The following is a 56,180-nucleotide window of genomic DNA, read 5'->3' as shown; positions in this document are numbered from 1 at the left end:
CAGGAAAGTGTTTGTGATTTTATGAGGAAATAACAGAGCTTCTTCGGTGCACTCTGTTCTATAAACATCCCCATTAAAAAAAAAATAAATAAAAAATCAGAAGAGTTCTTCCTATTGTTCCCATTGTAATATCTAAGGACATAAGGTGCTTTTTGGGCCCAGAGCAGCAATAAAAGTATCCCCTTCAGCTCTGATGAGGCACAACCCCTAGAAAATTTTAACCAGTAAGTGAAATAGCACAACAGAGACCCTTGTTGGAGGTGATGGTAAAAAGAGGAAAATCTCAAGATTTTCTCTCCTGTTGCCTTGAGTCATTCTTCTCTCTCAGTTCATCTCTTCTGCAGCATGGGAAAAAGAGGGTTTATAAGCTTTGGAAAAGTGGGCAGGCCACTAAGGAGGACTTTAAAGAAGTAGCGAGGCTGTGCAGGGACAAAATTAGGAAGGCCAAAGCTCATCTGGAGCTCAATCTGGCTACTGCCGTTAAAGATAACAAAAAACGTTTCTATAAATACATCAACACAAAAAGGAGGACTAAGGAGAATCTCCATCCTTTACTGGATGCGGGGGGAAACTTAGTTACAAGAGATGAGGAAAAGGCGGAGGTGCTCAATGCCTTCTTTGCCTCAGTCTTTAGCGGCAATACCGGATGTTCTCTGGATACCCAGTACCCTGAGCTGGTGGAAGGGGATGGAGAGCAGGATGTGGCCCTCATTATCCATGAAGAACTGGTTGGTGACCTACTACGGCACTTAGATGTGCACAAGTCGATGGGGCCGGATGGGATCCACCCAAGGGTACTGAGGGAACTGGCAGAGGAGCTGGCCAAGCCACTGTCCATCATTTATCAACAGTCCTGGCTATCGGGGGAGGTCCCAATCGACTGGCGGCTAGCAAACGTGACGCCCATCTACAAGAAGGGCCGGAGGGCTGACCCAGGAAACTACAGGCCTGTCAGTTTGACCTCAGTGCCAGGAAAGCTCATGGAGCAGATCCTCCTGAGAGTCATCATGCAGCACTTGAAGGGGAAGCAGGCGATCAGGCCCAGTCAGCATGGCTTTATGAAAGGCAGGTCATGCCTGACGAACCTGATCTCCTTCTATGACAGAGTGACGCGCTGGGTGGATGAGGGAAAGGCTGTGGATGTGGTCTACCTTGACTTCAGCAAGGCTTTTGACACCGTCTCCCACAGCATTCTCCTCAAGAAACTGGCTGCTCTTGGCTTGGACTGGCGCACGCTTCGTTGGGTTAGAAACTGGCTGGATAGCCGGGCCCAAAGAGTCGTGGTGAATGGAGCCAAGTCCAGTTGGAAGCCAGTCACTAGTGGCGTCCCCCAGGGCTCGGTGCTGGGGCCGGTCCTCTTTAATATCTTCATCGATGATCTGGACGAGGGCATCGAGTGCACCCTCAGTAAGTTTGCAGATGACACCAAGTTAGGTGCGTGTGTCGATCTGCTTGAGGGTAGGAAAGCTCTGCAGGAGGATCTGGATAGGCTGCACCGATGGGCTGAGGTCAACTGCATGAAGTTTAACAAGGCCAAGTGCCGGGTCCTGCACCTGGGGCGCAATAACCCCAAGCAGAGCTACAGGCTGGGAGAGGAATGGTTGGAAAGCTGCCAGGCAGAGAAGGACCTGGGAGTGATGGTGGACAGTCGGCTGAATATGAGCCAGCAGTGTGCTCAGGTGGCCAAGAAGGCCAACGGCATCCTGGCTTGTATTAGGAACAGCGTGACCAGCAGGGCTAGGGAGGTGATCGTCCCCCTGTACTCAGCTCTGGTGAGGCCGCACCTCGAGTACTGTGTTCAGTTTTGGGCCCCTCGCTACAAGAAGGACATCGAGGTGCTTGAGTGGGTGCAGAGAAGGGCGACGAAGCTGGTGAGGGGCCTGGAGAACAAGTCCTACGAGGAGCGGCTGAGGGAGCTGGGCTTGTTCAGCCTGGAGAAGAGGAGGCTCAGGGGCGACCTTATCGCTCTGTATAGGTACCTCAAGGGAGGCTGTAGCGAGGTGGGGGTTGGCCTGTTCTCCCACGTGCCTGGTGACAGGACGAGGAGGAATGGGTTTAAGTTGAGCCAGGGGAGTTTTAGGCTAGATGTTAGGAAGAACTTCTTCACTGAAAGGGTTGTGAGGCATTGGAACAGGCTGCCCAGGGAAGTGGTGGAGTCACCATCCTTGGAAGTCTTCAAAAGACGTTTAGATGTAGAGCTTAGGGATATGGTTTAGTGGAGGGCTGTTAGCGTTAGGTTGGAGGTTGGACTCGATGACCTTGAGGTCTCTTCCAACCTAGAAAATTCTGTGATTCTGTGATTCTGTGATGGGGTCCTGGAAAATATAGTTGCCTGCAATATGAAGCTAATCCAGATTTTGGATTTTTCTTGTTGCCTCTCACTATATATTTCCTATTAGATGCTTTTGTTTTTGAGGTGAGGTATAACTGCCCACTGCATCCCACATGTGGGCATACCTCATATTTAGAGGGTTAATTACGATCTCTATCCCTTTCCTAATGATTTCTACCACTTCACCTGCTTTTTTGATTGAATGTTGAGTCAATGTTTTCATTGAATGGTATGGAGTGATCTCTTCATGATACTAGACTGATCCAGACGATGGGGTAATTGGTCACTGACTTTATCCAGTTATACTAGGTGGCCAATGCCTGCTCAGAGCATCTCAATTCACATGAAATATATATATATATATATATATAATATATATATATATTTAAAATATAATATATATATATAATATATATAATATATACATATATATATATTTTTTCCCCCCATGGATATCCTTTCACATTACTTACATTGCATTTCATTTATTTTTGTTATCAGTCACCCAGCATCACTCAGCTAATTCTCCACTTCATTACTGTTCCTACTCATTTGCTCTCTGGCTTTGCAATTTGTTAATATTCATTTTTCTCCTTAATTTCTTTTTGTCACCTTTCTGGTCCTTCAAGAAAGAAAGAAAAAAAAAAAAAAAAAAAAAAAAAAAAAGATTGAGCCATGAGAGCATCCCTACATTCCTCCACAGTTAAGACAGAGGCCAAAACACCCCTCTCTGTCCCCAGTTCTGGCTTCATCTGCTCTGGGAAACTTTAGCACCAGCCCTACAGATACTCTGATATCCTTCAAGCCCCTGATGTGTTCTCAAAAGCAAATGGTAATAATTTATAAAGGATCTTTGAGCTTCTTGTGTGGGGTGCCTCATTTGATGGTGTTTCTGAGCAATTGTTTCCTCATTGGAGAGAAATTTCTGCTCTCTCTTGCCTACTCACCTCCCATCCTCCTTTTTTTCCAGCATGCTCTCTGGGTTTCTATACCACCCCTTGCCAACTCACTCTGCACTTTCTGTACTTTCACCAGTCTGTCATGGGTACTTTTAAACAGAAACATACCCAGCCATGCTCTTCACATTAATTTGGGAAATAGTAAGAATTTATGCCTTTTTTTTTTTTTTTTTTTTTTTTTTTTCATTTCTGGATTAGCTCGTCATTGAAATAGCTGCAGAGTGGGTCTGAAAATCAATGTCTGTGTCAGGCCCTATGTGATGAGTCCCAGACTGGGTTAAGATGCATAAACTACCCTTCACATTCATGCTTCCTGCCCATAAGACAGCCAATGATAACACTCTAATAGCATTTTTATTTTGGCATCCCCTATTATGTGTTGAAAGAGCTACAATGTGATCTGATCTGACTGCTAGTCCTTATCTCTGGAAATGGTCCAAAATCAAGGAGGAATGAAAGAGAAAATCCCACAGGGATGCACCCTCACTTGGTTTTGTACCAGGGGAGACGTTTTGGGTAGTGTTTGGATTTTGTATTTCGGCATTTTGTTTTCATTGTCTTAACAAAGTGACAAAACTCTCATGAGACCGACATGAAGAAAAAAAAAAAAAAAAAAGGTTTACTTTTTTTTTTTTTAAGCTAGAGAAAGAGCAAAAATAGGATGAAAATTCCAGTCTTTTCATCTAGAGACAAAAATATCACCCCAAAAAAGAGCATTTTCCAACATTGTGTTTGGAAAATTTGTAAGAATAACAAAGGTGTAGCTATATTAACTATACTTTCTCATCTTTATAAATCATTTATAAAACATAAATGAATAACAGAAAGAATACTTTTATTAGCAAAATAAAAATAATAATAATAACACAAGCTTTTAATACCTATACCAGGAAAAACAGTCAATTTATTCAAACAGCAGTGTAGAAACCAGAAACAAACAACAAACAAACAAAAAATTAGTTATTTTCTTGTGGATTTACATTTCAGAGTTAAAATCTCTTGATGGCTTCTAGGGAAGCCTTAGGTCTGTAGTAGTTCTCAGGAAATAGCATTGCTGACTGCAGCACAAAACAACTCAAATTGTGCTGATTTGGTAGGCGAAGCCTTTGAAACCAGTGGAGCTTTTGGAGGAGTCAGAATCTTAAGAAATACAAATATTATTTCAAAGGGGAGGGGGAAAGCTCTATTTCCAAAAGGAGCAAAATTGGAAGGCAATTAAACTCCGCAGCATCCTAGAAGCCAACACAAGGCTTAACTTCTGAGCTCAGCTTGGACTGAAGCTCATGGTTGAAAGCTGATACGGGCTTTTCCTAGCGCAGGGATAGTTAAAGCGTGGTCCAGCAGGGCTGCAGCCTGGATATATTCTGTTTTTAAATGCTGAGACACAGCATGGAGACCATGCAGCAATCTGGTAAAGCACGGAGAGTTAGGAGCAGAGCGGTGGTTTTCACGGTGCTATTTCTGAGGACTTCACCTCTGTCAGCTGGATCAGTCCAGCTTGTATAAACCAGGTTTAGCCCTGGCAAATTGTTGATGTTCCCTGGTGCTGAGCATGGGTTGTCTGTCCCTGTCGAAAAGCATGAGGCATATCTACACTTGAGGCTCATGCTTGTGTTAAGAAAAACTATTTTGTGAAGGGAAGGAACACAAAAACTATTCTTCCACCTTCCTCTCCTGATGGTGCCCTGTTATGAACAAAGGTTGTTTGACTACCAAGACCAAAGACGTGCTCTAGTACATTAACACAACTGAAAAATGTGTCAGCCATGGATACTGATGCCTTAACCTATGTTGCTTGAGCAGAAGTTTGTAAATGCCTAATGTAAATGTCTAATAAAGACTGTGATGAATTTTTTTTTAATGCGATAATGAAGAAATGGGATTTACTTCATATTTTAAGAAATTAGACTATATCAAATGTGTAATAAAAATATTTTCTATAGGATTTTAAAATATATACATATATAAACTACCTTAATTTTTAATGCCCTGTTGATATTGTTGTGATCTCTACAGTATCTAAATCTAACTAAACAAGGCTGCCCAGCAACCTCCATTATACCTCAAACAGTGATTTCAAAACTTGAAGACTTGTCCACACTGTAAATGAAACCTGCTTGAAAACAGGATCTGAAATTGTCTGCTGGGCCTGTAATAGTCAGGCTAAGTCTACTCCTGATTTTAGGAGCAGCATTAGGCCTTAGGCACAGACCCAAAATGAGGTGGGTTCCAACCCCTTTGGCTGGGCAACACAGAAGGCACCTGAGGGATTTATTGTGACTCTTAAGGCACTTCCTGGTTAAATGAAAAATATTAGAAATTTTGTTTGGAGTATTTAGGGATATTTAGAAACAGTCTTAAGACAAAGTTGAGCACGTTTGCATTTCATTTTGAATAGGGGCCCAAACTGACCATAGGGGCCCATCCTGGACATAGCCTTTGCTCAGACACAGAAATATAGACTTTAGTCAAGCTTAAGGGAAGGGGGAAGCTTGGGGTCATGATGGAGCAAAGAGCATTTATGCCTGCATCCTTCCTACAGCACCCATCTCCATATATTCACTCGGCCTTGCTGGCCCAGTCCATGTGGAGCAGGTAAGAGGGCATCAGATCCTTCCTAGAAGAGCTCCTGTGCCTGCAATGGCCCATGGGGCAGAACAGGCACTTCCTTCACACCCATCCCACCACAGGCAACCTAAAACTGGTGACAGAGGCAGATGAATGAGGACCAAGAAGCAGCATGTGCTTTAGACTACAGTCTGGCCCTACATCCACCCAGGACACCATGGACTTGGGTTGGGGTTGTTCCCCCAACACCCAGATAAATCCAATTTCCATTCCTGATTAATTCCTAGCACCATGCCTAGAGCAAGTTCAGATTCATTTTCCATGCAAGGTTTGAAACACAGTGTAGACAAGGTGTGAGGGCCAGATCCTGATCTAATGCAGGCAAAATTTGTCATCATCTTTGGCCTGAGCACTTACCCTTGCATTATACTTTAAGGTAGGTAGCATGGGAGTTCTCCTGCTTTAAAGAGTTAATATAGGGGATTTGACCACCTGCAGAGGAAAGTTTCTCACTGAGCTTTCGGTTCATCTGCTCCATGTGCCTGGTGTTTTTCCTAGCTTGCCGGAGAGACCTCTTGACTTTTTTCACCCGATCTCGCAGCTGTTTGTTGCGCTTCTCCAGCGTCGCCACCTTCTGCTGCAGCTTCTTCACTCTGTCCTCCTCCTCAAACAGGGCTTTCTGCACCGAGGAGCACATGAGCTGGGGACATCAGAAATGAAATAGGAACAAAAAGGTTATTAAAGTAAAAGTTAACTCAGGTGTTCATAGAAAGACCTCACAGCTCTTCAAACATAGAACAACTTTTTTGAAATTCTACTTTTTTGCATCTTTCTAGTAAAAGCCTCTTTTTCTTTTCTGTATTCAGATAATACCCCAAATTGTAGCTTTTGATGACACTAATAGTTCACAATGACTTGTGTGAGCTACTTTGAGAGACCTGTTGAGCTCATTGAGGCTAACTTGAATTTAAGAAGGAAGGCTGCCCTATTCATGGTCTGAAACTGGAGTTCAATCTAAGGTGTTGCCACAATTGTAAAACTCAAGATTAGATCCAGCTCAGAAGCACTTCAGAAACTCCAGATTTTGACATGAGCCTGCCCTGTGTTCTTTATCTCAACATACAAAATAAAGTCAAAACCTGCAAAACACAGTTGTTTTTACCTTTTCAAGCACGGAGTTGCCTTGAATAGCTCATTACTTGGGCTTCTTTCAGATGAAACCTTAAAACATAAAATCCTAGCACTTCCCAGGAGCATTCAAGATCCCATAACTTTAACAAAGAGGAGGTGCCTGAGATCAAGGACAACCCCACCAAAAACTCTGTGATCTAGAGCAGTGATCATGAAACCTATTTCTGCTCAGGCTGACGTGCCCTCTTCTGTTTTTTTTTTCCTACAAAAAAGCATCCTGAGATATTTCATTGTGCATGTGGGATTTCCATCTGATTGTCACACCGGTGTGCTATGGGGAAAGGCAGTGTCTTCTGCTGAATTTGTCTCCTATATACATCTAGATTTTTAGTGTGTCTTTCAAGCACTCCTGGAGCCTAGATGGGCTTTCTCTGGCAGAACATTTGGAACAGTCAGGAAATCTAAACAAACAAGCAAATCCTCACTGTGATGATGAAGGATTACATGTTTCTTTCCATCTTCTTTTGTAGTACTTTCAACTAAAAGTTGGGGAGGGAGCCCGCTTTGATGAGTAATGCTTCGTTTGCTTTGGAAACCCCCAGCAGCCAAAAGCCATGGCTGGTCAACACAGAAACTGCTTCCAGTAGCCATAAGCTCTTGTATCTTGTGCAATAGCACCACAAGGCTTTACTAAGAGGGAAATGCTTACCCTGGTTGCCCTCTCACCAGGGATCTTTTATAAGTGCCTGCTAGGAAAACAGGGAGTTGAGACTGAGAGATGAAGGCCAGAAATTGCATGACAGAGGAGAGAATTTGATTTTGATCACAGCTCATTCCAAGAGCTATTTGAAAGCAGCCAGCACCCCTTGGCTTCTGTGTTTGCCAAACCCTTGAAAAGCTTTAAGCAGACCAATTCTTGAATTTAAGTCCCTACACAGGAGAGCACTGTTAGGAAAAGATATTTGTTGGGAAGGCAGAAGGTAGAAACTCCACATCCTGAGGGATTTCTGGTGTTTTTTATTGCTGCACCAATAGGCATGGCATATTACAGAGTCCAACACAGAGTAACAGAGAATTCATGCACCTGAAGTGTGCTGTGAGATGAACCCAACCATATCTCATCTACCTGGGCTGGCTGTGGGGGGCATGGCAACTTGTGATGGCTGACATCAGGGATGGCAGTAACCTCACCCAGAGGTGCTCCCAAACCTTTGAGGTTGGTCCTCTGTCAGCAGAGGTAGTACATGTGTACTGAACCACTCAGAAACTTCTCAGGTATCATCAGAAAGCTAGCCAGCTCATTTCCTTATGCCATTCCTCTTCCAGATCTTGACTTTCCAGCCTGAAGCCAATAGTTTAGAGCTTAAATCACCTGGAGATATCCAAAGAGATCACTGGAACAACACAAATATATGATTCTGTCAGAGACACACACCTTTGCTTACCAATGGGAAAATGATAGAAAGAGCCCAGTCCTGCAATAGCAGGACTACTAGCAGAAAAATGAACTCCTTTGCTCTTTCTACATGTGGAAAAATAACAAAGTGGGGTCCTTGCATTCTCGCCAGCTGGTTATAAATAACATTTTTCACAGAGCCCTGCAGTAAGCATCATGTACAAATGTGAGTGCTGTCCTACCCCTGCTGTTACTGCTGGAGCTGTGGCTCAGATGGATGCACCCAAGTTATTTTTAAGTGATTAGATCTGGTGCTGAGAGCTGTGCAACTGTGGCAGCGTGGAGCTCAGTACAGCCTGTATAGCTCACTAGGAATAAATAAGTGAGGAGTTAACCAGCCCTTGGCCCATGCTGCTACTCGGATACTTGTTGCTTGCAGCCAGCTGAGATATCCCCGTGTTGCGCAGTCCTTCCTATGGAGCATATCTACAGGCAGGAATTTCACACCCTATTTTCTCTGGTCTCTTGAAACCATAAATGTGCATAGTTTGCACTGATTACCAGCAAGATCAAGCTTTAAACCAAAAGCATTGCAAAAAACTACAGAGGAGTGGGGTTTTTTTGTTTGTTTTTGTTTTTCCAGTCTGCAGCTGTCACTCCCCTTGCCTTTAGCAGATGTGCTTCAACATAGATCTCCAAGCTGGCACACAGTTCCCTCCTTCCAGGCAAAGAGGGATGACACCAAGCATCCCCTGGCCTGCCTGAGCTGGGCAGGAGTGCAGGCAGCCAGGTGGCACAGTGAGAAGATGCTGAGAGGAGCCAGTTCCACCTGGTGCCCCTGAAGGGAAGAACGGATCTGGCAATTAATGGACAGCTGATGACTCTTGTTCCCAAAAGGTATCAGCAGCAGACAGACGGTTAAGCAACAGGTCAGAAATGCTGCACTTAGCATGGCATACATGACCACAGACCTGGGAAACTGAGTGAATGACCAGGACATGACTCTTCAGACAAATCTATGAATTATTTTTTGGGGTTTCCTTCTCAAGTTACATTATCTAGTGACCTACGCAAGATTTATTCATCCTGAACATTTCTGATTGCATGTCTGCTTGTTCCACAGTTGTGTTACCAAGCCATGTTCAACAGTGTTTAAACAAATCCAGAACAGTGGTAGAAGATGTAGCAAGAAAGGTAGCACAAAAAGAACCATACATGTCCTTAGGATTTAGCCCAGACAGCCTACAGCTGTGACACCACAAATTACATATATTTCAGTATTTGTCTGAAACATCCTGTCACAAATACACCCAGACTGAAGTCTCACCACATCTAGATGATTTACACATTCTGTCCATCTGCCAAACACATCAGCACTGTGTTACATCAAACTGCTTTTCTGAGTGTCACATTACAGGCATGTGAGCCCTTTACCAAACGCCCTGAATTGCCATATGTATAAATTTCTGTCAGACACACACATCTGCCTTCTATAAGCTTAATCAGAACGGGACAGTGGACAGAAAACCCTCCATGGACAGCGGTGTAGAGGGGGTGTTCTTCCACCCTTGTCCATCTGGTTGAAGTAAGTTTCAAAATCAGGCAGTGACCACCAAATCTTTCCTTTCATTTACCAAAGGGAGAAAAGTTAGTTTCTTGATAGCTTCTAATGCATGCTCCCTACAGACAGCACTGGCACCCCATTAACTAAATGTCTTTCAGGTCAGGTCTCCTAAAATATCTTTCACATCAACCAGAATGTTTGGACATAGGGTGTCATCAGCTAAGATAGTAGTGGGAATGTCTTTAAAAGCATGACAGTCAGACCTAATCTCCTCTGCATGGACATGATGTTTTTAGAAGAACTGGGCATAGGCCACGTTGGTTTCTTGTCCTCAAATCTTCTTCCAGACCCACACTGTTGACCGGAGCAGTGTCCAGCTGTGCTTGTGCTACCATGGGATGCTCCCTCAGCATCCCACACCCAGCATGGCCCCAACACAACCTGTTGGGAGTGTCCAGTGGAAGAAACAAGAGACAAGTCCCTCTGGAAATGCAGCCCAAGTGCAGTGGGTTGGCAAGCACAGCTCCTGCTCTGCTGCTGAGCCTCCTCTATGCTGCACCCCAGCCTGCTCATCACATCCCCACACCACTCTCCTCTCCCCTTTCCCTGCTGTAAATCTGCCCCACAGAAAAGATAAAAGCTGACTGAAGTTGCTGCATGTTGTCTCACTGCTCTGCGTTTTACCACTGTTAAAGTTATATAAAACATCTTAAACTGGAACCTCATGCAGCACGAAGCATGTTCCTCCATCTCTCTTTGTCTCAGCACAGCAATAATTCATGCACTCTCTCAAGAAGATCTTGGAAGCCAAACACAGCTCTTTATTTTTCTTTAACTCCACCAGGATTTATTTCCCCAAAGCCTTCTGTGTGCTCAGCAAGAAGGGCTCTGTGCTTCAGGGGAAGCTGATATGGATGCGACACAGCTCAGGCAGTCAAACCTTGCCTCTTCTAGCTGGAGCAGTCCTCCTTGAGCCCTGCCTTGCCATTGACAGATTTCAGACTCTGAGCATCACTTTCTCCTCTTGTTCATCTCCTTTGGGCAGGCTAAGTGGGAGTGAGCATGCTGGACGGACAGACAGACGGTGCGGTGAGGGATAGGAGGAGGGATCTGGCAGTGGAGGGTATGGGGTTTGGGATGGAGTCACTTAACCTCCAGTTACCGGGGCTTTTCAGCCAAGACTAACACTCCCGCTGAAGTGTGGAAAAGCCCCTGTCAGCACTGTTAAACCATCATGCTGGATGGAGCTCGGTTAAACCACCTCTGCTCGCTGCAAGACTGCACCTTTGAGAGACACTGAATTAGGGTCCTGGGGCCAAATCCAGCATCACTGGCATTAACGGGGATGAGTCGAGATTTCCATATGGGTTCATATGGGTTCCATATGAACCACCAAGATATATATGATCTGGACAGAGAAGGAAATTGTGGTGGTTGTTCTTGCAAGGATAATAGGGTCAGCTCTTGCTGTGGGAGGTGTAAGGCTTGTGGCATAATCCAAACTGTTAGAGGTAAGGACTTCACTGGGGTAGGAAACACTGCCCACAAGGAGCCTCTGCCAGGCTACATCCACCATGAGGTGTCCTGGCACTGCAAACAGTGCCTTTCTTCCTCATACCACTGCCCAGTGAAGGCAGATTTTCACTTTAAAACTCTAAGTGCCTAGATAACTTGCTCGGGCTGAGGTGGATCCCACCCTGAGGCCCACAGAATGGCAGCTGGCACCACTAGCTACCCCAGGGAGGCTGCAGTGGCAGCATAAGTGTAGTTTTCTTGGAGTTTGGAAAATTTTGCCCTGGAAATGGACTCAAATCCATGTCTATGGTCAACTGGGAGGTTTTAAAAACAACCCTGTTAGTTCTGATCTGCATCAAACTGCTGTTTGGTGGAAAGCCACCTGAAGAATCGTTCAAGGGCCTGCGAGGGCAGCTCTTGGCCTATGCCTTGGCAGGTCTCTTGGCTGCTGCTTGGCCCTGACGTTCCCCTGAGCAGATGACAGTGGCCCATCTCCCTGGAAAATAGGAGAGATGTTTACAAGCTGTGACAAAAGGGCCCGAGTGCCAGCAGCTCCACCAAGACACCAGCTCAGCACAGAGGATGGTTTACTTCCAGGGAAGAGTGCTTTTCAAAAGGAAAAAACACCCACAACTTAATCTTTTTCTTCTGATCTCTTTTTTTTTAAGCTGAACAACAGATTTGTTTAAAGAAGATACTTCCCCGTGATGAAGTATTTTGAAAAAACAGACCTTCCTCTCTGGCAAGGTGTCTGAATTTCTGGTGGCTCCTTGTCTGCAGTGGGTACGGCAAGCATTCATCATAAAACCCTGCCCTTTGCCTTCAAGCTTGGAGCCCTCGCATCCATGCTCCCAGATTAAGGGTGGTTTTGGAGGACACGGTGGGATTAGGAGGCACTTGAGGGCTGGTGAAAAGACTTCAGTGCTGAAGGTACATGGATAAAGGTCTCTGGCCCCCAAACCACAGACAGATCGTGGCCTGAGGCTCTTCTTTCCCTGGAGACTTTGAGCCCTGAAGCCTGAGATGCTGCTAAGGGGGAAGAATAGCAAGGATAGCAGGTGACAATCTGACCCCATCCCATGTGCTGTGGTTGGGGATGGTGGTGGAAATGCTACTCTGTGATATGTGCTCTGATCGTTGCCAGCACCCAGGAAGGGACCAACCAGCCCATTCCCTATTTTTGCAAAGGAAAAAAGGCAATCTTTAAAGAGGAGAGAAACCCCACTAACCAAGAAGTCAGGAAAGGAGAAAAAAAGAAAAAAAAAAAAAAAAAGGTGCATATGAGCCAGGCTGCCTACCACAGGCATTTAGCTTGTGCCAAGTGAGCAGATAAGTCAGTCCTGACAGTAAATCCCTAAATTCCCTGCACAGGAACCAGGAGACAGAAGGTCTCCAGAAAGAGAAAAATAAATCAAGAGGGCAGGACCTCACCCTGGGGCATCTCCAAGCCCCTTCCCTCTCCTCACTGACCACGCAGGCAGTGCAGCGTGGGTGAGGGATGCACACCAGGAGCCAGCCGGCTGCTTTTTCCAGGGGCTCTGCGCTCGCCTTGTTTCCTTTCAAAGCATTCCTCCCAGCGATTCGCCCGAGATGCCACAGGAATGCAGCGGTGAGGGAGGGGAGCAGCAAAGTCTTGTGTCTAAGCGGTTTAACAGGAGCAGCCGTCGTCCTCCTCCTCACTCCACTGGAGCTGCAGAAGCAAAGGCTGAGCACACAAGCGTTGGGCTCAGCGCTTGGTGTTCAGCCCCACCAGCCCCATACCTTGTGCTTTCTGCATTTCCAGGAGCTTCACAGCTTTTGATATCGCTCCTGGCTCAAGGCTGGGTGATGGTTGGGTGTCTGAGATAGGGCAGGGCTGTGGGTCTTGAAGCCCTCCCAGGAGTTTAGCCCCAGGGAGAGGTGGTGCCACCCTGTCAGCCTCTTTGCTGAGACCTGCATCCTCCCTCTGTGAATTCCTTTACTTACAAGGAATTGCATTTGCAATTTATATCCTGCAATCAGCATCTGTTCTGGTTCCTTCTGAGTGCTGTCCCAGGTGGTAGATATTCCCAATACACCCGCACAGTTCCTGGGGAACACGGTGCAGCTATTGATTAAGCCAGTTGCTTAAAAGTAAATGACACCAAAATTTTAATTGCACTACCCAGCTCAACCTTGCTGAGCTTAAGGAAAACTATTTAAAGTGAAGACTAATGCATATTTTGAATAAGGAAAACAATGTCTTTTCTCTGTTGCTGGACGCAATTTAGGTGTTGAGAATGAAGGGGTTTGCAAGTCTGTCTCACAAGCCTTGCTGCTTCATGGATTTTTGCATTTTGCTCTGCCTAAATTCTAAATTTTTTTTTTTGCTTTTTTTGTAATCATTTTTGTCTCAGAGCTCAGGCTGCAGTTTCAGCTGGGCTTCAAAAATCTCTGTAAGACTTTTTTTTTCTATAACTCATACAGAAACTTTCCATTTCCACAGCTACCAAACTTTCCAAAACTCACAACCCACTTTAATTTCCAACTCAGCTTTTCCCCATGCAGTATTATTAGTATCACAATAAGGCTAATTACATCTGATATGCCTAAAACTACTTTGCCAACATACCTTTCCCCAAGCGTATTGTTCTCAAATTGAAAGTTGCTGCATGACCGTGTCTCCAGCTAACCTTGTTTTCCTTGGCTTGTATTTCAATAGGATTAGGTCACTATTCCCCCTCCAAACACAATGAATTAATTAAATATCAATGAAGGGATACAACAAACAAGACCCAGGCACAAAATATGTTGTGTCCTTCCCTCTCGCTGATGGGAACCCAGGGAAAGGAGACATGGCTGATCAGTGCAGCACAGCATCTTATGCATTGCTCCTATTTATTGAGATGTCAGTGTTGATTTCTGAATGAGCTGGCCTCTGCTTCATGTTAGAGTAGTTCCTAGAAAGTTCATTTAATGGTCCTGTTAAATATGCACCCTTATATGACAGGGTAACAGTGAAGGAAGTGCAATATGTTCAAATAAATCTTCCCCAGATGTAGATGGAGATGAGAACCAGCATCAGCTGGTGAGGAAACATATGTACCTTTACCAATAGTCATTTCATTAAGAATAATATTCGTTTAGACCAAGGTTATAACTGATTTGGGATATTTGAGCATGGTGTATGTCACTGTAATGTGTTACAGCCTGGAGAATTTCCCTGGAGGCCCTGGCAGAGGTGACCAATGCTCTGGTGTGGTAGGTGCTGTCTGGATGGCTGTAAGCTTGGGCTTAGATTAACCATGGCTCTTAGGAGTACAAAATAGGTTGGAGCCATGGGTGGTGGCAGGATCAGAGCGGCTGAACCAAGACGTAACAGCTGTGCATGAACTGCAGGTAGCACTTGGTAGCTGTGGCAAATGCTTACGAGGGCCCAGCGATGCCACATGCACCCAGGGGAGAGGCAGTCAGTGGCCACACTGAGCCCTGACCTTTTCAAATCCCCAATTCCCCATCCACAGTCCTAATATGGTGTTTAAATGGTCATTTATTGCACACAGGAAGGTTGTTGTATCATTTTTTTACACTCACACAGCACAGGAAGGATAAGCACAGGAATATAGCCACAGCACAGCCCCCCAAAAGAACCAGAGAATAAGGTACTTCACAAGAGGTGGGAAGAGATGGGGGCAGGAAACAGGGAAAAAACATCAACTGAGGGTTCAAATACTTCAAAACCTCCTGTGGGTAAGGTGATGCCAGAGCAACAGGTCCCCTGCAGCAGGTTCAGAGCACAGAAGCTGGGTGCCTGCACCCTCTGTGCCAAGAAGTTAAAGCACCATTAAGAGACCTCGCAGCCCCAACTCCTTTTCTCCCCCCATCCCTGGGGCTGGCTGCTCCCAGGCAGTGCATATATATAAACCTTTGTTCCCCTGTCACTTCTGGGTCCAGCTGGAGAAGGAGAGAAGCAGAGAAAATCCCAGCAGGGGTCAAAGAGTGAGCTCATTGCGTTAAATGTCATCTCGCACAAAAGCACAGAGACGGGGACATTTGCTGGAAGTGGATCCCACGTCTCCCCCCCATCGCATATATCAGACCTTGGGGAAGTTTTATGCACAGGAGGAAAACCCGTGCTGAGAAAGGCAAATGTTTGAAGTTAACGCAACGTCTATAAAAGTCGTGTTCCCCTATAAATCCCTCTGCTCTGGACATTTTGGCTTCATACTTCACATAAGCTGCTGCTGCTCAGCTGCCTTTACAAACAGATAGGATTTCCTTGGCTGTAGGCTTGGCTGGGAACCCTGCTGCTGCAGGAAAACTTCTGGGTTTTGAAGAGCAAAGGCAGGTGCCCTGGTGCAACCTGCTGTCCTCTGGTGCTGCCGGAAAGCTGAGGTGTCCTCATCTCTCCTGAGCATCCAGAGGAATTGACAGAGCCTTTTTATTTCATTTATCAGATCCACTTGGGTGCAGGAAAGCAGGGGGATTGAAGAGGGCATACTGACACCTGCATTCAGCTGTGCTTGGTGCATCCCTTAGGAGAGTCTTTGCACCACCCTGCTTAATCTAACCTAGATCCCGAGCAGGAAACGTTGGTATTATGGGCTCATTTGACAGTTACTGGAGAGAGAGAAAATCCTCTGGAGGATGAGTCAGAGAATCTAATTTAGAGCAGGGAAGCAGGCACTGGAAACAGCATGGAAACAACTCAATTCCTGCTGCTGCACACAGCTGGAGGAGGCAGGAGCAGCAGAGGCTCTACCAAAGCCCTTTCCTGTAAGCAATAAGAGATCTGTGAAACCTCGAGGGAAATAGCAGCAATGACTGAAATCAGTCTAGACAAACAAAGGCCAGGGGCTTGACAAAAGACATCTGCATCTGCAGAGAGTGGAGCAAGCTGTCCTGCCCCTTCACCAGTGAAGTCCCTTCCCCAGGACCCTATGGGGCTGTCTGAAAGGTTTTTTTGCTCTTCTTCCAGGCTGGGGACAAAGCTGGGTGCTGGTTCCTGAGCTGCTCCACCAGCCCAGAGCAACCAGGAGACCTCAGCAAGGAGCTGTTGTTGATGGAACAGGTGATGAGGAATCATATATACACAGCAGAAGACCAGGCTCAGTGCTAACCCAAGTGCAGAAAAGCTACAGGCTCCCAGAGAGGTGAGGTTGGGGGAAGCAAAGAAAAAGGCACGGAAAAACAAATATCTGCGATCTGCAGGCACTCTCTGGCTAACGTCAGCCTGCTGAGAGAGAAGCTGAGGAGGCAAAATGCCTTGGACAGTAATCAGCAGCTCCGAATAACAAACTCGGAGCACTAACATCTGGCTATTGGGATCTCGCTGCTGCTCACAGATATTCCTGTCCCACCAGGCAGCTCGGAGCAGCCTGTCCACAGCTCTGTCCGCTGCATGGGCTGTAAATCCTGAGCAGCCCCAGACCACCCTGGATGTGATAAATGAGCAACAGGCTGCTCTGAGCATGGCAGAGTTTGGTAAAGGACCAGTCTGGAAGGTGCAGAGATGTGGTGTTTAGGGGGTCACCTTTTTGCTTGCCTGGTTTTGAATGGCCCTAAGCATTTGGAGCATTAATTGCCATTTTCCATAGGAGTCAAAGACTGCTGCTTTGTTCCAGGACGATCCCTAGGATAGGATCATGCTCCTGCATCCAGTCTGTGAATTCTCTTGAGAAACTTTGGAAACTTGATAAACTCCTATGAGCTCCTGGGCAACCTACTGCCTTCTACAGGGAAAAGCTCTTCACACAGGGCTGGATTTAATGCATGTGGAAAATAAGGTCTCCAGGTGAGGATGAGTTCAGTCTCCCAGTGCACACAAGCGTGCAGCCCTCTTCTCAGCCTGATTTCAGGAGGCAAGGAGGAGGATGGCACCTGCCCAAGTGACAGTCAGCACCGGACAACGTGTCCCCAAGCTGGTGGATGCCCTGCGGTGAACTTTGCTGTGCTAGCACCTAAATTACTGAACACACACTCAACTGCTGGTTAATGTAATGATGGTGGCTCTCGACTGTTTAATCCTGAGTTAATAATTGTGTTGGGGTGAGATAATTACATAGCAAGTGCCGCAGCACTGCACAGGGAGCACATGGTGACATCGCTGAGATACAGTCACGCACTGGTTTCCTTGGCTCTTTTGTGAAAAATTGCCCTGTGATCTGAAAAATCTTGTAAGATCCTGCTGCCATGCTCACTTACCTGTAAAATATGTCTTTATACTTGCCCAGTACTTAGGGTCAGGTACCAAATGTGTCCCTGTAGTCTGTTACCATTTGGGTATGAGTGTGCATATGAGGGCTTTAGACCTGATTATGAGCTTAATTTTCTGTAACGGTTTGAAAATACTGTGGATATTTATTTTGCTTTTCTTACATTTCTCTGACGTGGAAGTTATCCATGCTTCATCAGTTTTGTATCGCATCCTTTTAGCAATAGCAAGAGCCAGGACCTGGACAGCCCTGGAGGGCAGATGGTGGGAATTGTCCCCCAGCCATCCAGCAGCAGCAACCTCAGAAACACCAGGCACCATCCACACAACCCCATCTTTATAACCTCAAGGCCATAAAAAACAACAACAACAACAACAAAACACTGTGAGAAACCCGGAACTACCCAGATCTCCAGTCTATTCTCTTAACTAGCACGCTTTTGTTGTCTTTTGGCAACGGTAATTTTGGAAGAACAGAATTGCAATTCTTGCGAGCTGCATTATCTGAACAGCTTGTTCTCATTAAGCTACACGCACACTTCACACCTAATCAAAGTGGGCAGATAAAATGAGTGTTCTGTTCAGAGGAAAGGAACTGGATGTCTCCATTACAGAAAAAGCAATAATCAGTTAGGAGAAAAGCAGTCCCAACGAGAGCTAGTTTCTCTGAACTTCAGTTCTCCCTATCCAGAATGGGGATAACAGGAAATCTGCCATTTTCAGAGCTTTCTGAACTAACATATCCAAAAGCAGAAAGGTCTATATTCAGAGTTTGGATGGTACAAGGATGGAAGCAACTGGGGAGCCGGGATCTGTGGTCAGATACTTTATTTTCATGCAGAATGGTCTTGGTGCTTCCCTGACCAAATTCAGAGGTTGAGCCCAGAAATCAGATTTCCATGAACAGGACTGCTTCACATTGCGTGCCATGGCATTTCCTTCTCCAGCGACCTGGAAACCCATTTTCCTGAATCCTGGAGAAATCACCTGGCACTGGAGCACAGAACTAGTTAAGTTTTCAGTAATTATGGGTTTGGTCGATAAAAGTTAGGAATACAAAAACTGGATCTCTGAGTGTCACAGATAAAGGCATGTAAATCTACATTATCCAAGAAAGGAAAAATTCTAGTGTGAATGTTTGGGTCAGACAGGTTAGCAATGTCTATGGGATCTGGATGTGTGCTGTGTCACATTCGTGACAGACAGGAGGAACTCTCAGAGATGGGAAGATGACAGATCCTGATCATTGGGCAATTTTGGAAATCTCCCCATGTGATTTACCAAGAGTTTGCTCTAAGTCTTCTCTGAAGACAAGGGTAAGGTGGTTAAATGTGCAGAAATCCTGAAACCTTATTCCTTCAGATGCTGGAATAAACTGTAGAGTGCTTCAATTGCAGAAGCGATTTTCACCAGAAAAAGAGGGATCTCTGTGGTATTAAATAATTATTTTTTATCCATATTTTTTCTTCTTCACTGTAAAGCCTGCCTGTCTGCAGGACAAGGGCATACCTGTTCAAGTGAATTACAGTGGAGTTGTGTTGTACAAGTGCCTTGTAGATTAGAAAGAACTAAGACACACTGGGCTGTCATCTCATTACTGGAAAAAAAAAAAAAATCTTTTTGGGGAGCTCAAAGCTCAAACCTGGGCCATTAATTGGTCGATTGAACACATTCAGATCACATCTGTCATCAAAATGGGACAACTGTGCCCTCTGCTAGGTGCATGACCTAGTACATTCACATGTTGGCATTTGGGAGGGTATGGACGTGTTCATGCCCCTCCTTGGCTCCAGGTGTATCCAGCAGAGGACGCAGATGGGTAGGTGCTGTAGCCCCAAGACCAAAGTTTTCAAGCACGACCAAAGGGACAACTTCCATCAACTGTGCTCATCAGGACACGGATGAAGGAGCCAACCATCCTTTAGTCACCATTCATCAACAGGGGCAGAATGGGTGAGAGCACCTGGGCAACAACGTGCCAATGGTCACACCTCTTCTGTACTTAAAGGCCAGCAGACTAGCAGAAAAGCCAGCTGAAGAAACAGGAGGGCTTTTTATAGGAAGGATGGGAAATATATATTCTCATTCATTGGCTAGGACAGAAATTAATGGAAATTTGAGCTAGTGGAAGAGCAGAGCAAGAACAGAGCATATTCCCTTGGAGGGACAAGTACAGACCCTTTCCTGAAGGTATTTGAGGTCTCTTTCCATCATCCAAACGTGATTTAGGGTTAATACAAGTAAACTGCAGCACAAGCTCAGCTGGAAAGCCTGGATGACAAATTTGTTTAATCTGATTCCAATCCAGGCAGATCTCCCAGCTCTGCCTTGGTCTGTTTAATCCTGTTAATAAGTACATTACTGTACAGATATTCAGCACCTACACTTCTCATCGCAGCCAGTGTTACTGAAAGACAATCAAACCTGTGATCTACTCTGCTCCCGCAGTAGAGCTCTGAGCCATTTCAAGTGCAGAAGCACACACACACAAAAATTGCATCATTTCAAGAGTGTTTCCTTCTATCCACTCCCCACCCCAGAGGTCCTGCTACTTACTGACATTTCTTTATTTAATCCCTTCCTAAAATAACCTTTTTCCATTGAGAAATTTGGAAGTATTTGGGAGGGGGGAGGAGTTGTTTGCTGTTTTGATGGAAGGAAAGAGAGAAAGAAAATTATTTCCTGGCTGAGATTTATATGTCAAATTTTAGCTTGCAGCCAGACTTTTTTAGCCAAGTTATAAAATCTGAAGATAATTCCAACTCTCCTCCTCAGTAACTTTTATGAAGTAATTCCTGATATGTGCCGAAATAAAAGAAGAGTTTGTGCCATGGAGGCTTTCAATGGAAATGAAGAGACCTATCCCTGCACAAAAGGAAAGGGTAGAAACGTGTCAGCCTAGGCAGAGCTGGTCATCAGAAAGCAGCAGCTCAACCCCAGGTCACTAAAAAGCTGGCGAACACATTGACAAATCTGCACATCTTAAATAATCTGGATGCAAATTGAGAGCAAGGCATAGGTAACACAGGTAGCTTGCACTTGATGGTGGATAAAATGAAGCTGAGCTTTTTTTGAAGCATCAGGATTGTTGGAAACTTGAGAGCAAATACCTTAAAGATGCTCCTGATCTGCTGAGATGCTACAGCTCAACTGTGATCAGCTGGAAGGTGTTTTGATCATGTCTTCCAGCAAAAGGACACAGAAATCCCACATTGAGCCTTCGGCACTATTATATTCTTCCCTTCTGTCACATTTGCCATGACCAGATGATGTTGGGACACTGAGGTGACCAGAATCATGGGTGACCAGTCACCCATGGACTGGCTCAGAAGGAAGAGCAAAGAAGCAGCAGAGATGAGTAACCACATCTTGACTGAGACTCTGAGAAAAGGCTAGGTCTGGTGGGTATGTCCACATTAGCAAGCTGAAGCAATAGGAAAGTATCTGCATGCCGAAGCTGAGATTGCTTTGATTTGGTGTGACTTCTTGACAAACCTGTGATGGCTGCTGTTCCCCCAGGTGTTTCTTGTATCTGTGTGGCTTGGGAAAACTTCAGAAAACAGTAGCCCTTGCAATCATTGCACAGCTTGCAATGCAGCCAGTTGCTCTCCTGCCTCTTGTCCTTCCCAATGGGCTGGGTCCAGCCTCTCAAAACCTCTGAGCTGGGCTGCAGACAGGAGGTGGTGATGAATGTGCAACCGCTCCGAGCCATGCAGCTCTGGGATTGTGTAATCCGATTGTAACACAGAAATAGCAGCTGGCAGCTCCCCAGCGAGCCAACTACTACAGCAGCTTGCTCTGTTTCTCTCCATGAAGTTTCACTTGAGAGCTTGAGTGAAGTGGATGGCTGTCTGGGCTCCAAAATAGCCCACCGTAATTTCCCTCCACTCCACACCCTGCAAATCCTTGTGGTGCTGACATTCACGCTCTCCCAACCTCTCACATTTTTCAAGAACAGTTGAACCAAGTGCTGGGAGAAAGCAAAGCCTGTGAAGCCACCTTGGCTGTGTTTTAATGCCTTCTGGAAAGATCCTAATGCAACACAGACGTTCACAATACATTTGCACTTGTAACTAAGCTCTGGCTATGTTTGAGCTTGGCTGTAACGAGCTCTCCCCCAAATACCACACATGAAATACAGGCAAAGAGACAAGGGGATTGGTTTCAGAGTTACATGTGATGGAAGACTGAAGTCTAGGAGCAAGAATTGAGTAGATACAAGGATTCCCATACTCCTTCCCATTGCTGCTAATGACTGTCCACACCTAAAAACCTGCTTAAATTTGTTTTGATGCTCCATTTCTGAAGCAAGTCCCTTACACACAGCTAAGCCATGATCTTTAGGTACGCCACCATGCTAGAGCTGGGCTGCATTCAATAAAAGCCACAGATGCTCTGAGCTGCTCAAAAAATACCAAGAAATTGAGGTTGCCCCAAACTTCTGCTTTGTGTGAGGACATGGGAAGTAGCAGACCAAAGGTGATGCTCTGCTACAGGTTCAAGGTAAAGAGTCCAAGGCTTGCTAACTTGACCAGGTAGAAATTTGGACAAGGTGACAGAAAGGAGACCAAAAGTAATGCAATAGCATCTAAATAAACTGCTGTTAGTCCAGCAGCCACATCAGCTTCCGTGTGCCTTTTGAAGTCAATTGTATCACTGCTGGCTAGGCGAAAGCTCATGTCTTAGCTCACTAATTCTGAAATTGAGTGAAGACCATCGAAAATGCAGGCCACATCCCTGCGTAAGCCTTTGATCACTGAAGAAATGTTTCCCAGGCATTTCAAAGCTTGGATATTCAAAGGCCTTTTCAGGCAGTTAGAATAAAACTGATGTGTCTGCAACAATAATCAAGAAACAAGAAATTTATAGCTGGCAATCCAACATGAACACGAGTTGATTCAATTACTCATGTTCTGGTTCACCCTTGGGTTTGCAGACAGCCCTTTGCCCCTTTGTTTGGCCAAACCCAAACCCACGGCTACTCCAGACAGTGGTGAAAGAGCCTGTACAGCAATGCTTCACCATTACTGCTTTGTCTTATCAAAGTAGACCGATACTCTAAGCTAACAAAGCCACTTCTGTGAAAAAAATAAAAATAAAAATCTGAAAGTGGCTTCATGTTTCAAACTCATTTATTATTTTACTTTTATATGCATGAGTCACAGCTCACAAGGTCTACACAAAGCCACACATAGGGGAAGAGGAAAAGGGAAAGGTTCCTTAATAAATGAAAATGTAGGTGAGCATCTTCCAGGACCATCTCACCTCGATGTTAAATTGCAAGAAGGGGTTATGCACGGTTGTAACTAAATAACAAATCAGCAGTTCTGAGCTGAGTTTTAAACTGTGGATGAATGGAAATGCAGTTTGCCTGGACTTTAAAAATCCAAGATAAGGAACAATGAAGTTACAGTAATGGCCACGACAAAGCATGTCTGTAGGATCCGCAGCTGGGCACTCCTCAGTCTTCGTCCTGCGTGTGTGTTACGCATTAACCCATGATAGGCATGGCAGAACACAAGTAACGCACACACAGCATCTGTGAGGCCTGCACAAGTCCAGGGGAAAAGGACACAGATGGAAGAAAACCTCTTCTCTGCTCTGACAAATTACAATTAGCTCACTGTTGTGGCTTTTCCACGTCTCTCAGGGCTACGTGGTGTCAAGGGGCACTTTTGCTCTTCATAGTCAGCAGAGTCAAACGCTTCCCAAAGACTACCTCAAAAATCCCTCTCCCAATTTCTATCGGAAGCCTAAAAACAAAACCCTGTAACAGCTGTGTGCAGATGTTCTTCCAGCATCCCTTTCGACAGCTGCTGGACACCTCGGAGCGCGATGCACTACCGCATCCCCAGCCCGTGGTGGGTCAGACCTCAGGCTTCTTCCTGCTCCTTTTTTTAACTTCCCAGCATCAGCTGAGTTGAAGCAGTTTTCTGGATGCTTTCCCACTTCCTTACTACTTAACAAACAGCACTAAGAGCACGGAAAGGCTCAGCGTGCATTTTTAAAGGAACACAGGCTTGACAAGCACTACTTGGCTGTCACGGCTGTGATGGAGATGTATTGGCCTTTGGTTCTGCCCTGTTTTTAAAGCTGCTCTACAGAGTGTTTGACTGCATTCGATGAGGAACTTTAAAAGGCTCCCGTTCTGAAGTGATTTCAGAAGACAGCCTCCATGCAGCAATGCTTTTTCTCACCCTGGCTCTTCAGCTACAGTCGACCTTGGTAAAATGGTGGCTTGGACAATTTCTGACCTTGTTTTCAGGGCTAATTCTTCTTCAGCCCCGTGGTTTGATTTCCTTGTGGATTTCCGTTCCATGGCTGTACAAGGTTCCCCTTGGCCAGGAGGGAGGCAAATCACTAAGGATGGGCTTCAGGGCAAGAATAGTGCATTCTCTATCAGGTGATGCATGGCCCTGAAAACCACATTTTTGTTGGCCAGACTAGAAAATACCTGAGAAATAACATGCTGAAAGATCAGGTCCTGTATGACCCAATGAAAGAAACAAAAACCAGTCCTGTTTAAAACAGATGAGTTTATAAAACTGATCTTCTGATCTGATTTCCTGTATAAAATTGTCCAAAGACATCTCTTGAGCTCAGTGAACGACTTAAGCAAGTGCATATCTTTCCTAGAAAAAAGATCCAATGTTTTTCTCACTGACAGGGAATCCATCACGACCCCTGGCAAACTAAAAGAAAGATTAATGATGTACTTGGGTCTAAAAATGCATTCAAGTTGGGTTACATATGGATGTATTGCTACCAATTTCCACTTACAGATTAAAAACTAATTAAAAAAAAAGATCTAAAGGAACACAAGTCCTGGTTTGATTTCCAAGTCAGGAAATCCTCTCTGTAATTGCAGTCTCCTAGGTAATTCCCGCTCTCCCACCCACACTCCATCCAGGTGTTTAAGGAGGTGCTGCTTTCCTCTCCAGGGAAATGTGGTAGCCTCCAGCAATCGCTAATTAACACCTTGCTGATCCACGAAGCACCAAAGAACACTTGCTTCTCTATCACTGCTGGCTCCGTAACCAGTAATTACATTCTTGTCAGGCTGCCAAGGTCCTCGCACACACCTGCACGCTGCCCGCACAGTCGTTAAGAAGAGATTTATAATAATTAATTGTAACATTCCTATCACAAACCTTCCCACCCACTTCCAGCAGTGGCATGCAAGTCCAACAACAGGCATGTCTGATTTCCCCTGCTTGTTAGCAGAGTTCACAGCACGAGAGTTAAGTCAGTTAAGATTGTCTTCTCTCTGCTTCCTTTGATGCTTTGATTTATTTTTTTCCCCTGACATCTTAATTTACATCCAGGCAAGGAACTGTGCTTTTTTTCTTCTCCTTGCCTGGTTATTTGTTCGCGCCTTCACGACTAGTCTAGACAGCCCTACCACTTACGATTTTCCCAAGGTGGATGCTTTCCAAACTGTACATCTCTCCTCCCACTGAAAGTGAGCCAAGCTTCACAAAACCAAACCTCTTCCCACAGCTCACCATTTCCCTGGCTAGCAGTTGGCTTCCAGAGCTGAAGAGGTGGGAACTGAAGGCCGTGTAAGGCATTCGTCACCTCCAGTACTCTTCCCAGTTACCAGAGGTATCTAATGTTCATGCAGTGTCCCACCAAGCTGCATCCCTCATGTTGATATCCCTTCCCCCTCCTTACTTCATGCTCACCCTTTTAGACTCAAACTGATAAGGTTGACAAGCACAGCTTGGGTGTCTGCTGCATTACTTCTCTTGCTGGTCTCGGTGCTACCCTTCTTTGCAAAAGCAAAAAAGCCCTGTTCAAATTTTCCTTCTCCCTGATTTACTTCTAATCTGTTTTGCATTTTATTCTTTTTTTTTTTTTTCCTTTCCTTCTTTCCACACCATATTCTGTTTTTACTTCCTTCTCAGTTTTCACTTTCTCTCGCAGGTTGCTGGCACCATTGACATCCATCTGCACTTAATCTTTTTTGGGGTTAAGTCTTACACACAAATATTTGCTTTCCCTGTTGGCACTTTCAGCAGTCTAGGCAAAACTTTGAAATTTCCCTGTGGCAATAGCAGTGGGAGGTCCCAGACAGGCAGGAAAGGGGCTTCACTCCCTCATTCTTCATGGCCTTGCATCTCCGAGCATTTGTGGTAGCTGATTCCCATCCAGGATAGGACAGAAACAACATCCTTTGAGGCTCAACCATCAAGAACAGTCTGCAACCTTGGATTCTGTGCTACGAGAGGATACAGGATAGAGAGCTACACAATCGTGAGAGTTTACATGGAGAGTAAATAGGGACTAGGGGTTTAGGGAATAGGGGTTTACATGGAGAGTAAATAGGGACTGACAGCACCTTCCAGCAGGAGAACTGGCTGTGTCAGATGGTATAGTGGGCAGGAGGTTCAAAGCAGGCCGTGGTGATTCTCAAGAGGAGACTGGACAGCTTCATGAAAGATAAATCCACTCCAAGTCACTAAATATACAGAAAGAACTAAATATATAGAAACTAGTTCACACCAGAGACTCCTTGAACTGATAACATGGGAGGCTGGGAGATCATCAGGAGGAATATCTCATTATCTCCTTCACGATCTCTTCTCTAAATACCTGCTTTAGATGTCTGTTGTGTTTCTTCAGGGGGGCAGGTGAAGGTGGACAGTCTTTCATTGCATACGGAAAAAAAATAAACTGTCACAACTGGTTCGTTTCAGCTCTTTCACAGCCAAGCAGTCAGCAAGGAACATTTCAGCACTGAAGCTCACCTCTGCCTGACAATAAGACTTTAGGTACTGATTCTGCACCCTCCAGGTGTCCAATGACATGGCAAACCTGGTTTTCACATCATGATTGCTCTTGATCCACAGAATTTGTGTCCTTCCTTTTTATTTCCATCTTCTTTGACATCAGTGGGAATAAGCATTTTTTACCAATTTTAGGAGGCTGAGCTGTGAACAGTCTCTGGGCATGGATGCTTTGGCCATGGTGGAGACAGGCAACTGGCACAGAGACCATTGTTGTGATCCAGTATAACCAGTCTCCATTTCTTACTGGTTAGATGGGATAACTATAAAAGCACTACAACCCCTTTTAAAATGGGTGGAATCATGCAGGGGAACAAGAATCTGCCGGTGCAAACAATGTTAAAAGACAGAAGGTGAAATCTTGATGGTGTCCCTGGAGAGGTCTGAATGCTAACTGTTGGCTGTTAATTTTTAACTTCCTACAAATTTCCTCTTGGCAGGAGCATTTGAGGAAGATTCTAAGAAGTTTTATTCCCCATTTTGAAAAAAACAACCCGTGAGTGTCATCTTCCACCATGACAAGAACAGCATGGCTGAGGCAGGCTGCATTCGGAGATTTGTCCCAAGGGGTCAAAGTTGCACCAAGTGGATTCGGCTCTTCACAAGCACTGGAGTAATGCCTGTGCTTTCTGACCCAAAACCAAGACCCCACACCCTATATACACCCACAAAGCATGTCTTGAGCCTCTCATTCAGCTTCTCCTGCCTGGGCAGCTCCCTCCCTTGTTTCAGCTAGTTCCCTGCGTGCTAACCCAAAGGTTTTCTTTACACTTTTTCCTATAGTTGATAGAAGTAGACCAAAAAGATACCCTCTTGGGTATGTACAGAAACAAAAACAAGCTAGCCATCAGCTCTTGGAGGCCAAAAAGAGGAATGACACCTTTCTTCTGGCAAGTTTCCCTGCAGCAGGTGCCAGAAAGAAGCTGCCACCAGCTGGGAGATGCAGCGGGGGTGACTGCTTGCACAACCCAACAGCACTTGGGAAAATCCCTCGCAGCTCACTAAAGTCACCCCTTGTTAGCACTGGAGTGAAACCCCTCCCTCTGGCTTCCCAACAAACTCATCTGAAGGACTGCCTGGAGCTGGCTTTGCTTGGCTCATGGATGGTAACTGAGATATCTCAACACTTGTCCCCTTCACACAAACTTTTGAGAGCAATTTTTACAAAGAAAAAAAAAAAAGTTTCATACTCTTATTTTCTGTTGTATTTTCACCCGTAAACATTTGTGTGTGTGGTGCTAGGGAATATGAGTGACTGATTTTTGCGATTTGCTGTTTACAGTTTGCTGATTGCAACTGTGCCTGAACACGTTATCCCAGCAAATCCAAACAGTGATAAACAAGGTCCCAGACACAGCCTTCCATCTCCAAAGGTCCCAGTTGGGTCTCCTGGCAATGAGTCATATGAAAGAGAAGTGGACATGATGAAATTGTTACCAAAAATCCCTTGGTTCATCCACAGCTCCAAACTGCCCTGCTCTTATTAATACTTTTCTTTTTTTTCTTAAGGCTGCAACCGGCAATATTTTATTTTTGAAATTAGTGAAGCATATCACCATTCCCTTGTCATAGCCACACAAATAGATGATTTCATTTCAAACAAAAGAGAAGCAAAAACTTCAGCACTAGGGGTGGGGTGCCAGCTTTTCAGTTGATGAATCTCCATCAATTTCCCAGCCCTGGTTATCTCAGCCTTTAAGCTATTCATTGAGTTTCCCTGACATCCCCTGGGGGAAGACACTTCACTTAGCCGTGCCAATCTGCCCATGATAAGGGTGGTTAAATATTCACCTGATCTCCTGGGAATTTCTGACAGTGTGCCAGGGAGGGGTACTGATAAAAGCTGACCTTTGGTGGACAAAGCACTCAAGAAAGATGCCCAGGGAAACAAAAAATACATGCAAAATGTATGATCAAAGCCCCTTCTACAATATATGCTTGGAGATCAAATAGAAAGAGCCCTAAAATCACTGTTGAAATAATTCAGAGAGCCCCATGTGAAAGGTCGTCTTACATGATGGTTCCAACAGTGTTGCCTGGATTAGAAAGCTTATTCTGAGTGTTTCTTCAGGTTCTGGAGTCTAAGACTTTCTATGGTCAAAGGTATTGTTCCCTTATGATAAAGTATTGATAATATATGCACCCTTTTTTTTTCTTCTCCTAACACCATTTTGATTTTTTTTTTCTTTTTGTAAATAAAGCCCTTTACACCTTTTGCTCCATTTCCTAAATCAGCCTGTAATTGACTGCAAGCATTTAAAAAAAGCAGGGACGGGGGTTTCGGAATTTCAAAACACACGGAATTGCTTTAAAGCAATTTAGAAAATTGGATTCAAATCCACAAAATAAAACTCAACGTCTTACAAGCATTCGGTAATTCTTATCCAAAAGGCTTTATAAGCTAGAAGATAAAGGCTCCAAAATGCATCATAAGCTCTAGGCAAATTTAAGCCACCTGCTCCACACAGCATCACACACAAAAGGAGGACTCTGTGCAGGCTGTGGTGCTTCCTTCAAGATCTGGTCTTTTCCAGGGCACACTGAAGCTAAGCCCAGGACCATTTTATGCTGGAAAAGCACATGGTGAGACAGAGCCATAGTCGTGGTTAGGGTGCTGTGTGGCATAAACGCTGCAGGACCACACCACTCCCTGCCAACTCACATATTATGCTGGGTATGGATTTCCAAGTCACTGAGCCGCTCTAGACAAGAAGACAGGAACACCAAATGCTGACACCGCAAGCACAACCTGGAGAAGGACCAGTCCTGATGTTTGGACCGATCCCCTTAGCCCTGCAGAAATCATTAGGCCTTGATAAATGTTCAAGACCTTGGCTTTGGAAGCACTCAAACCTCTACTTTGTCACCACACTGAGATATGACAGAGGCCACTTCCCTAACTATAGAGGGGGGTCTGGTGGTTCTGGCACCGCAGATCTGGAGCTCAGCATCAGAAATAGCTTTTATCTCTAAGAGAGAGCAACCAAGCCTTTCCTATAATGGTTTTCAGTGGAGCCTTTTCACTTCGGACTCATACAGGTCCCTGCCACGTCTTTCTTGACACAAGATGCTACCTTCGTCAACCTGTCACTTTAATATTGTTTTTTATTTAAAAGGCTAAATAAATCAGGGGAGATATTTCAGCTCAGACACTAAGACACTCCAGTTTAGATAAAGGTAGCTGTTTATAGAGAAGAGCAGTATCTTGGGTTTTCACAGTAGTGGAGATCTAGAGCCCAAACAAGGTGTCTAGTTCCTTCTTGGACTACTTCGTGAGCCAAACACATCATCAGAGGACCACAAATGTCTGCTCAGCTTGTCCTAAAACAGACACCTCTATTTGGGCAGCTAAATTGCTCTGTGTCCTCTTTGATCTGTACTGCCTAGGAATGGGATTTAGCTGCCCACCTTGCGACACCCAGTTCCACCTGAAATATCCATGTGGTCTCCAAGCTGCCAGTGCAGAAGGGGATGTTCAGGTGAGCATAAAATTTCCTGCTGTTCCTGGTCTAGTGCTTGCTCCCTGAGATCTCCCAGGACACCTCAAATGACCACAGGCACCTGCTTCAGGTGACAGAATTGCTCCCATAAAGGTAGGTGTCTCAGTCTTGCCACTCAGGGGTGGAAATGCCAGAGACATCCAGCTGGCCTCATCTCAACCTTCTGGGCTTGAGGGTGGAAAAAAAGAAAAAGGGAAAAAAAAAATAAAAGCTTTTGTTCTTTTAGTGGTTTCCCTTACTTAAGAAAAAGGCATGTTACACTAACTGGAACCACGTTTCTAAGATGTTAAATAGCAGAATACCACATCTGAACATCTTCTTGGTGCTGGTGACCTACTAGAGTAGGCAGAGATGAAACTCTCCATGAAAGCACAAGACAAGTCTGCAATAACCTCTGTTCCGCTCTTGGGGTCCAAAACTGCTCTGAGTTCTCTTTTAGCTAGATAGGGAGCTTGTCTCCTTCCCTTCCCCACTTTGGTTGCTTATGCTGCTGCCTTCAAGGACTGCCTACCTCTTTCCAGGATGGAAAAAAAAAAAAAGGAAAGAAAAGAAAAGAAAAATAAAAAGAAATGGGAAAGGAAAAAGGAAGAAGGAAAGAAGGGAAAGGGAAAGGGAAGGGAAAGGGAAAGGGAAAGGGAAAGGGAAAGGGAAAGGGAAAGGGAAAGGGAAAGGGAAAGGGAAAGGGAAAGGGAAAGGGAAAGGGAAAGGGAAAGGGAAAGGGAAAGGGAAAGGGGAAGGGGAAGGGGAAGGGGAAGGGGAAGGGGAAGGGGAAGGGGAAGGGGAAGGGGAAGGAAAAGGAAAAGGAAAAGGAAAAGGAAAAGGAAAAAAGGAAAACAAATAAAAAAGAAAAAAAAAAAAGAAAAAAAGGAAAAAAAAGAAAAAAAGAAAAAGAAAAGTATCCAGTATCTGTAGGGAAGGGACAAGATACTGTTACTGATGAATACTGAGATCAGTGCTGCAATATGCACATCCCTAGCATGGGTTTAGGACCAACCCTGGACACAACCAATGGTCTGTTAATGTTTAAAGCTACACGTGGGTTTAGGAGCAGGTCAGAGTACACAGTTAGCCCTGGGCAAGCTTGAGATCTCTGCATTTGAAAACATAGGAAATGCTGTAAATACCACAGCAAATGTAATTATCAGAGCATGATAAACACCACTTTGTTAGCAGTGACCACGGGAGGCATCTCCCATTTCAGTTGTTTCTGACAATGAGCAGAAACCAAACCCAAGGCTGATCCTGAAGTCCAGACACGGAACAGGGAGACAAATCCCTCGGGGATGCCTCTTGTTTGGGATTTTGTTTTTAGCCCTGATGTGTGTTTAGCCCCAGGTGCTGCTGCTGTGATGGAAGGAGCCACAGCACATCTTTAACATCTGTAAGGCAGCAACGACCATCCATAAGAAGCGGAATGCACTCCAGCAGCTCCTGAGCTCCACTAACTTGGAAGCACCGGGACATTTCACAGCAGTATTTTAGCTGCTTCTAGACATGGGTCAGATTTAAGAGGGTTTTGTCACTAGATGTGCTTTTGAGCCGTTTTTATGGCAGCAGGAAAGATTTGAGCATAAATTACTATTTCCTGGATACATTTAATCTAAGTTCTGCGTTCTTTGGGGAAAAGACCCAAGAATCACATTTGTTCCCTGTCCTTTGAAACAGAGACTTAAGGAAACACAGGCTCGATTAAGATTTTAAAGGACAAATCATGAAGTGTTCCCTGAACTCAGACAAAACGTGCTGCCAGCCAGTGCCTGAGCCTAAACCACATGAAAGGCAGAACCACAATCACTGATGGCAGCAACATCCCTTCCATGGGTATTCTTAAAACTGTTTCCAATCCACAGACTTTTCTGAACATCTGCTATCATGTCCAGCTCTAGCTGTCTGCAGGGCTCGGGGAATTTGCAAGTGATTGCTAAAATTTTGCCTCCAGATTGTCTTTGAGAATCTGGTAGATGGAGGGGGGCTGTGGGTGCTGCTACCTCCTGGGGCTGTTCTTCCAAGGGGACAAGACTCTGCTGTCACCCCAGTGGGAATGGGAAGTGGACAGGGACAGAGCACACTGAAACCTTATATAGTCCCTCCCAGAGCCATGCCCCATGCAATAAATCTTCCTGCAGACACAAGCAGCAAAAGGAGAGACTCTTCTTCCAAGCAACTGCCCCACTCCCAGCTTGAACCAAACCTCATAAATGATGGAGATCTCACCACATCAGTTGGTTATACATTTCAGTGGATTATGTCCTCACTTTCTTTATTTTTTTTCAATATTTTCTCTCATTTACACCTGTTATTTTTTCTTTGTCTCTGCTTAGAGCTACCTCTCCAGCAAAGGTAAATGCACACCAAAAATAAGTTGCTTGCTTCCTTCCCACAGATAAACCATGTACACGGAGATTCCCACATTAAGGTGTCATTTGTTGACCAGGAATAAACTCTCAGCACCTCTCATCCACCCTTCTGAGACCTCAGAGCATGGACTGGTGTCCAGCAGAGCTCTCCCACAGGTGCTATCACTAAGTCCCCTCCTCATCATGTCTCCACCTCCACACCCCAAAATGATGCTTTTAGGTGGAAAAGAGCTTTCCTGCTGCACAACAAAACAGATTTTCAGTGGATGTGGCTGTTATGTTCATGCTTCAGAAACTGAAACAGGATGTTTTCCTCATGCAATGGAAATGGGGACTTACAGCATTTGAATTTCTATTCGTATCCTTGGCCAGCATCAGTACAAGCTGTTCCTCCACTCTGACTTTTCTTGCTTTCTCTCCCCAGCTACCATCCAGTTGTGCAACTAGCTGAATTTTTTCCACAATAAAAAAAAAAATATAATCAAAAACATCCAGGAGAACATAATTGTGTTCAGACCCTGTGCAAAGGCTCTGGAAAGACCAAAAGCAAGCCAAACAAGTGAACATGCTCCAAAACAGACTTACATTGAAGATGAATGGAGGTGACAAACTCATTGCGTTTTGAGGCAATGAAAAGGATGTGTCACCATCCACCTGAAGAAGTCAGGCTTCGTTCCAGCCACGTGCTTTGGTTTGAGTAAGAATTAGACGAATAAGTTAAAAGATAGAAAAATATTCAGACTGCTGTTTCTAATCTTACTGGGGATAAATCCTGTGTCAAAGAGAATTGACTCCACTGGACTAGGATACACAGCCTATCATACCTGCCTTGATTTTACAAATCCACAGAATGGGAATGGTTCTCCCTCCACACTTCCACAGGAAATGAAGATGAGTCTATTTGAGGATGAAATTATTTACATACTAGCTTACATCTTTGTCTTACATCTTTTCTCATCTTGAAACACCCCATTGATTTCTGCAGGAAACACAGAAATACTGCAGAACAAGTCCATTAAAGGCTTTCAGATCTCAGGAAATATATTTTTTTGCTTTCTTGCTTTTAAGTTTCTTGGGCAGAAATTCAGACGTGGCTTTCTAGCTGTATTATTTCCCTTTCACATTACACAATGTCATGGAAACTTGCTTCTCCTTGAATGTGTTTTTTTCCTACTGGCATTCATTTTACAGATAACTGGACTGAAGTTGTAATAGTATCCTTCCAAAAAATAACTCTTTAATTGGGGCAGCAAAAGGAGGCATCCCCTGTGCCAGCTGCCAGAGGCACCTGCAACAATTTGGGCAGTTACTAGCTGCAATCGGCCACACCAAAACCCTCCCAGTCCCCCCCAAAACAGCCGTTCTGCTTTGTCACTTTGCATTAGCTATGTGTTTCCAGGCTGACATCAAAGCCAAACCTGCAACCACGTGGCTGCTCCTGCCCGAGCGCCACGGGGCAAGGATGCTTCTGGGGAATTTGGAAAGGCACTTGGCTGGTAGAGGCAGGACAGGCTTTAGAAAGCTCCGTCTGCAGCTTCCATTAGGGACTCGAGCTACCGTTGCCTCAGAGCCAACTTGGCTTGCCCTTCATGAAAATAAACATCAAAATGCATGAGCTGGGAGAAAATATGTCCCCATTTGAAAGACTTCATCTCCCTTCAAGGCACAATGGCTGATCCGGTTACAGGCAGTATCACAGGTGTCCCATCTGCCAGCTGCCAGCTGGATTTTCGCAGTTGTTGATTTTAGTAAACATTTTCTCCATCTCACAGGTGCATCAGGAGAGACAGAAGAGGAAAGAAAAGACTTCTGCCTGCGTTCACGTTTGACTGTGTCCAGCAGCTAACTAAAGTCCAGCCTTGCCCACAGCCAGACCACTGTGTGCACCATGGACAGACCCTGGCCCAGAACTGCTGATCCTGGACCCCATGAATCATCCTTCCCAACTACTGAACTACACAAAGCATGGCATACACAAGAACATTTAATGTGTCTACAGACTCACAGATTTACAGAGGGTCTTGGTGGCTCCCATAATTGGGCTGACTATTCTCAGGCTAACTTGGTGCTGTCACTCTCTGTGGTTGAAAAATCATGGGACAAGAATGAATTATAAGTACAACTGGCTCAAAGAGGACAAAAACAAATAAGAAAGAAAGAAAAAAATAATAAAAAATGATCTGCTTCTTTGGGTCATAGATTCTGTTTTGCTTTGGGTTCACAGGATAATACACCCACCCTACAGGAACACAGGCTTCAACCCTCCTCCTTGGCAGCCAGGGATATCCCGGGCATCACCTTGCCTACAGGAACCTGTGTTGAGGAAGGTGATTTGGACATGGACAGAAGCACTTTCAAGCACGTGTTACCCCACGTCTCTTCAGGTCCCACCTCCAGTAACTGCCCAAGGCCCCACCAGCTGCCTCCCCTCACCCACCAGTGCTTTCAGCCTTCCCAGTCCATCTGCAGTGGGGTACAGACGTTCCCCTTCCCCTGCTGAAGGGGCTGTGAGCAGGAGGACCAAAAAGCAGAGGAATTACTCAAATGTTCACACATGGGGAAGGAGAGAAAGGTCCAAAGTCAGCCTTGGTCTCCTCATATCTTCTTGTCACTGCTTATGTCATGCCAGTGTCATCTCCAGAGATTATGGGGGGAGATTTCCATGTCTCACTACAGTGCTGCTGTTGCATGCAAGGTGGGAAGTAAAAAGGGTTCCCTCCAGACAGGGCAGCAATTTGGGTGGGGATTGCTTCTTGTGTCATTGTAAAAGTGGCTCCAAATACAGCTGGGATTCGTAGAAAAATAAAGTGTGTTTCTTCTAATATCTCTTCCCCTTTCCTCCCCTCCTCTCCTCTTCTTTCTTCTTCCAGGTGAGCAAAGCATTTGCAGCAGATGTGTTTCATTATGCAAATTTTAATAACGTATTCAGCAAGGCTACAGTAAAGCAAATAGTACCTTTGCACAAAGTTTCTGCCTCACCTACAAATGCCAAGCAGTGCTGAAGGCCTCCTGAACAAACTGCTTCTTCCCCACCATTACATGTGGGTGCTTATGGGGTAGTTTCAAATTTCCCACTGCCCTCCCCAGAAGGAGGTATCTCTCAGCCCAGCCTCTCCCAAACTTTTTGGTAGTGCAGAGGGAATGTGACCAGCTCAACAAATGTCCTGCCTCTCCTGGATGCCCTGAGACCGCAGCAGTGACATCCTGCCTGTGCCACATGCAATGGAGCTGGCCCCATCCAGGCTGCTGCATCTTTCTTACACCATGGGAAACACATTGTGTCTACCCTTGGCTGAGAGACCACTTGGTCAAGGGCTTGAAATAAAATAAATTTAAAAATGTCTTTGTCCAGTGGAGCAAACACTGTGGAAGGATTCGTGGTCAGCACCACCACCACAGGGCCTTCAACCACCTCTGGGCTGGGAGCCCCAGGGGTACAGCACTGTGGGGGCAAGGCTCCCCACAACCTTGGCTGCAGAAGGCAGGAGGGACACTGGGGTCCCTCTGACCCCGTGTTTGTGTCCCTTGGTGTGCAGAGCTCAGCCCCACCACCTACAGCCACCTCCACGGCCACCAGCAGTCTCCCACCCTGAAGGAGAAGGACCAGGCTGAGACCCAAAATGTCACACTGCGCTCAGGGCTCGAGGCCTGCTCACGTACAGCAGCAGATAGCCTCATGCCATGAAATCCAGAGTGATTTCATGCATTTGGCAGACAGAATTTCTTGAAAGCGTGGCTCTAGATAATTAAAAGCAGCCTGGAGCCATGTGGGTGTCTGCTCATCACCAGCTCCTGGAAGAATTGCCTTTGGAGGCACATGCACGCACATATCCATGGCTGCCCAGGCGTCTCCTTGCCCCACAGGTTGGAAACAAGATATTTGTCTGGGTATCACACACTTTGAGGTGCATACATGTAGGTCAGAGAGAGCTGTGCTCTGGAGTAACCCGCACCTGCTGATAGGAGCAAGTTGGTCCAGACTCCTCCGCCAGGAGCTGGGACACCGATGTGGGACTCTCCTCGCCTTGTCCTGAACCCATGTTGGTGCAAAGTCGGGGCCTCCCCTCAGCAGCTCCCAGTCGGTCACAGAAAGAGTTCAAGGGTGGGGAAAAGCTCCCTTTTCAGCCCCAGATTGGTTACAACTGATATCAAATTCAAAGCTTTTACACGCTACATAAGGTCAACCCTCTTGTGTTGTATGACGGCAAGCAGCCAAGCTGCCTCCTGACAAAGAAATAAGGTGCCTCTATAAGGCAACCTAATAATAGAGACATTTCCCCATTTCCCTCCTCGGAAGCATTCAGAACACTTTCTAGCTGCTATAAATATATATACTTGTATATATATATATATATACACATATAAAGACCATATGGACCATATGCAATGGAAACATCCCATGGATAAGACCATTTCGTACTCCTCCGTGATCTTTTATCCTCTATTTTCTCAGCCTGTGTGGTTGTGAGAAGACAGAAAACTGATAGGAAGCTGCCAATCACACCCCTAAAAATCCTCTACCACAGGATGGGTGGGAAGTTTTGGAAATGAGTCAATGCCATTTCCATGCTGAAAGGCTCTCGGGGATGTTACACAAATATATCAACTGTCTCGTGGTCTCCCTTCATCCCATACACTTGTCAGCAGTTCTCCATCTCATCTAATACTGCTCACAAATATTCAAATCAAACACAGATTGTAGGAATGGGGTACACTCGGGGTGGGTTACTGGGAGGAAAACAAAGACACTGTAAATCATTAATAAAATAACCCAGAAGCGATGTGCATTTTCTATCATGCTATTAGGCTGATGGAGAAAGAAAAAAAAAAAAATCAAACCTCTATTTATTGGACCCTATTTTTATTAACTTTGAGGTCATTTTGCCCTGCCTTTGCCACGTTGGAGTGTTTTAAAGTGAGAATGCTTTCTGTTTCCCAGTCCTTAGGGCCAGGGAAGGGAGGATCCCTTGTGCAGCTCATGCCACAAGCAAACACAGAAGACCAGTAAGTGGGAGTTAAAGAAAACTGCCTCAAGCAAGCCAGGCTTCAGTAGCTGTCCAGGTTCAGTATGCTGCACACCATGCTCAAGGGCACGACAAGAGGCTGCCCATGACCTGCCCTTTCCCTGGATGCTTCAGGGTAACTGCAAGTGAAAACTGTTAGTTATCAGCTAGTTTTTCTAGTGCCCATGCTTTGCACGATTCCTGTAGAGGGGTCACCTTTAGCACTCCCTATGTTCATCTCAGCCACAGCAGGAAGAGCCCTGGTCCCTGCACCCAACTCTGGCAGAGAGTAGCTCTCCAGCAGGCACCTGTCCACAATTTCTAGCCATGATATCATTTAATTACGGCTCAGACTCAAAATCAGAGAAATCAGAAAAATTATGGAGACTTCCCCAGCTTTTCCTCTTCTTTTCCTCTCTCTGGGGGTAGCAGCAGCCCCATGCCAGAAAGGGATCAAGACAGGTCCCGATGGCAAATATTATGTAAATCCTCCTCCGGTAGCCCAAAGAGCTTTTGTGGAAGCTGCTGTTTTTCCATGCCCTCATGGTCTTATGAAGTGTCTCTGAATGTAAGCCATGACCATCCGCCCAGCTGAGATCATTAAGGCAAGAAACAGGCTGCAAATTCACTGCTGCCCAGGGATGGGGTCAGGGAGTGATCCGACCCAGTGGCTCCCAGTGTGTGCACATGGTCTTTGCTAAAATACAGATAGCTCTGAAACTATTTCCTCTGCTTCCGCAGGGGAAGAATGCCATTTAATTTAGTTTTCGCTTTGCATAATAATGGGAAGGCCAATTATGCAATTATATCGCTTTTCTTATCTGGTTCTCTTTTTAGCTGCTCCAAAGCCTTGCAGGTGTTGTAATCAGGTCATCGGGTGCTTGTTACAGCAGCCAAAATGCCACCGGAGAGGAAGACCCGAAGATGCTATGCAGATATTTGTAGACTGCCTGCTAACGAGCTAATTACCTTGCTTTTTATTAGGGTCGCTGACTATTCTCCTAAAAGCCTTATTATTACCCAGACAAATCTCTGAAGGTCTCCCAGAATGTGAGAATGGGGTAATTCAACTGAAGTAGCAGCATGACCTTGGATCTGATGCTTGAGAGGGGGAGAGGCAACACATGGAGAGACTTAATAAAAGATAAAATCTTCCCCTGCAACCTCAGCAAGTTTAATGGAAGTTACTGGGCTCCTCATGGAAGTTATGGGGCTCCTCAGCTTTCATGGGCTTTATCACCAGTGCCAGTGCTCTCAGTAGCTCATGGTCAGTTTGACATCCTGCTGTTAATTCCCTTGTGATGGACATGGGGTCATCTTGCAGCTCTTGGTGCCCTGCAAAAAAGCACTGCATGGCCTCAGGCTGTGAGCATCTCTGCAGCTTTGCCCAGCGAGCTCCATACGATCTTAAATGGAGACCAACAGACTGTGCCTCCCTACCAGCTTGTTGACAAAACCAGGAGATGAAATTCCTTTGAATAACAAATAGTTTGACACATACACAAGGGCGTTTGACAGCTCCATAAGCCAAACCTCAAGTCACTGCGGTGTAATCCCTCCTGTGCAGACAAAGCAGCAAGGTCTCATTCAAGAGACTGCACAACCCTGCAACAGGCCAAGTCAGGAGTAAAGGAAAAAGGCCCCTGGGCACTTTTCAGAGCCTGAAGGGAGATGGAGGTTGTGCCTTGGCCAGCACAGGGCAGCCTGGCATGGCCATTGAGGAGGCTGCCAAACCTTGCAAACTCTTTGATGTATCTGCAGGTCCTCCCTCAGGGCACCGATGTGAGGCTTGGGTACAAACAGGGAGCTTTTAAGAATTTTAATCAGGTTTTTATTACTCCTTAATTGGTCCTTTCTTTAATAAAAGCACCTTATTAAAGGAAACTGCTGCGACTGCAGAATTCCTTTTATAGGCAAATATTGCAGCTCTCCAAGGGGAGGGACGGTGGGAAAAACTGACCGAAACCATAACTCCAAGGGGAAAAAGGGGAGTTCCTATGCCGTTATCTCCACCAACATCAGCTCTTCAGCTTTAAACAGAAGGGAGAGAAGTGGCAGTGACTTGTTACAGCCCCAAGCCCAGAGCTGTGATGGGAACTTGGGGCTTTGGCAGCAACCTAGCAGCAAACCTAAGTGAAGCAGGAGGTCTGCAAACATCACTAAGGGGCTGTGAGAAAAGTCAGAGCAGGGCCCTGTTAATTACAAACCTGGAAGCCAACACGCAAGTGCCTAAAGAAAGGACAGCTTGAGCTACTGTTGCTCTCCAGAGTGGCCAGAACAGGCACCTGAGTGAATTTACGAGACTGTGGGGTTATTGGAAAGCCGTGGAAAGCAGCTTCTGGCCCTCAGCCCAGATTGCAAGGGGCTTAAAAACGCAGCTGGAATCAGCTTCCAGCAGCAGTAGCAGCCCGGGAGGAGGAATGTGTTATCCCCAACAAGACGCGCCTGGGCTCTGGCCTGCTTTTCCCACGTGCCCAGGGGCTTTCTGAAAATTAAAAGGTCTTCCCGTGCTCTGCATCTCTTTACTGTGTCAGTGCACCAAGGGTTTCCCACACATCTATTTGCTCTCTTTTCCATCATCTTCCCCAAGCTTCAGGCACAGCAGCCGGAAGGAGGAGAGGAGCCATCGGTGTTCCCCTCATTTCACCCCATGGGACAGCCGCAGTGAGGCTGGCTGCATGCAAGGAGCACAGGAAAAAAAAAAAAAAAATAAAAATAAAAGTCTTTTGGAGTACAGGATCCAGCTGGAAGCAGATTTCATCACTTCCAAACCTGCTAGGGCCAGGCTGCTTTTTGACAGATTGCTTTTGAAGATGTCCCAGGACTCAAAGGCAGGACCTTAGCTACTAGCTCCTAAACCAGACCTTCACCTTCTGGTCTGAGGATCTCAGCATCTCCATCTCTTCCTTCTGTCTTCACAAAACATTCATGAATTATTTTTACCAGACATCTATGTCAAAAGACAGCTAGCAAGACCCCTGCCAGCTCACTACTGAATGTGCTTCATCATCTGTGTAAGATCTGCACCACTTGACACCATCACAGAGCCCCTTTGGTTTCCCAAAGTCCCCTAAAAGCCCATTTTTCAAAAAGCTCCAATAAATAATTCTCCAAATCATGTTCACAGAGCACATTTGGAGATGGAAACTGTTCGCACCATGGTGGGATGCAAACAGCTGAAGCAAGCAGATGCAGGAAAGTCACCATTAGATGTGACATAGCAAAATGAGGAGCAAAACCCTAACCAGAGCTGCACGCTGGATGCAGGTTCCTGCATTGGGAAGATGTGGGGAGCACTCACAAGAAGGGCAAGCAAATTCCTAATGCAATTCTTATCCATCTCCCAAAATGGGAGCACAGATGCTCGGGCTGAATGGGAGCACAGTCAGCCTGAACTATTTTTAACTGGTGCAGAGGAAGCATTTACTTTTCATTGCTGAAGGAAGCAGTGGGGAGACAAAGCAGCCAGCAGTAGGGCTGAATTTATTCCCTTGACGGGTGTGTGCCAAAGTATTTAAAGCCCCCAGCCCCAGCTGTAATTCCCCCTTAATCTGCTCACAGCTGTGCAGGGTCATGTAGCACAGCAGCTGAAAGGCACTTTTGGTTCGTGCTCTCTGGGTTGCTCCAGCCTGCCCTGGGGGATTCTGCCTTGTAGTTTCCCTTCCAGGTAACAGGTGAGATGTACTGTTGGCATGAATAAGCACCAACCCACAGGTTCCCCTACATTTAGCTTAAAATGTATACTTGAGCATCACCATTCCCCCTTTTTTCCCAAAAATATCAATGATGGGAAAACTGGTGCTCGCAGGGCATCCCACAGACTGGGGTCATGCCCATTGTGCTGCTGGCCAGGTGGAAAAACAACAGCTCAAACTTTGCACATGGGTGGCCGGGCAGCTCGTGGGGGAAAAGGCTGGGTTTGCTGCTCAGCTCCCTCCCAAACGAGCCACCAGAGCTTCTGCTGCCGCACGTAAATATTGTGCCTTGCAGGGATCCACAGGAAACACGAGTGATGACGCATGTCCCATCCATCCTGACCTAAAGAGGTGCTTAAAATGTTCTCAGCTACCAGTGGAAACCCCCCAGCTGCATAAAACAAAGTCTGGCACTAACACATAGAGGTCTCCAAGTTCCACTTTTGGAAGCGTGGATGCACATCCAGAACATGCACACCCGTAACTGCAGGCTGCTCCCTGCTGCCAAGGAAGTGTTTAGTAAAAGGCTGCCTTTCTTACAAACACTGCAGCCCCATAAAGCTCAGAAACCACTGGCAATGGGCACTAGTGGACTTCCTATGCTAAAAATGTACTTAAGGGAGGAGTGCCTAGAGGGTGAATTACTTGTGGTGTTCTCCCTTGGGAGGAGAAAGAGGCACTTCATTCAGCCTGCTCTGAGGCAGGTGCTGGCACGGCTCAGTTAAACCATGCCCTCAAGAGGCTTTTGTGTTACTCCAGCAGCTACGAAGGGAGCTTTGGGCACTTAGTCCAGAAGCAGATCTTTATGCTGCTGTGTGGAGTCAGGCAAGAATAATTCCCAAAGTCTGCCACGGCCCAGACAAGGGCACAGCTCTTGCTACCTGAGATGAGCACAGGAGCAAAAAACCCAAGCTCTATTCCCAAACGTTTCCACTTGAAGTTAAAGTATGGGGGCTGCAAACAGCAAAACCTGGTCAAGGTAGGACAGGAGAACAGGCAGGGCTGGTTCCCAACCTGTTGCTCATGGACAGGTTGATACCAAGCTTTGCTCAGGTCCACGGGAAGTTTAAGAGCTGACACAGAAACCAGAACATCTCCTCAGCGGTGTGTAATTTTACCAGTGATCCTGCTAATGGGCTAGAATAAGAATTATCAGGTCACAGAATGGCTTGGGTTGGAAGAGACCTTGATGATCACCCAGTCCCAACCCCCTGCCATGGGCAGGGACACTTCTCACCAGACCAGGTTGCCCAAAGCAAGTACATATACACACATACGTTTACAAATGATATGAGAAAGCCTGTGCCCACTTAGAAAACTGAAGAAGTAAATCCCTTACCCGGTTGTCCTCTTGAATCTCCCAGTCACTGGAGAAGCTCAGGGCATGCTGCGCCTGCGAGCAGTTGGAGAACTGGAAAAGGCTGGCAAACATCCTGCGGTTCTCCTGCGTGTCCGGGAAAATCGCCTCCTGGAAGTTCACGCCGTGCGGCAGGAGGATGTAATTCTCATCCATGCTGCAACACAAACCAGGCGGGCAGCCCACCGTGAGGCTGGATTTTGCTTTCTCTCCTGCCGAAGTCACCCTCCTGGCTGAACAAGTGCCACCAGAAGTTGCACGGACAGGCTTTTAGCCAACGCGGGGCTCTCAGCTGCCAACTTCCACCCCGGGGCATTTGGCCAGACAGCAGCAGCAAGGACCTAGCACTGATATCTGCTGCTTTGTGATAAAAACAAACCCCCAAATCTACACGGCACGTCTGTATTTTGGCCTTGGGTTCCTCCTGAATATGCATTGCCTTGCCCTTGATCCCCGGGTTTAAGGACTCCTTCAAGCAGTCAATAAATAACTGGTGCAAAACGTGCTTAGAGACACTGCCTCCGAGCGAGCACTGGACAGCATCAGAATGTGTTTTGCTACACACCCAGTGTAAGAATATACCCAGGATTTCGAAACAAGCCACTAAGTAATATTTCGCAAATGCTGCTGGATTGAAAGGTCACGGTGGAGCCTTGTTCCCACATCCCGGTTTATTTTTCTTCTTCTTTCGAGCAGCCCGGAGTTGGGATTTGGCCGGGGTTGGGGAGAGCCGGGAGAAAGGCTCCGGGTGCGTTATTTGGGGATCGCTCCCAAACCCCGGAGCCAAACTTTGCGGGACAGGCAGCTGGCCCGGCTCCAGCGCCGGAGAGCAGCCCTGCCCATAAAAAAAAATAATAATAATAAATAAAAACCCGAGGGCAGCGGCTCAGCCTGCATCAGGAGCGCATCGCTGGGCTCTTCTGGTCGGGGTCGGTTTTGGGGCTGAAGGATGAGATGCTGCGACCCCCCCCCCTCCACCGTCCTGGTCCTGGAGCATCCCCTACAGCAGCGAGACCCCCCCAGGCCCCCCAACCTCGGCACTCACCGGAGGAAGAAGAAGTAGGAGTAGCCCTGCAGGACGGTGTGCGAGTGGCAGGAGAAGTACCCGAGGCCGGTGAGGTTGAGCCGGGAGCCAGCGGGCACCTCCAGCATGCTGCCCCAAGCCTGGTCGCACAGCAGCTCGATTTCGGCCGAATAAAAAAGCCCCCCCGGGCCGTGCTGGCCACCGGCTGAGGCGGGGGGGTCCCTTTGCCAGGGGAGGTAATTGTAAGCCCCGTAGGGATCGGGATGGAGAGCCAGCACCCGGGCGTAGACGATGATCGCCGCCAGCTCGGCTCGGCAGCCCTCGCTCAGGGGTCGCCACTCGGCCGGCAGCTGGCAGCCCCCCCCGGCCCCTGCTCGCCCCCCCAGCCCCAGCGCCAGCCCCAGCAGCAGCAGAGGAGGCAGCGGGGGTGGCATCGCTGGGGAGGGGGGGGGGGACACAGTGCAGGTATGGGGGGTAAAGGAGGGGTGAGGAGGTGGGGGGGGAAAGTGGGGAAAGAGGGGAAAGAGGGGGTGTTATTTGGGGGGAGGGGGGAAGGTGGAAGGCAAAAGGATCCTAATCTGGGGGGGGAAAGGGTTAGGGGGGAAGGAAATGGAAAGGGGGGGGAGAAGTGGGAAAGGTGGCACCCAAAAAGATCCTGGGGGGGGGAAAGGTGGAGAAGGGCTGGGGGGAGAAGGAAGCGAGGGGGGGGAAGAGGAGTGGGGAAGGTGGCACCCGAAAAGACCCTAAGGGAAGGAGGGGAAGGTGGAGAAGGGCTGGGGAGGGGGGGAAGCGGCAGGGAGGGGAGAGGAAGGTGGGGAAGGTGGCACCCAAAAAAAAAAGACCCAAAGTGGTGGGGAGAGGCAAGGGGGGGAGCGAAAGGGTAAAGATGCGAAGGGGAGAGGGGGGAAGAGGGTTTAGGGTGCGGAGGGGCCGAGGGGAGAGGAGCGGAGATGCGGAGGGGAGGGATGGGAACGGGCGGAGATGCGGAGGGGCAGGGATGCGAAGGGGAGGGATGTAAATGAGAGAGGTGCCGAGGGGGAGCTGGAGAGGGAGGGATGAGAAGGGGAGGGATGCAGAGGCAAAGAGGGATGCGGAGGGACGAGGTGGCCGAGGACAGAGGCAGAGATGCCAAAAGGGCGACCCTAAAACCCAGCCCCGGAGAGGGGAACCTGCTGCGGGGCAACCCCTGGCCCCAAAGTGCGCGCTGGCGGTAGCCGAGGTTTGGGGAGGTGAAGGGGGGTCTCAGAGGGCTGGGAGGGAGGTGAGAGGTGCTGGAGGGGCAGGGGGCTGTGCACAGCTCCTGGCTGGGTGGAAAAAGAGCCTGGGAAGCTGGAGGGGAGAGGGGAGAAGAGCCCAACCCTCTGCTCCCCCTCCAGCTGAGGCTGGAGGAGAAACTCGCCAGCGGATCGTTTTTCAAAACGCATCTGGTGGGAAGGGTAAAAATAAAAAGCCAGGTCTCCGTGGGTTTGGGCTTCCCACTGTCTCTTCCTAGGGCTGGCTCAGGCAGCCTGGGGCTTCTCCAGCTTTTTGGCAGGCGGCTGGGAGGCTGACCCCGCTCCTGGCACACGCACTGCTGCGGAGCTGCTCCCGAGCATCCCCGAGGGTCCCGCACCACTTGCAGCCTGAAATAGCTTCTTTCTAGCTCGGTTTTGTCCTTTTCCCACATTAGATTTCACTGGCAATAGTAGGGCCAAGAAGGGGCTTGGGATGCTTCAAAAACATACTTTAGAATATGATGATCGTGCCGACATGGTCCCGGTTACATCTGTCCCTAATGGCAACAGTTATTAAAAGTTTGACAGTGAGTCCTGGCTGGTTCCTTTAATTTCCTCCTCCATCTGTCCGTCTGCCTGCATCCATCTGTCTCTCCTGTCCCGTATGAGGACCAGAAGCCCCGGTAGCAGAAGGTGCCTTTTTGTTCTGTGTCCATGCTGGCGTAGGGGGTCCTGGTGCGGGACGGGTGTTGGAAATGTTGTGCAAAATCATCACCCGTAAGTTAAAGAGTGCTGAGCCAAGCCCAGGACAGGGAGACAAGACTTGTGACAAGTGTCTCCCTGGGGAATAGTTTCATCACACTCAGCTGTTTGCAGAAAATAGCCCGAGGAGTTTAATGAAGGTAATATTCATGTTTCGTGGTGGTGTGGTCCTACAATGTGTTTCATCATTGCTTTAAGCAAGAGCAGCAAAGTTGGTTCTTGCTAAAGCAGAAGCGGATTTCTTTCTAAGAAAAACTCCATCGTGACAGATAGAGCTTCTCTAACATTTCCATAATCTGTTTCTTGGAAATCAACAAATTGTTGCATAGCTTTCCAAAAAAAGCTTAAAGGAAAATCTGAAACTTTTTTTTTTTTTTCCTTCTGGAGAAAATATCCTCAGGAAATTCCATTAGATCAAACAGGTAACTATTGGGTAAAATATATTTTAGTGTTAACCACCAGGAAAAGCTGGTTTTGCTTTGAAACTGAAGGGACTAACCTGTGCTGGAGAAGGCGGTCTCACAGCCTTGCTCAGTAGGTTTTAGACATGTAAATAAGAACTAAGGAGGAGAACAAAGAACTGAGGCTGTTGACTCCAAGCAAGGCTGTGGCCATCGCCAAGGCATTTTGTGCAAAGCAGTGTACAAGGAGGCCTCAGTACTACCCTCGTAGATAGGTTTCTTTTGAGATAGGGTGCTTTGAGATGTGGGGAAGCCGTGGGGTCATGTACAGAAGGAGGGAGGTGATAAAAGATGTTCAGCCCCTCTGAGGTGGTCTCTCCACGCATGATGGCTCCAAAGTGGATCCCACATTTGGTGTGCGCATCAACATGCAGGCGTGTTATTACTCCCAGCCTCTTCAGAGCCAGAAGAAGCTGATGAGATGTTCATAACCATAGCTTATTTCATCCCAGGAACCAAATTCTTATGGCCATGTGAAAGGCAAGTGCTTTTTCTTCTCTGTATACATAAAGAGATTGATATTTTCTGGGCAGAAGAGAGTCAGATTTAGGCTCCGACACTGTTTACTGTGTGTTGCAAGTGAGTAATGGCCAACTGTCCTCAAACCACTCTGGAAATATCTAATCTCAGCTGAGATTTGTTCTGCTCTTGCTCACAGTTGGGTTAGCCACCACGTAACAGCTGGGAAGGAGCCCAGGGAGGGAGAGGGAGGGACACAGGCAGCTCAGACCCAAAGTGTGGAAGTGTCTTTAATTACTGCCACTGCTAATTGTCTGAATTAAAGTGCCTACATGTGACCAGAGGTTTTGAATCGGTGAACCGTCGCAGAAAGAACAATAGCATTTGCTGGCACACTCTGACTGATGCTCCCCAGTTCTCTTTTCAGCGGTGGTTACCGGAGCCTGGAAGCCTTTAATTAATTAATTAACACTCTTTGGAATTTCTCTACGATCCTGCAGAGGTGGTAGCACCAGCATTGGGAGGATATGGGGGGAGCCTATGGAGCTGACTTGAGAGCTGAATGAGCTCCACGGAGGTCTTGGCTGTGACTCCTGAACAAACGCAGGACGCATACAGGTCTGCACATAGAAGTAAAAATTAAAATACCTCTCACTTGGAAGTGCCTGGTTTCCTCATTCCCTCCCATTTATGTTTGCTGTTGTCGCACCCAGTGTCAGTGTAAGGGCTGGGGGTAGCTCCTCTTCTGCTATGCCCTCTGTGAGACACCCCAGCTGAGACCTTTCCCTGTCGGAAGCTCGTCGGAGATGGATCAGTGTGTAACTTTGCCTTCCATGCAAGCAAGCTGGTCCCTGGGTCTATTTGCTGTTTTCCTCAAGCTCATAGACCACTTTCGGATCAGTATTTTAGTAAATAAGTGCAACCATCTGCACTCAGATCCCAATGATTAATGAAGTTTTGCTCTTAAGTTTTTCTCTACAGAAGCACCATCAATTTTCTCCTCTCTTCCTTAGTTTCTGAGGTAGCGAAGAGCAGCACGAGCATCTGAATCCTTTCCAGGAGTCCTTTTGCTTCAAGCTCTGGATAACACAGGATCAGTGACACAAAGGAAGGATTTAGAAACCCTCCTCGGAGACAGCATCCTTCAGATCTGAGTTTGCTGTTGCTCTGCAGGGATCCACCGGCTGAGCTGAGATGCTCTGCAGGGCAGCGTGGATATTTTCCTGCTGTGAACTCAGCGTGGGTCTGACAAGTGCTGGAGCCAAATCGAGCTAATCAGAGGAGAGTCAGTAGAGCCAGTTAGCACTCAGACTGTGCTTTCAGCCACTCATGCATGTGTCACAGTTACTCATTTACTTCCTCTGCTTAGATAGGCTCCTGGACTTTGGGACAGACATGCGGTTTTCCCAGGCAGGAGCTCTTCCTTCCCTTTCACGCATCTTTACAGATATTTCAACTAAAGGTTTCTCCCTCCAGGCTGGGTCATTTTCTTTGCTGTTTCTATGGCAGAGCAGGTGATTTAAGGCTTTTAATAAAGCATGGCTCGGCTCTGTCTCTCTTTGCTTTTAAAATATTGATGGAGTTGTGTTACTCCAGGTATCAAATGAGAGCACAGCACTTGGAGTCGGGCTGCCCTTCTGATGGGTGTAGGTGATCTGAAACCTCAGCCCAGATGTCTTCTATTTCTATATCCACAATGCTTCCTTCGCAGTCCAGGGTACAAAATATCAAACCCAGATTTCTTCCCCTGCGCCCACCCCTCTTTAAAATGGGCAACCTACAAGTTGCCCTATTAGTGTTAGGAAAAAGATGTTTTTTCTACCTTCTTCTGTCTGTGCTTCTCTAAGTTGAGTCGTTTTTCTCTTCTAGTTTGACATTTGTTCCATCATATTTAATTATTTTTATACCAGTGGCTGGGTTAGGTGATTCTGATAAAAAAGAAATAATAAAATAATAAAACTGGTCAACATTTCCCAGTAGTTCTTTTTGCTTCTTTCTTTCTTTTGAACAACAATCATGACCATGAAGAAATAGGGTCTCTCTTCGGGGATCAGCTCGGAATTCACTGCTAACTCAAGGAGTTTGCAAAAAGGTACTTTATGCGTATTATTGAAAAGAGTGTTGTTGTTTTTTTTTTTAATTATTGAGATTTTTTTTTAATTATTGAATGGAAAAATAAGTAGAAGGATTAAATAATTGATATGGATGGAGCCTTTTTCCTACTCCTCCTTCTTATCCTTCTTTCCTTTCTTGGACCCTTTGGGCTTTTCTCTTCCCTGCTCCCCACTGTCCCCATCCTGCAGTCATGTATCCACATGATCTCACTCTCCTCTCCCTCTGTCCTTAATCTCTGATGAATCTCACCAGTTTAAATGCAGCTCCCTTCAGATAGGGAACTCTCTGAATCACTGCTGAAGGGGAACTGTTCCTCTCATTCCAGCGGGCCTTTTCTCCCTTTATCAGTCACTTTTCCTTAATACCACCTGTGCTGAGAGCCTGGGTGTCATCCTTAGCTGACTCTTGTCCATCTATTCTCAGGGTCACATAGACACTTTTCCCCTGGTATCTCCCAGACATGACCTTTCCAGCCACTCACAACGAAGATGCTCTGCAGGCTCTTTCCTCTGATGTCTTTACTCCTGCAGGAACTTTTCCTGAGCAGACCCAGTCTTGGCCCATGGCTGCCCACCCAACTTGCTGCTATACACACTGATTTCCCACCACGACTGATCCTGTTCACCACCCATCTCTCCCCCTCATCCCTCTCATCCAACACCCACCCCTTGCTTTGTGCCAGGCTCTTCCAGAAGAGCTCCAAGGCAGGGACCTCCTCAGCTCCGCGTTTCTCCAGCATCTGGTTCACGAGCCGTGCCTGCAGGTCCAAGAATAAGAATAACAACATCGTGCAAGCTGATTCCAGCCCAAGGCAGCGGAGGCCAGAAGTTGCTGTGCTCAGAAGTCTGTTCATAAATCAACGTGAAATGCGCTGTCTGAGCGGGGCTCCCAGTAGACACACATCTGCATAACACATACCACTGACACAACTGGCAGTGGGAAAAATATCTAAACATATCATTCCCACAGCTGTGGAGGAATGAATAAAGATGGCTAGCTCCCCTGTCCCTAGGGTGAACCCTGATCCAGGTAAAGGCAGTTTTTAGGAGTTAGAGGTTTTAAAGGCAGAGGACCATTAGAAAAGTCTAATCTGACCATGCCAGCTAGAAAATGTCCCCAGGACCATAACTGAATTTGAAAGAAGAAAGCTGAAATAAAGACACCCAACCCTCAATTTAAAAACTCAGAAGGTGGAGAAGCTCATCCTTCAGTGAGATCTTACAATGCTAAAATCTTTTGTTTTCTCCCATTCTGAATTTATCTGGCTTCGGCTTCCAGCCATATGATCAGGTTGTGCTGTTGTCTGCTACATGGAAAAATAAAAATAAAAAATCCACATACATTAAAAACCTTCACATGGTTTCAGCATGTATAATTCAAAAGTCAATTATTTCTTTGAGTAAATTGAATACAAATAGCTTCTTTCACTTGGTGACAGAGTGACCGTACTACCAGTCATTATTTTAGCTTGCTTGCCCCTGATTTTCATCATCCTTTTCTCCTGCATAGACCAGAGATGAAGGCTGTATCGTAGAGACTGGTCTCCAAAGAGCTAGTGAGTGGGTAGCACCACCTCTCCAATATAGTTTGCTGCTCCTTCACCCAAGCATGGTATTTATTCTGCCAGCGAGTCTTATTACAAGTGTGGAGCAATTTGCCATGGTCACTCCTGCAGAAAAACTGTATGGGCAAAGTACAGACATACCTCAGTCAAGTGGAGGCAATTCTGGCCCAATTTTTGGCCAGAGCAATTGTCCCTCCCACACCTGATCAATCACAGTGGGTCTCTTCAGCTACAGGATCCCAGGGGAACCATGATGAAAGTGGTGCTGGTCATGTCCCAGTCCTGCAGTATCACTGAAGCAGTGATAGTACAGGATTTTGACTTCTTGTCTGGAAATAAAAAGATAGAGATGTGTAGTGGTTTTTTTTTGTTGTTTTTGTTTTTTTTTTTTTTTTGTATTTATATCCTGTCCCTCTGTTTTTGAAGAACTGAGCCATTTTTCAGTTTTGAATCACAACTGGAAGCAACGTGTTTGATACCATCATTTCCCAAAGTGAATTTACCTGATGTGCAGCTAGATCCAGCAGAGGCAGGTCTTCAGAGATGTCTCTCACCCTGCAGCCTTCCAGTCCACAGGGATTGCCTTACCTTTCCTTCATCACCCAGAAACCAACACCTGACCACAGAGGATTTTGTGTAGCCCATGCTGTACATAATGAGAATTATGAGTCTCAAACTATCACTGACTGAGTAGGAATGGGCACTCGTGTCCAGTTCTGGGCCCACGCAGACCAACCTTTCTTCTTGCACTTTGCCTGGATAAAACAAAAAGGGGAGAGAGGCAACTCTAGTGAGTGATCTCGGCACAATGTATAGTTAATGCAATTGAACTCACCCTGTGCTCAGTTTTCACAACTGGGTTCTTATTCTGATGAGTTAATTCCCTTTGACATCTCTTATGTTCCTCCCCTGCTTTCATTGAGTCTAAAATAACCCAACTGTCCATCTTGCTTATGGAATTACTGAACTTTTAAGAGAACACAAAGTGCACTCGCATGAGGATTTGGGATTAAACCTCTCTTGTTTATGTTAAACATAACATCTTAATTCATCCTTTGCTGGAGGGCAAATGAGTCTCCACAGCCCCAAAGAAACCTGCTTTCAAGCCCTGGAGCAAAGGTCAGTGCAATTTGTTTCTTATTACAGCTGTTCTTTCCAGTAAAGTTGTCTCATGGTATATGACAGTCCTCTTACAAAACACCTTTATGCAATTTACAGCATTTTTACTTAAATATTTTCCATTGGAAGACAGTATATGCTTAATTTTCATCACGTTTCTATTCTCAGTCTGCACAGATCAGTGGAGTACCTGACTTTTTATCCAGGGATGTGATAAGGAACATAACTCCCTGCCATGTACACCTCAGCGAGCACCCAAAGAGCTCTGGATTTGGGGAGCAAATCCCACTGAAGCTAGCAGTTCTCAAATTGGGTTGGCTCCAGCCTCCCAGCTCTGTGGTTGTGTATCTTGGGTACAGAGGGGCAGACCTGTGGGAAGAAGGGCAAGGCAGCACAGATGACTGAGTCGTAGATTGCTGTTGGTCACTAACGGGGTAAGAAACACCCCTGAACCCCATAAAGTCCTGGAGGAGAAGGGAATAGGAAGTCCCAGGAGGGATAAGGCAAGCACAATGATGCAGAGCCCAAAAGTAAACCAGATATAGGGAAAAAAAAAAAAAAAAAAAAAAAAAAAAGGAGAGGACATTGGAGGAAAGGCAGAAAAAGACTTGGGGTAGGAGAAAAGAGGCAGTGAAGAAAGTAGCTGGTCAAAGAAAAATTTAAGGCAAAGAAGGAGTGAATGAGGGAATTAAGAAGTTTACAATTTAATTTATTCAACACTGTATAGTGAAACTACAGAAATAGCGACAAGAAGCCTTTATAACCTATGTCCCCAGCGAGCTTGTAGCCTTTCCACATCAACTGAGCAAAACAACTTCCATCAACACTCCCTTGAGATCCTTACAACCCACTCATTCCCCAACCATGGAAATATGGAAAAGAAATGGAAACCAGCAAGTTTATCCCTTCCCTTGCTACTGAGAGGGCATCAACCCATCTAGATAGACCTCCCCAAATGGCTCAGGGCCCTGCTGAGTGCAGTGGAGTGTGGGCTCTTTATTTTTTTTGTGCCTTCTGGTCTTGCTTTTCTCTGGAATGCTTTTAAATAGGGCTTTGACACAGACACTGTGTTTGCAGAGCAGTTGACACAGAAGCCCATCACCCCTGCTGTTGTGCTGGAGGTTTATTTGGATTTTAGAAATTGCTCTCAACAAAGGATAAAAAAAGCTGTGCTTAACCCCAGGAGTTGACCCAAATGGGTGGCTATGATGAAAGGGGCTCTGATCCAGCTCTCCCAATGCAGATTGCACCCTCCTCTCCTGGCAATCAGTTGGCTCACTGCTCACCAGCACACCTCTTGATTCAGAGCACCTTCATTTCCCAGTACAAAAAAAAAGACAGGGATCTCCTTGAAAGAGTCCAGCAGAGGGTCTCAAAGATGATACGGGGCCTGGAGCATCTTACCTATGAGGAAAGGCTGAGAGACCTGGGGCTGTTCAGCCTGGAGAAGAGAAGACTGAGAGGGGATCTCATGAATGTGTACAAATACCTGAGGTGTGGGAGACAGAGGGATTTGGCCAACCTCTTTTCAGTGCTCTGTAGGGACAGGACAAGGGGCGATGGCCACAAAATGGAGCCCAGGCAGTTCGGCACCAACACGTGAAAGAACTTCTTCACGGGGAGGGTGACGGAGCACTGGGACAGGCTGCCCAGGGAGGTTGTGGGGTCTCCTTCTCTGGAGATATTCAAGGCCCGTCTGGATGCCTACCTGGGCAGCCTGCTGTAGGGAACCTGTTTGGCAGGGGGGTTGGACCCGATGGTATCTGGAGGTCCCTTCCGACCCCTACAGTTCTGTGATTCCCCAGGACCTGGGCTAGCAATACCACCACAACCAAAAGATATAAGTAGGAGTCAGTTTGTGTCCATGTATGCACAGAACTTGTTGAGACACCAGGAAAAACATTCTTCTTGGTTCTCATCTCCAAGTAGAAGAGCACAAAGAACCAAGAGCTTTAAAACCCATTTGTCCAGGAGAAAGTAGCTCATTTTAATCTAGAGAAGAGCTGCTTTCTGCAGGCACCCTGCTAAAAACCCAGCTGGGCAGAAGCTGGCTGGAGCTGGACACAGCCATAGCCTGAGGTCCTGAAGGAGTCTGAAACACTTAGGAGGTTGTAGACATCCTGAATAAATTGTCCTGAATAAATACAGACAGCCTGAATAAATTGTCCCCATTGCTTGGAGAGCCACCACAAAGCCACCTGCAGCCCATCCATCCTCTCGCCATGAGTTTGGTGCTGAGGTTCAGCCCTGAGCCTTGTCTGCTGCACAGGTGACAACATAACCAAAGGGGGAAGGAAAAAAATCTCTTTTTCATAGACATCTCTGTTAATCTCCAACTCTGCTTAAATATATCCCAGCTGCTAGGAACAGCTGTGAATTTTTTTTTCCTTTGCCTTTTTCAAGTGTGATGCATTCCTCCTCTTCACCATCCCATCATGTAGGAGGGAAGAAGAGCCTTGGATAAAAGCCTTGCTCCGGGGCAAGCAAAATCCGAACTGCAGCTTTGCATAAATCTGTCACTTGGATTCCCTGGAGAGCAACTGCAAACTTGAAAAATAGCATTGTGAAGCAGGCACAGGTGTGAACTCTTTATTTATTTGGTTAAAAAAATAAAAGTTGCTGCGAACAGCCTCCAGAACATGATTTCTTTCACTCAGCTTTAAGCTTCTTCAGCTCTCCTAGGACTAGCCCTGTGTTGACAAAAGTGTTATTTGTAAACCAGAAATGAAGCTGTAAGGATCAAATTGTCCTGTACCGGTATCCACTGTGGGATCCCCATTGACCACCCTGTCCTTCTGCTGCTTTTTTCTCCCTCTTGAAAAAATTGTGAGGGAGTTTTTGCTCTCTTCTAAATGTAAATGCATCCAAGATTTGCTGGGTTTGGCTTGCAGTGGGAGGGCAGCCTCGGAGGAGGCTCAGTTATGTCTTTCACCCCAGGGTCAGCTTTGCATCCTGCGGTAAATTTGGCTCCTTTACTTGAAACAAAGAAACACTGTTATTACACAGGCTTCCCCTCTCCTCCGTCCAGGCACTTTCATGCCCAAGATCTTTGGCAACAAGTGGCCGGAGCTGGCTGGGGCCGGCGGAGGCGGCCGTGTGGGCTGAGCTCATCCCAGGCTCCCGGCGGGGCTCCTCTCACCCCCCACGCCCTACCTTTGTCCCCAAATCTTTCAAGTTCTCAAGAAGCAGGAGGGTGTTTGCTGCTGTGTTAAGACTCCTTTGTAAAGGAGGAAATTGCTTTTGCAGCCGCAGTCCCAAGGGCTGTGCTTTTCTCGTGCAATGGGACCTTTATCAGACCTCATGCTGCAGCGATAACGTTTGCTGAATGTGTGTATGCCAACAGACACAGACCTATAGCCCAAAAAAATACAGGGGCAGCACTTTTCAGCCTTTTGTTTTCCTTTTTTTTTTTTTTTAAGTCCTTGCCTAGTCCCTAGGTAAAGCCATATTTGCAGTAAATAAAGTGAAATATTTGGGACTGTATTGGGTATTTCTAGTCACCGTGCCTAAGCCTGGCAAACCACCCTCAAGGCATGATGGTGACTGCTTCTCTCCTGTGGGGACACAACCCAGTGGGACACAACCCACCAGGCTCATCACCCCTTTCTCACACCAGAATTTGCTGTGCTGGGCCAGCAGATAACCCTACTCAGCAGATAATCCTACTGGACAGCTATAACCCTACTCAGCCATAACCTGAGAGTGTACGGAAAATGGTTTACCCACCTAGGTAGTTTTGCGTTTCAGCGCTGCTCCGCCTGTGTTGAAAGCCAAATTAATAGGAAGGTTTGGCCAAGTTCTGCATAAGTCGAAACCTGACTTTTTGGCTGGGTTTCTGCCTGACAAAGAGCGAGCTTTCGACGTTCCTTTTCAGCAGCGTTGCTTCCTGTGCCAGCAAACAAGCTGTGGGTGGCTTTTCTCCAGCTTGAGGATCCCGGTGGGTCCTGTGAGCTGTGATGGGAGGGTGACGTGGGGCTGGGTTTAAAGAGGTGAAGAGCTGGAATTTGTGAAGCTTTTGCAGCCTGTGCAATTGATTTGTAACAACAGAGCTAGCATAAATCCTGCCACTGCAGCACGGCGGTGCCTGAGTACATGGCTGTGTGGCTGGGAGAAACCTCAGCCTCCTTTTGCCTGGAGGAAAGCTGATGAGAGAGGGAGGACCTGAGGAACTACAGGCTGGAGTCAATGCTGGGAACACAAGAGGATCCATCTGACCACCAGGCAGCACTTCTGGGCTGTGTGGGTGACAGAGCAGTGGCACAGGCTGCCCACAGAGGCTGTGGGGTCTCCTTGCAGATCTCCAAAAGCCGCCTGGACGTGGTGCTGGGCACCCTGCTCTGGGTGGCCCTGCTGGAGCAGGGTGGGACCAGATGGACCCAGAGGTCCCTGCCCACCTCAGCCATCCTGGGACTCTGTGACATGCAGAAGCTCAAGCTGCTGCCCACTGTGTGGAGACTGATGGATCCCACTGAATCCTACCAAGAGCTGTGCTGGATTATGCTTGGATTTCTCATTTTAATACCTTACCAACCCAACGGGAGGCTGAAACTGATGGTTGTGATGTCAGTTGGATTGTCTGCTAAAACCCAACAGTGTTTGACATCTCCTCTCTTACTTTCTCCGTCCGCTATTCCAGAAACTTACTACTGACATGTGCTGTCACACGTGGGTATGATGAATATGTGGCATGACTAATACTGCACAGGTCAGATCAGAGTTGTCTCTCTTACAAAAAAAAAGATCTTTTTCTCCTCATTATCCAGAAATGGTAGAACTCCCCATGATGAGTCCTTGATTATAAAAACTCGTATCCCAGATTCCTATTTGTAAACTCGAGATAACACCATTTTTTTGATCACAGTGTTGTGGTGAAGCCAAGATCCTAGAGTATCACAATGGGGGGGATGACATGAATAAAGCTCATCTGGTTTGTTGTAGGGAGGACTACTAGCAAAGAATTTATAACAAATTGAGGAGAAGAAATGCAGCAGTGAAAGGTTCAAGATTGCTAACGGTGTGTTTAAAGGTTTGGGAAAATGCCTAGAGCGGTGAGTAGGTGCCTGAGAAATTAATTATGATCATAAAACTTCTGGGAAGAGGTGGAAATGCTGGAATGATCTAATC

General features: G+C 46.5%; 1 protein-coding gene across 1 annotated transcript; it reads right to left on the bottom strand.

The window, feature by feature from the left end:
* Window positions 1–3,965: 3,965 nt before the first annotated feature.
* CCDC3 (coiled-coil domain containing 3) lies at window positions 3,966–44,274 on the bottom strand. The gene is made up of 3 exons (XM_082751548.1): window positions 43,384–44,274; window positions 42,321–42,495; window positions 3,966–6,559 (listed from the first exon to the last, which is right to left on the bottom strand). The coding sequence occupies exons 1-3, from the start codon at window positions 43,794–43,796 to the stop codon at window positions 6,284–6,286; spliced, it is 864 nt and encodes a 287-aa protein (XP_082607674.1). The 5' UTR covers window positions 43,797–44,274; the 3' UTR covers window positions 3,966–6,283.
* Between the last annotated feature and the right edge of the window lie 11,906 nt (window positions 44,275–56,180).

This window comes from Aythya marila, assembly GCF_965140915.1.
Source record: "Aythya marila genome assembly, chromosome: 1".
Taxonomy (NCBI): Eukaryota; Metazoa; Chordata; class Aves; order Anseriformes; family Anatidae; genus Aythya; species Aythya marila.
The sequence above is the reverse complement of the archived record's forward strand: the minus strand, read 5'-3'. Positions and strand labels throughout refer to the sequence as shown.

Coding starts and splice junctions, on each gene's coding strand:
- CCDC3 (XM_082751548.1), bottom strand. CDS start 43,796: ATGCCACCCCCGCTGCCTCCTCTGCTGCTGCTGGGGCTGGCGCTGGGG. Junction 42,496..43,383: donor TCCTACTTCTTCTTCCTCCG/GTGAGTGCCGAG, acceptor TTTGTGTTGCAG/CATGGATGAGAATTACATCC. Junction 6,560..42,320: donor AGATTCAAGAGGACAACCGG/GTAAGGGATTTA, acceptor TGATGTCCCCAG/CTCATGTGCTCCTCGGTGCA.